Genomic DNA, 72,089 nt, shown 5'->3' on the forward strand with positions numbered 1-72,089 from the left:
TGTGAGTAGTTTACCACAGACCTTCGGGTCCACAGTTATTAGCTAGATGGCTTCTTCTCTCTCTTTGGATCTCAATACAAAGTTCTCCTCGGTCTTCTTGGAGATCTATTTGATGTAACTCTTTCTGCGGTGTGTTTGTCGAGATCCGATGAATTGTGGGTTTATGATCAAGATTATCTATGAACAATATTTGAATCTTCTCTGAATTCTTTTATGTATGATTGGTTATCTTTGCAAGTCTCTTTGAATTATCAGTTTGGTTTGGCCTACTAGATTGATCTTTCTTGCAATGGGAGAAGTGCTTAGCTTTGGGTTCAATCATGCGGTGCTCGATCCCAGTGACAGTAGGGGAAACGACACGTATTGTATTGTTGCCATCGAGGATAAAAAGATGGGGTTTATATCATATTGCTTGAGTTTATCCCTCTACATCATGTCATCTTGCCTAATGTGTTACTCTGTTCTTATGAACTTAATACTCTAGATGCATGCTGGATAGTGGTCGATGTGTGGAGTAATAGTAGTAGATGCAGGCAGGAGTCGGTCTACTTGTTGCGGACGTGATGCCTATATACATGATCATGCCTAGATATTCTCATAATTATGCACTTTTCTATCAATTGCTCGACAGTAATTTGTTCACCCACCGTAATACTTATGCTATCTTGAGAGAAGCCACTAGTGAAACCTATGGCCCCTGGGTCTATTTTCCGTCATATTAATCTCCCGTCAACTAGCTATTTTCGGCGCCGTTTATTTTGCTTTCTTTACTTATAATATTTATCATAAAAATACCAAAAATATTATCTTATCATCTCTATCAGATCTCACTTTTGCAAGTGGCTGTGAAGAGATTGACAACCCCTTTATCACTGGTTGCAAGGTTCTTATTTGTTTGTGTAGGTACGAGGGACTTGCGTGTGGCCTCCTACTGGATCGATACCTTGGTTCTCAAAAACTGAGGGAAATACTTACGCTACTTTGCTGCATCACCCTTTCCTCTTCAAGGGAAAACCAACGCATGCTCAAGAGGTAGCAAGAAGGATTTCTGGCGCCGTTGCCGGGGAGTCTACGCACAAGTCAAGACATACCAAGTACCCATCACAAACTCTTATCCCTCGCATTACATTATTTGCCATTTGCCTCTCGTTTTCCTCTCGCCCAGTTCACCCTTGCCGTTTTATTCGCCCTCTCTTTCCGTTCGCCTCTTTCCCGTTGTTTTTCTTGTGCCATGGCCGAAATCAAAAAGGGCTAAGGGCTCTCTCCAAGGTTTTAATACTTTGGATAGTCCCTCTGTCCTCTCTAAGCTCATAAATAATGATACTATGGAAAGACCTACCGGGGTTATCAGTGAAGGTTCGAATAATTTCGATGAAGATGATCCCGGAATTTTTCGTTATTTACTTGATGAGTCTTTAAAAGATGCTTGGGATAGGCTTTTAAGGATCCGAGCTAGCTATGTGCCCCAATATCAAATTGAGATATACCTAAAAAGCTTTTATGTTGGGTTGGCCGCTACGTTCAAGCAAATTTTAGATTCTATTTTTTAAGAGGGTTTTCTTGAAGGGGATCCCATAGATACCTATGAAAATATGAAAACTATATTTGGGCACCCTATGAGTGAGAAAGTTGAATCCACCTCTCTTTTGTGCTTTTACCAAAACAAAATTATCAAAGAGATGAAAGCTAGCTTAGATGCAAATTTCCATAGCGTGCTTAATCTTTCTTCCACCATTAATGGCCACGTGCTTTCTCAAAATAGAAAGATAAATGCTATAGATAATAAATTTTCTCTTTTCTTTCCCAACACCAAAGATGGCAAGACCTAGATCTATCCTTGACTTTATGCCTAGTTAGGGGCGTTAAACGATAGCACTTGTTGGGAGGCAACCCAATTTTATTTTAGTTTCTTGCTTTTTGGTTCTGTTTAGGAATAAATAATCCATCTAGCTTCTGGTTAGATGTGTTTTTGTGTTTTAATTAGTGTTTGTGCCAAGTAGAACCTTTGGGAAGACTTGGGTGAAGTCTTTTTGATCTTGCTGTAAAAAATAGAAACTTTAGCGCTCACGAGATTAGTTACAACTTTTTACTGGAGAGTGCTATTTAGTTGATTCCTTTTTCAGATGATTATTAGAAAAATTCCTAACGTCCAGAAATTTATTTTAGAATTTTTGAAGTTTCAGAAGTTTGCGTTAGATACAGATTACTACAGACTGTTCTATTTTTGACAGATTCTGTTTTTCGTGTTTTGTTGGCTTATTTTGATGAATCTATGGCTAGTACTGGAGTTTATAAACCATAGAGAAGTTGGAATACAGTAGGTTTAACACCAATATAAATAAAGAATGAGTTCATTACAGTACCTTGAAGTGGTGTTTTGTTTTCTTTCGCTAACGGAGCTCATGAGATTTTCTGTTAAGTTTTGTGTTGTGAAGTTTTCAAGTTTTGGGTAAAGATTTGATGGATTATGGAACAAGGAGTGGCAAGATGAAAGCACAAGTGCTCCCTGGTTATTTTGGTAATTAATGTCAACATATCTCTTGTTGGACTAATGTTTCTACCTAGTATATTTCAGATAAGTTCAACAATGGAGTGGCATGGACTAGAGGATGTGGAACCCCTTCAAAGTGCTAAAGACAAAGGATTGGCTCAAGCTCAAAGCTCAGGACTCTACATTTTCTATTTTAGTGATCCAAGATCACATTGAGTCCATAGGAAAGCCAATTATTAAGAGGGGATGAGGTGTTGCTTAATGGCTTGCTTGCTCAAAGTGCTTACTGATATGCTCCAAAGCCCTCAACTACTTTCTCACATCCACATATGTCCCAAACCAAAAGTCCAACTCGGCCCCACCGGTTCTTTCTATCCGGAGCCACCGAGTTCTCTTGACATAGCCACTGCCAGAAACCCTAATCAAATCGGTCTCACCGATAGGGATCTCGGTCTCACCGAGATGGGATTGCAAACTCTCTGTTGCCTATTGCAATAATTTCGGTCTCACCGAAATTTGCAATCGGTCGCACCGAGATTGCAATGCAAACTCTCTGTCACCCCTTCATAACGTTTCGGTCTAACGGAGATGAGCGAATTTGTCCCACCAAGTTTGCCTGACCAACTCTCTGTTAGTCTATTACCAAAATCGGTCTCACCGAGTTTGTGTAATCGGTCTCACCGAGATTACGTTATACCCTAACCCTAACGAAATCGGTCCCACCGAGTTGATCCATTCGGTCCCACCGAAATGCCTAACAATCATATTATGAACCAAATCGGTCTGACTGAGTTCTTTGAATCGGTCCCACCGAGTTTGGTGATTTGTGTGTAACGGTTAGATTTTGTGTGGAGGCTATATATACCCCTCCACCCACTCTTCATTCGTGGAGAGAGCTGATAACCCACAAGTATAGGGGATCGCAACAGTTTTCGAGGGTAGAGTATTCAACCCAAATTTATTGATTCGACACAAGGGGAGCCAAAGAATATTCTCAAGTATTAGCAGTTGAGTTGTCAATTCAACCACACCTGGATAACTTAGTATCTGCAGCAAAGTATTTAGTAGCAAAGTAATATGATAGTAGTGGTAACGGTAACAAAAGTAACGGTAGCAAAAGTAATATTTTTGGTGTTTTGTAGTGATTGTAACAGTAGCAACGGAAAAGTAAATAAGCGAAGAACAATATGTGAAAAGCTCGTAGGCATTGGATCGGTGATGGAGAATTATGCCGGATGCGGTTCATCATGTAACAATCATAACATAGGGTGACATAGAACTAGCTCCAATTCATCAATGTAATGTAGGAATGTATTCCGAATATAGTCATACGTGCTTATGGAAAAGAACTTGCATGCCATCTTTTGTCCTACCCTCCCATGGCAACGGGGTCCTAGCGGAAACTAAGGGATATTAAGGCCTCCTTTTAATAGAGTACCGGAACAAAGCATTAGCACATAGTGAATCCATGAACTCCTCAAACTATGGTCATCACCGGGAGTGGTCCCGATTATTGTCACTTCGGGGTTGCCGGATCATAACACATAGTAGGTGACTATAGACTTGCAAGATAGGATCAAGAACTCACGTATATTCATGAAAACATAATAGGTTCAGATCTGAAATCATGGCACTCGGGCCCTAGTGACAAGCATTAAGCATAGCAAAGTCATAGCAACATCAATCTCATAACATAGTGGATACTAGGGATCAAACCCTGACAAAACTAACTCGATTACATGATAGATCTCATCCAGCCCATCACCGTCCAGCAAGCCTACGATGGAATTACTCACGCACAGCGGTGAGCATCATGAAATTGGTGATGGAGGATGGTTGATGATGACGACGGCAACGGATTCCCCTCTCCGGAGCCCCGAACGGACTCCAGATCAGCCCTCCCGAGAGGTTTTAGGGCTTGGCGGCGGCTCCGTATCGTAAAACGCGATGAATCCTTCTCTCCTATTTTTTTCTCCCCGAAAGCAAATATATAGAGTTGGAGTTGAGGTCGGAGGAGCTCCAGGGGGCCCATGAGGTAGGGGGCGCGCCCTAGGGGGGAGGGCATGCCCCCCACCCTCGTGGCTAGGGTGTGGGCCCCCTAGTCTTCATCTTTTGCAAGGATTTTTTTATTATTTCCAAATAGACGTTCCGTGGAGTTTCAGGTCATTCCGAGAACTTTTGTTTCTGCACATAAATAACACCACGGAAAGTCTACTGAAAACAGCGTCAGTCCGGGTTAGTTCCATTCAAATCATGCAAGTTAGAGTCCAAAACAAGGGCAAAAGTGTTTGGAAAAGTAGATACGACGGAGACGTATCAAGAGCCATCAGAACATGCCTACACTTCCAACACATATTTTCTGAGAGAGAACCACCTACACTTGTGTTGAGGTCAAGATATTCCATTCCAACCACATAAATCTTGATCTCTAGCCTTCCCCAAGTTGCTTTCCACTCAAATCTTCTTTCCACCAAATCCAAATCCTGTGAGAGAGAGTTGAGTGTTGGGGAGACTATCATTTGAAGCACAAGAGCAAGGAGTTCATCATCAACACACCATTTGTTACTTCTTGGAGAGTGGTGTCTCCTAGATTGGCTAGGTGTCACTTGGGAGCCTCCGACAAGATTGTGGAGTTGAACCAATGAGTTTGTAAGGGCAAGGAGATCGCCTAATTCGTGAAGATCTACCCTAGTGAGGCAAGTCCTTCATGGGCGACGTCCATGGTGGAATAGACAAGGTTGCTTCTTCATGGACCCTTTGTGGGTGGAGCCCTCCGTGGACTCGCGCAACCGTTACCCTTCGTGGGTTGAAGTCTCCATCAACGTGGATGTACGATAGCACCACCTATCGGAACCACTGATAAAAAATCTTCGTGTCTCCAAATTGCGTTTGCACACTCCAATCCCATCCCTTTACATTCTTGCAACTTGCATGCTTTACTTTCTGCTGCTCATATACTCTTTGTCATGCTTGCTTGATATGTATTGTGAATGCTTAAACTTGTGCTAAATCTCCACATAAACCTAAAGAAATAAAAACTGCAACTTTTCTTGATTAGAGTCTATTCACCCCCCCCCCTCTAGACACCTCTTCTCGATCCTTTCACAAGAGCCTAAGCTTGGGGATGCCCAAGGCACCCCAAGGTAAAATCTAAGGACAACCCAAAAGCCTAAGCTTGGGGATGCCCCGGAAGGCATCCCCTCTTTTGTCTTCGTCCATCGGTAACTTTACTTGGAGATATATTTTTATTCACCACATGATATGTGTTTTGCTTGGAGCGTCTTGTATGATTTGAGTCTTTGCTTTTTAGTTCACCACAATCATCCTTGCTGTACACACCTTTTGAGAGAAACACACATTATTCGGAATTTATTAGAATACTCTATGTGCTTCACTTATATCTTTTGAGCTAAAATTTTTTGCTCTAGTGCTTCACTTATATCTTTTAGAGCATGGCGGTGGTTTTATTTTATAGAAATTATTGATCTCTCATGCTTCACTTATATTATTTTGAGAGTCCCTTAGAACAGCATGGTAATTTGCTTTGGTTATAAAATTAGTCCTAATATGATAGGCATCCAAGATAAAAACTTTAAAGTGCATTGAATACTAAGAGAAGTTTGATACTTGATAGTTGTTTTGAGATATAAAGGTGGTAATATTAAAGTTGTGCTAGTTGAGTAGTTGTGAATTTGCGAAATACTTGTGTTGAAGTTTGCAAGTCCCGTTTCATGCACGTATGGTAAACGTTGTGTGACAAATTTGAAACATGAGGTGTTCTTTGATTGTCATCCTTATGAGTGGCGGTCGGGGACGAGCGATGGTCTTTTCCTACCAATCTATCCCCCTAGGAGCATGCGCGTAGTGCTTGGTTTTTGATGACTTGTAGATTTTTGCAATAAGTATGTGAGTTCTTTTTGACTAATGTTGAGTCCATGGATTATACGCACTCTCAACCTTCCATCATTGCTAGCCTCTTCAGTACCGTGCATTGTCCTTTCTCACCTTGAGAGTTGGTGCAAACTTCGCCGGTGCATCCAAACCCCGTGATACGATACGCTCTATCACACATAAACCTCCTTATATCTTCCTCAAAACAGCCACCATACCTACCTATTATGTCATTTCCATAGCCATTCCGAGATATATTTCCATGCAACTTTCCATCGTTCCGTTTATTATGACACGCTTCATCATTGACATATTGCCTTGCATGATCATGTAGTTGACATCGTATTTGTGGCAAAGCCACCATGCATATTATTTCATACATGTCACTCTTGATTCATTGCCCATCCCGGTACACCGCCGGAGGCATTCATATAGAGTCATATTTTGTTCTAAGTGTCGAGTTGTAATCATTGAGTTGTAAATAAATAGAAGTGTGATGATCATCATTAATAGAGCATTGTCCCAAAAAAAGGAAAGGCCCAAAAAAGAAAAAAAAAAGGAAAAAAAGAGAAGAGAAATAAAAAGGGACAATGCTACTATCCTTTTTCTACACTTGTGCTTCAAAGTAGCACCATGATCTTTATGATAGAGAGTCTCTTGTGTTGTCACTTTCATATACTAGTGGGAATTTTCCATTATAGAACTTGGCTTGTATATTCCAACGATGGGCTTCCTCAAATGCCCTAGGTCTTCATGAGCAAGCAAGTTGGATGCACACCCACTTAGTTTCTTTTGAGCTTTCATACATTTATAGCTCTAGTGCATCCGTTGCATGGCAATCCCTACTCCTTGCATTGACATCAATTGATGGGCATCTCCCTAGCCCGTTGATTAGCCGTGTCAATGTGAGACTATCTCCTTTTTTGTCTTCTCCACACAACCCCCATCATCATATTCTATTCCACCCATAGTGCTATATCCATGGCTCACGCTCATGTATTGCGTGAAAGTTGAAAAAGTTTGAGATTACTAAAGTACGAAACAATTGCTTGGCTTGTCATCGGGGTTGTGCAAGATGAGAGCGTCTTGTGTGACGAAAATGAAGCATGGCCAAACTATAGTATGCTTGAAGTATTATTATTTTTATGTCAACATTAAACTTTAATCTTGAATCTTTCGGATCTGAACATTCATGCCACAATAAAGAAAATTACATTGAAGAATATGCTAAGTAGCATTCCACATCAAAAATTCTGTTTTTATCATTTAACTACTCGAGGACGAGCAGGAATTAAGCTTGGGGATGCTTGATACGTCTCCAACGTATCTATAATTTTTTATTGCTCCATGCTATTATATATTCTGTTTTGGATGTTTAATTGGCTTATTTATACACTTTTATATTATTTTTGGGACAACCTATTAACCCAAGGCCCAGTGCAAATTGTTGTTTTTTTGCCAATTTCAGTGTTTCGCAGAAAAGGAATATCAAGCGGAGTCCAAACGGAATGAAACCTTTGGGAGCATGATTTTTGGAACAAACGTGATCCAGCGGACTTGGAGTGGAAGTCAAGAAACGAACGAGGAGGCCACGAGGCAGGGGGGCGCGCCCTCCACCCTCGTGGGCCCCTCGTGGCTCCACCGACCTACTTCTTCCTCCTATATATACCTATGTACCCTGAAACCATCGAGGAGCACCACGAAAACCTATTTCCATCGCCGCAACCTTCTGTACTCGTGAGATCCCATATTGGGGCCTTTTTCGGCGCTCTGCCGGAGGGAGAATCGATCACGGAGGGCTTCTACATCAACACCATAGCCTCTCCGATGATGTGTGAGTAGTTTACCACAGACCTTCGGGTCCATAGTTATTAGCTGGATGGCTTCTTCTCTCTCTTTGGATCTCAATACAAAGTTCTCCTCGGTCTTCTTGGAGATCTATTTGATGTAACTCTTTTTGCGGTGTGTTTGTCGAGATCCGATGAATTGTGGGTTTATGATCAAGATTATCTATGAACAATATTTGAATCTTCTCTGAATTCTTTTATGTATGATTGGTTATCTTTGCAAGTCTCTTTGAATTATCAGTTTGGTTTGGCCTACTAGATTGATCTTTCTTGCAATGGGAGAAGTGCTTAGCTTTGGGTTCAATCATGCGGTGCTCGATCCCAGTGACAGTAGGGGAAACGACACGTATTGTATTGTTGCCATCGAGGATAAAAAGATGGGGTTTATATCATATTGCTTGAGTTTATCCCTCTACATCATGTCATCTTGCCTAATGCGTTACTCTGTTTTTATGAACTTAATACTCTAGATGCATGCTGGATAGTGGTCGATGTGTGGAGTAATAGTAGTAGATGCAGGTAGGAGTCGGTCTACTTGTTGCGGACGTGATGCCTATATACATGATCATGCCTAGATATTCTCATAATTATGCACTTTTCTATCAATTGCTCGACAGTAATTTGTTCACCCACCATAATACTTATGCTATCTTGAGAGAAGCCACTAGTGAAACCTATGGCCCCCGGGTCTATTTTCCGTCATATTAATCTCCCGTCAACTAGCTATTTCTGTCGCCGTTTATTTTGCTTTCTTTACTTATAATCTTTATGATAAAAATACCAAAAATATTATCTTATCATCTCTATCAGATCTCACTTTTGCAAGTGGCCGTGAAGGGATTGACAACCCCTTTATCGCGTTGGTTGCAAGGTTCTTATTTGTTTGTGTAGGTACGAGGGACTTGCGTGTGGCCTCCTACTGGATTGATACCTTGTTTCTCAAAAACTGAGGGAAATACTTACGCTACTTTGCTGCATCACCCTTTCCTCTTCAAGGGAAAAACCAACGCATACTCAAGAGGTAGCAGGGTGGGGAGCCAACCTTGGTGCGGATCTTAGGGCTTGGAAAGGGGAACTGTTGGACCAGATTAAGGCCCTGGATGAGGAGGCCGATTCGACCGGCCTCTCGGCTGATGACTTGCTCCGGTGGTATGCCCTTGAATCCTCATTGATGGAGATATTCAAGTGTGAAGAGCTATTCTAGCAATGACACGGGGGCCAGAAGTGGTTGCTTGAGGGTGATGCCAATACTGCTTACTTCCAAGCGATCGCCAATGGGCGCCGTAGGAAGTGCTCCATCTTGTGTCTCTTGGAGGGGGACACCCTCCTGGAACATCTGGAAGAGATTAGATCCCATATTTACTCCTTCTTTAAGGAGCTACTCACGGCGGAACTCCGGGGTGGGGTGTCCCTGGCGGAGGACTTCTGGCTGGCGACGGAAAGAGTCTCTGATAGCGAGAATGCAGAGCTTACCATCTCATTCTCCCCGGAAGAGGTGGGCAGGGCCATCGCCTCTATGAAGGCGGGGTCGGCCCCGGGGCCGGATGGCTTGCCGGTGGTCTTATTCCAGAAGTTCTGAACCGGTGATCATGCCAATGTTCCATGAGTTCTACATTGGAACGACATGTCCCGGATTAATTATGGGGTCATCACCCTTATCCCCAAAACAGTTGGGGCTACAGATATCCGCCAGTTTCGACCTATCATGGTGATTAATGTGCTTGAGTGCATTTTCTCAAAAGTGTGCGCGACCCATCTAGCCCCTGTTGCAGAGCGCTTGGATCACCCCCTACAGACGGCTTTTCTGAAAGGGCGGCAGATCCATGATGGGATCCTGGCCCTTCATGAGATTGTTCATGAGGTCCGGACGCGTGGTCATAAGGGTTTCTTCCTCGAGTTGGACTTCCATAAGGCCTATGATCGTCTGGATTGGTCCTTCTTGAGGTTGGTACTTCAGCGTCGGTGCTTTTGATGACAGATGATGCTCTTGGATCATGTAGTTGGTCCGATCTGGTAGGACTGCGATCAATATCAATGGCGAGGTCGGGCCTTTCTTCATGTCCTCTGCGGGAGTGAAGCAAGGTGACCCGATATCTCCTCTCCTCTTTAACATCGATGTTCACGCTTTGGTGGGCATCCTGGACAAAGCTAGGACGGTAGGCCACATATCAGGGGTTGTTGGCCATCTGATCCCGGAGGGTGGGGTCACCCACCTCCAATATGCGGACGACACCGTGATTATGGTGGAAGGGTCGACCCTTGACATAGTGAATCTTAAGTTCCTGCTCCTGTGCTTTGAGGCTATGTCGGGACTTAAGATCAATTTTGATAAGAGCGAGGTCGTCATTGCGGATAACTTGAATTGCGGACTGGCATCATTTCCCATTACCTATTTGGAAATACCGATGGCCGACTCAAAGATTCTAATGAGTGTCTTAGATCTATTGGTACAATGGGTGGCGAGGCGGGCTGAGCCCTGGCATGGACGGTTTACGTCCAAGGGGAGTAAATCGATCCTTAGTTTTGCTAACCTGGTGAGTCTCCCCATGTTCTTGGTGGGGTTGTATATCCTACCGGAAGGTGTTCATGGATCCTTCGATAAGGAGCTCACGGGGTTCTTTTGGCAGGCCGCAGACGGCCGCCAGAAGTATCACATGGTCAAGTGGGCAAATATCTGCAGGCCCAAGGACCAGGGTGGGCTGGGCATTATGGCGTCCCATCGCATGAACGTTGCACTTATGCTACGATGGGTGTGGCGGATCATGCGCGGCGAGGGAGGACTGTGGCTACAGCTGATTCAAGCAAAATATCTGAGAGGTGAACCTCTCCTGGCGTGCTCACGACCGGGAGGTTCCCGGTTTTGGCGGTCCAACCAAAAGATAAAGGAGGATAGCCGCCTTGAGATTTCCTTCACTATAGGTAATGGGGACGGGACCCAATGGTTAGACCCATGGATGGGTACCGAGACCCTCAGGGTGGGCTTCCCTACCCTTTTCTCTAGATTCACGGACCTGTCTATCCTAGTTTCCGAGGCATCACGTTCGGGACAGTGGGATATCCGGTCCTGCCGGATGTTTGGGCAGGCAGAGCATGTTGAGTGGACTAGACTGTTGGCAGCCCTGCCGCCAGTGTTGCCGGACTATCCGGACACTGTATCGTGGCGGCTCTAAGGTTCGGATGAGTTTTTTGTCAAATCCGCATACAAGGCTCTAGGCCGCCTCCCCGTTATCTCTTGGCCATCTAACTTGTGGAAGGCCCCCATGCCCTTGAAGATAAAGATCTTCGGTTGGCAGCTTCTTAGAAATCGCCTCCCTTCGGGGACCGAGGTGCTCAAGCGACAGGGCCCGGGTGATGGACTTTGCCCTTTATGCAGGGTCCCTGAGACTATGACCCACATCATATTCTCATGCACGGCAGCTCGGGTCCTTTGGCAGTTCATCCGTGAGGCACTAAGGCCCGACTGGGAGGCCCTGGATCTCGTGGACTTCCTCCATGCCAGGACAACACTGCCGCATATTCTGGCTGATCTTTGCGGCCATGTCATGGACTCTTTGGACGACAAGAAATAAAATGGTGATTGAGAAGGTGTTCCCGAGGCAGGCATTTGACTCTTTGTTCAAACTCCTTGCTTTTCTGCAGCAATGGCACCGACTTACTAGGCAGCACGACCGCGAGCGTCTAGACACCATGTTGGATGCCCTCGTGGATTCGGCATGTCGGCTTTCGTCATCTTAGCTTTGCTCGTCGACCGCCACTAGGTGGCCTTGTTTTTCCTTTCTCTTATGTTTCTCCTTGGGCATTATTGTGTTGTTGCCCCACTACTAGGAAAAGGGCTATAGATGATATGGACACTAATGGCGCACCAGACATGTGGTGCGCCACTACTATATACTAATGGCGCACCATGTGTTGGTGCGTCATTAGTGTCCAAATACTAATGACGCACCACATCCACAGTGCGCCACTAGTAATAATTTTTTTTATTTTTTTTTCAAAACTAGTAATGGCCCACCAGGGGATAGTGCGCCATTACTAGTTAAACTAGTAATGGCGCACCACATCCACGGTGCGCCACTAGTATTTTTTTTTTCAAATCCCCTGGTGCGCCATTACTAGTTAAACTAGTAATGGCGCACCACATCCACGGTGCGCCACTAGTATTTTTTTTTTCAAATTCCCTGGTCACCACATCCACGGTGCGCCACTAGTAATTTTTTTTCAATTTTTTTTCAAAACTAGTAATGGCGCACCACTCCCACGGTGCGCCATTACTAACTTGACCCAAAAATTCCATCGAATGCACCCCCCCGGACCGCCTTTTCAGTTTTAAAAAAATAAAAGAAAATGATGGAAATATCAAAAAAATAAAAGAAAATAAGTTTCCCATGTGATATGTGGTCTAGTTGTTGGGAAAATTTACAAATATGAATTTCGACTTTATTTGCAAAATCTCTCTGGAATTTGTAAAATGGACATAACTTTTGCATATGAACTCGGATTAAAAAGTTTTTTATATGAAAAATCATCTACTCGAAAAGTTACATCCGAATTTAACGGGGGGAACCCCGTTAAACATTTTCAAAATCCTCAAAAACCTAACCGAAAAAAAGTTACGGGGCTTTCAAGATCTAGAGGCAAAAAAATTCAAACTTACTAGTGGCGCACCTCGTTTGCTAGGTGCGCCACTAGTAACAGAAAAAAAATTGGTTTTGAATTTTTTTTGGAATTCTTTTTCAAAAAAATGATACGTAATATGACCGGAAAGTTTGAAATATTTTTCAAAATTTTATCATACTCATAAACATGAACAAAGTCCTAGACATCAACAAGGTTTAATAGGATTGATATGGTAGATATATCAACAAGTGCCTGTTAAGTGAGGTGGTGCCGGGGTTGGGTAGAACTGTGAAGTTAAATGTGCTCGGGCTGGAGTAGTGTGAGGATGGGTGACCTTCTGGGAAGTTTGACCACTTAGTGCGATTTGACTTGAGATAAGCATATTGACCCGAGATTAAGAAAAAAAATTTGAAAAAAAAATTTTGAATTTTTTTTTGTTACTAATGGCGCACTTTTATGTGGTGCGCCATTAAAAATTTGAAAAAAAATTCTGAAAAAAATTTTGAATTTTTTTTGTTACTAATGGCGCACTTCTATGTGGTGCGCCATTACTAAGTCAGATAGTAATGGCGCACCGTGGGCTATACTAATGGCACACTGCCTGGTGCGCCATTAGTAGATACTAATGGCGCACCTGTGGTGCGCCATTAGTAAAAAATTCTAATGCGTGGTGCTAGTGGCGCACCTGTAGTGCGCCATTAGTAGGCAAAACAGGTGCGCCACTAGCAGGCCTTTTTCTAGTAGTGCCCCAGTCGTCGCCTTTATGGCTTATCTGGATGTTGGTTGTATGGATCTTTGCTTTATTTATAAAACGGGGCGAAAGCCTATTTCAAGAATTTCCGGTTACCGCACTTGAAAAATATATGTAATACCTTAATTACGAAACATCATTCTCACAATCAACCAAATAATGGTGACTTAAGTTCACAAATATATTAACCAATTGGCATAACACCCATAGTTGACAATGTCAAATGTACAAAAGCATCATATCGCTCATGAATCATGATCCAAGTAAGCTAGTCTACTAGCCAGCGAGGCATAACCACTCAGTTTGATGCAAAACAACTGGATACTCATTTTTAGCCTCAGCTGAAAATAAAAATCAAGTTCGCATCGATCAGCTGGTAAACAATACGTACACACAATAAACAAATCAATCAAGCTGACAATTAGGCCAAATCGAATCACGCAGCTTGATCCTTAATTTGAGCAAAGCACAGGAGCATGGGACACTTGGACGGCTAAGACATGTGCACGCCTAATGTATTCCCGCCTACCTAGCTTACTATGTTATCACCTAATTAACTAATATCCCCGATAAGATGACTTGACAGAGTCCTGGCTAGTAAACTAGCGCATCTTTACCTACTAATTAACTTAGTGTGTACGAATTGTCAAATCAATGGGTCTTCCAATTAATCAACATCATGTCGTGGATATCTGGACACGTATATACCTAGGAGAGTGATATTTTGCAAGTATAGGTACGCAAGATTCCATTCAGTTCTGTCCCAAGGTTAGGCTACCTTGCACACCCCCCGCGGATCTTTTTTACTTCCGATCTATTCATGTTTAATCATGAAACATGGGAGTACAATGAGCATCAGAAAATAATAAAAAGTACATCCAGATCCGTAGATCACCCAGTGACGACTACAAGTACTGAAGCGAGCAAAACTAAAAAGAATCTTGTAGAATTAGTGCCAAAAAAATTAAGCAGCCAGATTACACCCCGTGCGTTGCGTCGGAAACATGCGGGAATTGGTTGCAACATATTATTTTGATGAAATTTGTTTAATTTGAATTTGAATATGAAACTAAAGATTCAAAATACATATGATTTTTGTATTTGATTGTTATATAGTGATAAAATATTTATTAAGTAGTATTTCTCATGCATGTTAAGAGAAATAAAATTAGCTGGGTTGATAAAGTGAGATGTGTGCATGTTGAAGGAATTAGTATAGGTAGCATTTTCATGCATGCATACTAAGAGAAATAAAAGTAGTGGAGTTGATGATGTGACATGTGTGATGATGTGGCATGTGTGCATGTTGAGATAAATAGAAGTAGTGAAGATCAACTATTTAAGTATATAAGATTTAAGATTTATGTCATAGATTATGATAAAACTTTTAGTCCTAATATTAAAATTACTATTATTTGCCTTGTATTTCTTGTTGTATCCATGGAGGACATGTATACATCAGTGCATGAGACGACCTCTGGCGATGGAGATAAACATATTCTATATTATATGGGAGTCTTTAAGCAACAATATACATGTGAATAAAACAATGACATAATGCACTAATAGTGAGAGGTAGCCACAATATGTCGTATGCACCATTAGTGAACACATAACAATCCATAACGAGCATGTTTCCACACAAAGTACATAATAGTTTGAACATACGCTTTTCCTGAGGTGAGGTCGCGAGGTAGGACTAAGACTGTTTTACTAATTTGTTTGTAACTTTTTTAGGGTTGATCACTTCGTGTGTGTAGAAATATACATGGTCCTACATGTCATATCTAAAAACGGGTCCCTGATGGGTATCGGGTCTGAGGAATCATATACCGTCCCTATCTCTGTTTTACCCTACGGGGAATAAATAAATTCAGTAAATATCCCCATGGGAAAGTTTTTGTCTGTCCCCACCCACTAATAGATGAAACCCCCCATTAGTTTGGCAGGTATGGGACCCCATTGCCGTTGTTGTCCCTACATGTAAGGCGTTAAGCAAGATACACCTACACGGTACATCCGTTTGAGCTCAAAGTTGCACAATTTTGGATTAGTGCCTTCTAAGTCTGATACATCTTTATTATTCATTTAAATAAGTGGGCGCGGCCATATTTTTGTCATGTATGTTGATGATATATAGCATGTTTGGTTTGTAGCGAGGCGGCCACGCTTAACCTTAGTCATGCCACAATACCTTACCGTTGTGTTTGATCCATTGCTCCAGTTATGCCTAGCCACACATTTTTAGCTATATGGTCTAATTGTGATAGGCTTTGTTTTTTTCTTTTGCCAAATCTTTTCACACTTATAGTGGTTATTTTGTTCGCCACACTTCCCCGTGCAAGCCATGGTTTTCCATAGTTAGTGATGAGCCAAACATGCTCATAAATTTTACAAGTTCATGCAACTAAGTAATGTCAGCACTCTTATAGGATTTAAGTTCCAATGTTGCTTAATGATCTAGCTACGAGATTTACCTTTCCTTTTGGGAATAGAAGTTAAGAGAATTATCTAATGCGCTCCCTCCTTCCCCATCCTAGTCCACAAAGATTTTCACTCCGGGTATCAGGTCCAACCAATTGAGGCTAAAGCATCAACACGAAGAAAATGCCTTCAATAAAGAGACGAAACAAGTTCTTGTCGCCAGGTCCAACTAGTGCAGGCTAGAATGTAGGTTTTCACACCCTGGATATCAAATTGTGTTCTAGTCACCATCTTGATGGTAGATCTTCTAACAATTGTTCCACTTAGTACTATGAGTGAATCAACCATGGTGTCCTCCAGAGATGTCCGCCAAGGCCATCACTGAATCCTCCTTTGCCGAACCGACTCGACAAAGATCATCACCAATCAGACTGAATCAATATTCCTATACCTCCTACAGTATGCCTCCACTTATCAGCATGGGGAGATGGCAACACAATGAATGACCACTAGAATCCGCTAATCCAGCTTCTCTCGCGGGAACCGTTTGCATGCTCGCAACAATGGTTTGTGATATTGTAGCGTCGACACATAAAGACTAGATACAAAAATAGTGAGCCACCGCTCGCACGTCCAAAGGAGGAAAAGCTCCACCACCACCAGTGGTAGCAAGGGGAGAGCAACCTCCAAGGAGCATGGGATCTGACTATATCGACATACCATCATGAACGATCCGAGATCAGACCGTGGACATCACTATTGCGGCATACTCATGCAACATCGAAGTGCAACCGTCCTGGCAACACGATCGTCTGTCGTACACCAGCCAAATGAGCGACGCCCCACCAGTTGTTTGTGTGCCACACATGATGGGCCTCATGCATCATTGGGTTGGTGTACTACACACCATGGGGCTAAAGCTCAACACAGATCCAAAAAAACAGCAAAACCGGTATATAGATTGCGGCCCAATAAGATGACAACCCGATGTCGCCACTCCACCGTGATCGGGATGAAGGCCTTCATAGATATTTTTAGTGATCCACTGCCACCCTAGTAAGGCTGGAGGCAGTGACAGCGGGGTAGACCAGAAGAGATGACCGCACTGATGGAGAGGCCCTCGCCTCCGCATGGGAGAAGGGATAGGGTACAAGGGCTGGTATCGGGAGGGAGGTGGCGGATATTGATGGTGCACGACGACTAGGGTTCTCACGAGGGTGAAGACGTATTTTTTTCATAACCGACAAAAACCTAAACAATGTCTAGCTAGCCTAGTACTAAAGCACCACAGCACATACAAGACGTGGGAAGGCCAACACCCCACAACACAACCGGGCAGGCACTTGAGCACCTTCGCCGCTACCAAATTACACACCGAAAAACCGTCGCATTATCCAGGCTGCCACGAGCATATTGGCGACACTCAACGGCACCGAAGAGGAACGGTATGTCCGATAGAGCGAATTTATGCCGCTCCGGTTCACCTAGGTTGGTCAACATAACGGTAGTTGGGTTAACTTGCAACCTCGTGCACGACTGTACGTACTCCCTCCGTCTGTAAATACTTGTCACGAAAATGAATGTATCTAGACGTGTTTTTAGTTCTAGATACATCCATTTCAATCCATTCCCGCGACGAGTAATTTGGGATGGAGGGAGTAACAATTAAGAGTACCGCCAAAGGTACTCCTGACCTTCATACATTGTACCTGAGGAGGTAGCGTGTGCTGCAAAAGGAGGATCAAGGAGGCAGTGACCCACGAAGGGGACAGTAGTGACCCCGCGTGCTAAATGTGGCTATTTGGTAGGTAAGCGATATGGAAAGGCCGCGAGAAAGAGCTCCACGCCATGTGCCCATGTGTTCCACCCCACATTCGGCCCCAGCTCCCTTGCCCGATCCACATATGCTGACGATAACGATGGGCGCGGAATTGGCGTACATGCATGCACGATCGGGCTTCGTGGGGCAGCCGATCCATCTGTGATCTGTCCTTTTGTGCCGCCACTGTATTTTGAAAACGGCCATTTGGACAAGTCGCTCTCGCTTTACCCTGCGTCTACCCAGAAAAGAGCAACAAACAAACACACGCTGCGCAGGGTCACGCGGGCCCATGTACCAGTGTCACCGTGTGATCGTCGTCGTCGATCGCCTGAGTGTGTGGCCGACCGGCCGGGGCCGCCATGGCATAGGCAATAGGCATCGTGCACTCACCGTTAACCAGCCGGAATGGTGCTTGATGATGGCCGGGAAAAGATCGATTGCCATCACTAGCGACGATTCCGTTGCCGTCAAACGCATGCTCATTGTATAATCTTGCATGGCCCCATGCACTGATGCACACACACACGCTCGTGAATTCGTGATCGAAGATATGCAGCTAGCCACACCCAACACTACGTGACTGCGTGCCAACTTTTTTTATTTCTTTTGGCGGAAAGTCATCTAGGTACCACGACAAAAAGCACGCCTTAAAAATTTTGATTTGACGCGTCGGAGGGCGGCCGATGACAACGCCTGCACTCTCGGGGTGACCGGTTGCATAGGCTGGATGATAATGGGAGAGAGATCTGCTAGAGGAGTAGAGAGAGTAAAGACCATTGGTTTTAAGAAATTAGGGCGTCTACACTGCTGAAATCTCGAACCGAACACCGTATCTGTCCGCGGACGGGTGGGCCGGGACCAGCTCACGGACAACGATGCGGAGTCCGGCAATCCATAACTGACCTTATATGTTTCAAATCAAATTTGAATAAACTAGACAAATTATATCAAATAATACAGATTTCATTACAGTTCGGACATAATTTATGTAAAATGGCTGAGATATTCTGACCGTTTAACTAAGAACTAGAAGAAAAAAAAACAACCTAGGAGGCTAACTTGTAGCGGACGACGACCTCATACGCTTGGCCAACCTACCCGACCGCACCGTCATCGTCGTCCGTGTCATCGTCGTCCCTCCAGCGCCGGAAGGGAGTGGACCCCCCGCGGAAGCCTTGTTCGGTCGATGTCTGGCGCTCGCGGAGTAGCCGGCCCGCTACCTCCTGTGTGGTGCGGAGGGCCGCCGCGGCCAATAACGACGACGCCCGCGGTGCTCTTGGCTGGCTTGAATGCGGTGCGGGAAGCGGCACGTCCGTTGGAAAGAAATCTCGGGAGAGGATTTTGGGTGGGATAAGGTTGCCTGACGCGTGCGCAGCAGTGGTTTGAATGCCCACAAAGCCCCCCCCCCCCCCTCCCGCCCCCTACTTTGCTTCCAGTTTGTGGAAAAAAGGATACCCAAACCGGCCCGCGGACGGATACAAGACCGCATTGGATGACAAAATACGTCCGGACCGTATAGTCTGGACGGATGCGGGCACTAGTAGAAAAGGGTCAAATGTGAAGCACATTAGTGCCGGTTTGATTTTAAGCCGGCACTAATGTGTCCATTAGTGCCGGTTCCAACGGCTAGGCGGGCGGAGATCATTAGTACCGGTTCGTGAGCAACCTTTAGTACCGGTTCATGTCACGAACCGGTACTAATGAGGCTGCGTCAGGCTGTGGTCAGGCTGGGGCCCCACGGACACCTTTAGTACCGGTTCGTGCCATGAACCGGTACTATAGTTTCTTAGTAAGCTGTTTTTAGTCCCACCTCGCGAAGAGAGAGGCACTAGGAGCGGTTTATAAGTCCTGAGTACAGAGACGATGAAGGAGAGGCGCAATGCTCATCTGCACGTTGCTTAGCTTTAAGCCTTGAGGAATAGTGTAGACTGCACGGAGCTATGTGTAGTGCAGTTTGCACTATTCCGAAAGGCTTGAAGCTAATTAACGAGCATTGTGCCTCTTTTTTATCTTTAATAACTTATTACAACTCCGGACTTCTTGTGTTACGGCAAAAACTGGACGCATTTCATGTACAAACTGGACAATCTCCTTCGAAGTATCAGGGTTTCTGACGAGAACTCATCTGTTACATGGGCACTTCATTTTTTTAAACTTATTACAACTCCAGACTTTTTTGCGTTCCGTACGCACCATTCAAAGCGACGTCATCAATTTTCAAAACTTTCTGAGATCATTTGCTATTTTTTAGTCATTTACCGATTTGTTTAGAAAGTTAAATGACCGTGAAATTGAAAATCACTACAAAATGAACTCTGAAAATGTCAAAACTTGGCATGGTATCATCATTTCACCCACATAGCATGTGCAAAAGAGTAAAGAGGGTTACGGCAAAAACTGGACGCACTTCGTGTACAAACTGGACAATCTCTTTCGAAGTATCAGGGTTTCGGACGAGAACTCATCTGTTACATGGGCACTTTATTTTTTTAAACTTATTACAACTCCAGACTTTTTTGCGTTCCGTACGCACCATTCAAAGCGACGTCATCAATTTTCAACACTTTCTGACATCATTTGCTATTTTTCAGTCATTTACCGATTTGTTTAGAGAGCTAAATGACCGTGAAATTGAAAATCACTACAAAATGAACTCTGAAAATGTCGAAACTTGGCATGGTATCATCATTTCACCCACATAGCATGTGCAAAAGAGTAGAGAGGGTTACGGCAAAAACTGGACGCACTTTGTGTATAAACTGGACAATCTCTTTCGAAGTATCAGGGTTTCTGACGAGAACTCGTCTGTTACATGGGCACTTCATTTTTTTAAACTTATTACAACTCCAGACTTTTTTGCGTTCCGTACACACCATTTAAAGCGATGTCATCAATTTTCAAAACTTTCTGACATCATTTGCTATTTTTTAGTCATTTACCGATTTGTTTAGAGAGCTAAATGACCGTGAAATTGAAAATCACTACAAAATGAACTCTGAAAATGTCGAAACTTGGCATGGTATCATCATTTCACCAACATAGCATGTGCAAAAGAGTAGAGAGGGTTACGGCAAAAACTGGATGCACTTCGTGTACAAACTGGACAATCTCTTTCGAAGTATCAGGGTTTCTGACGAGAACTCATCTGTTACATGGGCACTTCATTTTTTTTAACTTATTACAACTCCAGACTTTTTGCGTTCCGTACACACCATTCAAAGCAACGTCATCAATTTTCAAAACTTTCTGACATCATTTGCTATTTTTCAGTCATTTACCGATTTGTTTAGAGAGCTAAATGACTGTGAAATTGAAAATCACTACAAAATGAACTCTGAAAATGTCGAAACTTGGGATGGTATCATCATTTCACCCACATAGCATGTGCAAAAGAGTAGAGAGGGTTACGGCAAAAACTGGACGCACTTCGTGTACAAACTGGACAATCTCTTTCGGAGTATCAGGGTTTCGGACGAGAACTCATCTGTTACACTGGCACTTCATTTTTTAAAACTTATTACAACTGCAGACTTTTTTGCGTTCCGTACGCACCATTCAAAGCGACGTCATCAATTTTCAACACTTTCTGACATCATTTGCTATTTTTCAGTCATTTATCGATTTGTTTAGAGAGCTAAATGACCGTGAAATTGAAAATCACTACAAAATAAACTCTGAAAATGCCGAAACTTGGCATGGTATCATCATTTCACCCACATAGGATGTGCAAAAAACAAAACAGAAAATAAATAAAATAGAAAAGACAAAAAATATATAAAAAATTACTCAAAAATAAATAGCAGAAAAGAAAAAAACTATATAATTTTTTTTATATTCACAAAGAAACTAAATACAGCAAAAAACTACTCAGAAATAAATAGAAGAAAATTATATAAAAAATTGTTGGGGCGCTGCCCAGTGGGCCTGCCAGACCTAGGGTTTTCAAATACAGTCCCAGAAGGGCCAGCAGGCTCACAGGGCAGCGCGCCGAAGTTAGGCCCAGAAGCCTGCTATAGAGAGGAGTTCGAGACAGCAGCCGCGCCGGGGCTTTTAAACTGGTGCGGGCGCCCCTCGGCTAGCAAGGTGGGACTAAACTTGCCCGCACCGCTCCTGCGCCAGCGCACCCCTTTAGTACCGGGTCGTAGCTCCAACCGGTACTAAAGGGGGCCTTTAGTACCGGTTGGAGCTATGAACCGGTACTAAAGGGGCAGTTTCCCGCCCCTTGGCCTAGCAAAAATTGGCCTTTAGTACCGGTTGGTGGCTCCAACCGGTACTAAAGGCCCCTCCTATATATATGGCACTTACGAAAAATTCAGTTTCATCGACCACCACTTCTTCTCCAACTACTTCGCGCGACATCGCCGCCACCGCCGCCGCGCCGTCACCCATCGTGCGCCGCCCTCGCCGCCCCCGCCGCCCGTCGTCGCCGTCACCGCCGTCGCCCCCGCCGCCCGTCGTCGCCGTCGCCGCCGCCCCGTACTACGTCGCCGTCTTGATCGCGCCGTCCCCGTCGCATCGCCGTCTCGCGCCGCCGCCCGTACGCCGCCGCCCCCCGCTCGTACACACACACATACACACACACACAGAGACACACACACACGTATTGTTTTTACTTATTTTCTGTTGTTTAGATTAATGTTAGATAAATTACGTAGATAAGAATGTTAGAATGTTAATGTTAGATGAATTATATGGAAAAGATGTTAAATATTAATGTCAATTTTAGATGAATTAGCTAGATATTAATTAGGTATATATATGAGATTTGAACTAGTTGAATTAATATAACTAGTTTATTTTTAGTATGAAAATTAATAGAACAAGTTTATTTTTAGTAAGAAAATTTAGGTATATGAGATTATTTGAACTAGTTGAATTAATATAACTAGTTTATTTTTAGTAAATGCTTAGTTGAACTAGTTGAATTAGTAGAACTAGTTTATTTTTAGTAAGAATATTTAGGTATATGAGATTTGATGATCTAATTAAAATATTATTATATATATAGCTACTTTATATATTTTAGTAAGAAAATTAATAGAACTAGTATATTTTTAGTAAATTCTTAGTTGAATAAGTTGAATTAATAGAACTAGTTTATTTTTAGTAAGAAAATTTAGATATCTGAGATTTGATGATCTAATTAAAATATTACTATATATAGCTACTTTATATATATTTTTAGTAAGAAAATTAATAGAACTAGTTTATTTTTAGTAAATTCTTAGTTGAATTAATAGAACTAGTTTATTTTTAGTAAGAAAATTTAGATATCTGAGATTTGATGATCTAACTAAAATATTACTATATAGAACTAGCTACTTTATTTTAGTAAGAAAATTAATAGAACAAGTTTATTTTTATTAAATGCTTAGTTGAATTAGTTGAATTAATAGAACTAGTTGAACTAATATAAGTAGTTGAATTAGTTGAATTAATAGAACTAGTAAGTGTTTAATGTTTCACCTATATGAACATAGGAAATGTCGTCTGACGACGAAAAAGATTTCATTAAGTGCGAATTCTGTGAAGATCAGCGCGGCCTGTGCGACAGAAATTTCTTTGTTGATGATAGGCGCTTCAGCATCAAGCTGGATGAGACCTTCGAAGTGGATACAGTAAGTCACAACGACAAGTCTTTTTTCGTAATTAAGCATGACTTATATATGCTTCATTTGCTTCAACTTATAATTTTAAATTTTCACTACCTACTAGCGCATCCCCTGCCATGCAAGAATTTTTGTCTTGGATAAGATAGGTTTCAGTGCTATGAAAACTATGGAGGTAAAGAGAGTTTACCTGAAGACCGAGCATGGTTATACTTTCAACGTCAAATTATACAATGCAGACACGTACACCTATTTTGAATGCAAAACTTGGCAAGCACTATGCAAGGCTTATGCATTTGAGCCTGATATGGTTATCACCTTTGATATTCGTCCGGAAGATGATATTGAAGGTAATAGAGACATCTGAGTCGATGTGCAGACGCCTCCAGTTCTACCATTATGTGAGTTTCTCAACCATATTTATGTCTTTGATATTGTTTATTCAAAAATAGTTGACAACTAATTTCTATTGACAGCTTATTTCCATTCAAGCAAACATGTCCGGCGCTTGGTAGACAGGACCTACTACTGTCCCGGAGCTGAACTAACCTGCGAGGAGATAAGTCATTATGTTTCATGGCTTGAGGATCTTGATGCTGTTAAGAGAAATCATTTTTCTGAATTTGAAAATCTTAGTACTCAAAACATGCGACCAATAGTGATCGTATTGAACTACGGTCACATGTATTTAGGAAAGATGGTAAGATTTTTACTATTAGTCCTCAGTGCATCTTTTGCATACATTATTTTTCAAGCTAAACTTTCATTGCTAAGTATATTAATTACTATACGATGTTCTTCAACAGGGACTCCCGATGACAGTTGTGCCTCAGTGGATCGAGACTAAAGGTCGCATGTCAATTGTTAGCTTACGGCCAAGATATCCTAAAGTGCACATGAGTGCATTCAGGATTTCTGAAAGCGATGAATGCTTAATAGTGAAAGATTGGAGCAAAATTGTTAACGATCGCAGAGAAGTACTAGGGGGCAGCAATCAGAAGCGCAACCCACGATTAGGAGACGGGTTCATCTGCATGCTCCAATATGATGAATCAGGAGAGCTATACATGTTCTATGCTATTTTACCTGAGAGAGAGAGCAGGAGTGATTTAGCTAGTTATCATGCTCTTAGTACTTGTTGTCCTCTCATGCGTGTCCGTGTTCTTCGTCCTGAACTTAATCTCAAAGAGTGATTTGCTTCTGTGGTGTTATGAACGCTTATAATATCATGACCATGTTGAACTCGATGATATCTTTGCTAGCTAGTATATACTGTTGTTGGTGATGATATGATGCAAGAGTTTTTATATTTATATGATGATGATGATGACGATGAGTTATTATATCATTTATGAAAGAAACCGCATATTAGTTTCAACTGGATGGATCCTAGCTAAGTGATCAAGTATATGCCATATCCATATTACTTGATCACTAGTGATCAAGTAATATGGATATGGCATATACTTGATCACTTAGCTAGGATCCACATGCATCCAGTCGAAACTAATCTGCGGTACTTTCACCTAATGATTTAACAACTCATTATAATGTAAAACAATCACTAAATTAAATTGAAAACACAAAACTAAAGGAAAAATTAAAATTAAAACCAAAACACATCCAAACATTTAGTACCGGTTGGTGTTACTAACCGGTACTAATGTCCTACACGCACCCGGGTCTGGCTCGTGCCACGTGGTGGCACGTTAGCGCCGGTTCGTGCCGAACCGGTACTAAAAGGGGGGGGGCCTTTAGTCTCTACTCTTTAGTGCCGGTTGCAGAACCGGCACTAAAGGCCCTTACGAACCGGCGCTAAAGCCCGGTTCTGCACTAGTGGGGTGGTTTAAGGGTCCATATTGGAGATGCCCTATGGCAAGTTATATTTTTCACGAGCTTCAAGGTACGACTTTGAGTATACATTTTTTTTACTTAGAAAATGCTTGCAAGATTAGTAGAGAAATATTTGACACAGATTATTTTTGCAATCTGTGTTGATCTAGAGTCCTATGATTTTTATTTCTGCATTGATCTTTCATTCATAGGATTGAATCATATAAAATTTTTCTCTAAGGAACCATTTGTACTACATTTCATAAGAAATCTAGCATTCACTTAAATATCTAAGAAAAAATATTTTGTTTTCTCTATGACGCAATCAAATAAATTCAAGTTTTATAGGATCCAAGTCAACATGACATTCCAATTGTTTGTTCTTTCTACTAAGGCGTTTTTAATTAGGAAAACGCTTGCGTTCAGCCCGCGGATTGCACACAAACGATCCGCCCGCTGCTGTGCGTTACGCGTGTCTTCTTTGCATGTCTTTTTTCTGCAACATCATGCATGTTGCATATTGCATCCCACAACAACATACATGTTGCAAAAACAATGGAGATGAAAAAAACTACAAATATTTTCTGCAGCATCATCTGTGTTATAATTTTTTTTCCACAACAATACCCATATTGCAAAATTAATATAAAAAAATTTCACAACATCACATATATTGCAAAAGGTTTCTGCAACATAAGTTTTGTTGCAAAGTATTCTGCAACATCATCCTTGTTGCAAAAATCTCAAACCGAACACCGTATCTGTCCGAACACTGCTGAAATCTCAAACCGAACACCGTATCCGTCCGTGGATGAGTGGGGACTAGTTCGACAACCCTTGGCCGCATTGCCCAACCGCACCGCCATCGTCCCTACAGCGGCGAAAGGGTGTGCCCAATCGCAGTGGCGGAGCGACCAAAAAAATGTTTGGGCGGGCTGGATATACAAACACTGCTACCAAATTAAAAATAATACATTTGTTATGGGGTAAGCTTCATTTATTGCTCCAACCCTGGGCGGGCCATGGCCCTTTGAGCCTTGCAAGGCGGCTTGGTGTTTCTATGCAACATTTCACGGCCTTTTTGGTTCAAAGGATTTTTTGTAGAATTTTCGAAGGATTAGAGTCCTATGACTTCTATTTCTGCACTGATCTTTCATTCATAGGATTGAATCATATACAATTTTTCTCCAAGGAACCATTTGCACTACATTTCGTAAGAAATCTAGAATTCACTACCTAAAGATCTAAGAAAAAATATTTTGTTTTTTCTGTGATGCAATCAAATAAATTCAAATCTTATAGGATCCAAATCAACTGTTTGTTCTTTCTATTCAGGCATTTTTTACAGTCTCATCCAGCATGCAAGAGATGACATGTGAGGCTAGAGCCACGTGTCAGTGATACGCTGGATTATTTTTATTACCTGTCACACCTGTACTTGTTTTTGGTGGCGAGCTGCTTTTAATATCGTCGCCAACCAACGAGACACCGGATACATAGCAAGAACCTTGCGAGCACACACAGCATATACGCAGAGAGATGTGCACCAGCTAGCTAGCACTCGCAGACGCGCCAAACCATAATCAGTTCACTCTAGCTAGCTACCTGTACATAGAAGGCGAATACATCCGTGGCGTGGAGCGAGGCGGCCCATGACGACGTACAGGGTGTGCTGCTTCCTCCGGCGCTTCCGGCCGGCGTCCAACGAGCCGTCGGAGGCCATCGGGGACGTGTTCGAGGCGTACGCCGGCGCCGACGGCGGCGGCAGCGCGCTCGGGGAGGAGGCGCTCAGGAGGTTCCTCCGGGAGGTGCAGGGGGAGGCCGGCGACGACGACGTCGAGGCGGCGGCGAGGGAGGTCCTGGCCTTCGCGGCGGAGCACCGGCTGCTCAAGAAGGGCGGCGGGCTCACCGTCGAGGGCTTCCACCGGTGGCTCTGCAGCGACGCCAACGCCGCCCTCCATCCTCGCCGTGGGGTAATCAAAACAGTTATCTTCATCCCATCCGCCCGTATACTAATCAAAACTGTTGTCTTCTTCCTTAAAAAATGTCAGAAGGAACTTTTCCAAGACAACAGCTTCTACGATTTTCCATGGTTTGAATTGCACAAAGATCCTGAAATATTTTTCTACTAGTAAATACATAAACTTGGTTCTCAGCAGTGCAATAGAATGTTCTAACCATACTGATTAATAGTGGGCTGATTAATTTACTTCTCTTTCTAAAATCATTTCTGCTGATTGATTGATTCTTGGTCAGATATGGCTAGGACAGTAACAAAGTCGAGTACTAGAAAATATTTTATAAGCAAATAGGGTGGTTTCTGCAAACGTGATTTAGCTCCTCCATTTATGTCAACACGGAACAGTCATAAATGGAGTCACGAGTACTGTTGGTAAACAGGTTAGGCACATGTGCAATGTCCCTGATGTATGGATCATGCAGCAGTGTTGCGCTTGTGCTGTGTCCCCCATGCTAGAGAGTGGCACCAAAATTAGGATCTTTCCACGTACTAGCTCGCAAGGATTTATGTCTTTTGTTTCAGCTTCTATCGGTTATTTGGCAGAGAGACCTGGCTAGAACATTTAGCAATCATCACCATAAGATGATGAAGTCGTTTAATACCCATGATAATTGTCTTTTTGCGGGAAAATTATGCGATTGATTGATTGATTGAAGGGGGTCTCCTGTGTAAACTTGACAGAGAATCTGTCAAATCTTAGTTATTGGGTAGGTGTGGTATTGCAAGAACTGCGTGACTACATTTCTAATTCTCGAAACTACACGCGGTTTTGCGCAACTTTAAATTTCATGGTATGCATGTAACTCTATCAATTCAGAAATAAAACTACTTTATAGTCGAATAAGGATCAGCAGATGAGTTCTTAAGCTTATCTGCTTCTGTTGGACCTGTATGAGAGAGATAAGGTTCCGCTTATGTACAATCAAACACTTCACACTTTGGAGCAGTTTTGACCTGCTGCCAGTGCGCAAAGCTATCAAATTGGATCACTTCCAACGTTTCCACAAGCATTTACATGTATTATAGCTTCATACTTTTTCTAAAAAGCATTGCTAAAACGATCATGAGAGGTTAAACAACTAAAAGACACTAGGTACAGGTACTTAGTGAACTAAGTCACCTGCCCCCACTCTTTGATTAGTGTTATTGGCTGCCTAACTCACCATGTGTCTAGTGGTTATTTGTTTATCAAAAAGTACCCTGATGAAATGGGATGTTGATCACATTATTAGAGCGCCTTAAACAAGTACTTCTATTTCCTTGTAGAAAAACAAGTAAATATAAAAAGCATCAAAATAAGAATTCAGTCAACGCCGCAGCATGAATGGTTCGATAGACATGCTTGGATACCAAGCTCGTCATTTGTGTAGAATTTTATGGGTCTCACATGGTCTGGTCTTGAAGTATGGGTGGGTTTGTTATTGGACATACATGATCTAGCTGCAACTGCTCTTGGAACAGAGTGATAAAGAACGAAGAAAATATATTATATCATTATTGTTCAGTTAGCTACAGGCCAAAATAGCATTCCTCTATCAACTTGAATACGTACTAGAGAAAAGCATGACTCTTCAACTTTGTTGAATTTGGTATACAATTTTCCCTTTTTTTCTTTTTTTTGCGGGGGTAAAAGAGTTTTATTCCATATGCATAGGGTTACAACAGCACTAACTCCTCAATTTCCCTTTTATATGGACCAAAAATATGAATACACACGTAACGCTTTCATTAAACCACCTACATTATTAGGTAGCCAACATTTCCTCCCAGACTTCGTTCACGCGATATTTGTCCAACCAAACTATTTCCTCCGTTTTAAAATGGATGACTCCTAAAGGTGAGCTGAAACAAAGGTTAGTACAAAGTTGAGTCATCTATTTTGGAACGGAGGGAGTACTATATACTGAACCATGGCCGGTGAGCTGAAACAAAGGTCTGCCTAAAAATGCTGGAAATGGCTTATTTCAGTACTCCTATTATTCTTTCTTTTTTACGGAATGAACTAATTGTCCAATAGCGATGTTTGGGTGTCCCACTTATATGTGTAGATCGTTCGCTAAATTATTGGCTTGGTTAACATTAACTTCCTCCCAAACACTCTTCGCTCGGCCGCTGATTTATTTAAGTCCCGGGGAGAATTAATTTGTTGGAAAAATATCATGACTTGTTCAGTATAGTGCAGAAAACAAATCATAAACCATACTATGAATTAAGTATTTAGGTGGCCCATATAGAATGTTTGGACGGTTGTGTGCGTGGATCCTTCGATCGGCCCGACTCTGACCTGTCCGATGTGGACGTATGATTGCGTATTATTGGACGTATTTGGTAGCTGCAACCGTACTTTCCCCTTGGCCGTATGTACGTATATATCTCACAGCTGGTACCGGGGAGCTATCTCACAGTTGGATTATTATTTACCAAATTTGGTGCGTGCGTGCAGGTTCACCATGACATGGGGCTGCCGCTGTCGCACTACTTCATCTACACGGGCCACAACTCGTACCTGACCGGGAACCAGCTGAGCAGCGGGTGCAGCGAGGCGCCCATCGCCAAGGCGCTTCGCGACGGCGTCAGGGTCATCGAGCTCGACCTCTGGCCCAATGCCGCCAAGGACGACGTCGAGGTCCTCCACGGCAGGTACCAGTTGCACGCATGAACTTTTTATTTTCACTTGCACTTGTCGGTAAAAAATCGGCTACCGGACGACACTCGGGCTCGACATACACACCTGAAAAATTTGATGGGTCATTCAATCGTTCGCAATCCGAAGGAAAACGAAACTAGAACAACCACACGATTAGACGTAGATCGATGATGAGGCTAAAGACAACGTCTCCTTCATCTAGAGAGAGCGTGACTAAAGACGACGGAATGTCTTTTGGCACGTTGGAATAATTTTGGTGTTCTGAATGACACCACCAGGGCCCAGCTTAAGCCTAATGGTGTGAACCTCTAAAAAGGTGAAAATGAAGTTTCTCTTTCTTGAAAACAATTGACAATGAAGTGTTTTATTTGTTGAGAACAAGTGAAAACGATTTTTTTATAGAGAACATTGCTGTACTTTATTGATCAACAACGACGTTCTGGGATTTATATTACAGGGTCATGTTGAAATGGCCTGAGATCAATGTTGACGTAGGCCCAAGTTACCATAGAATCGATCCAATTGCAGGCCCAAGCTACGGAATGTTTTGGGGGATTCACCGTCGACGAGATCGGAGATAGAGTGCACGGTCACTATGAACGGCCGGTGACGCAGCAACGGCGACCGACGGCGGTGGCCGTTGTGGCAAACCTTTGACCAGCGACGTGACGTGGATTTGTGTTTTGCAGGACATGGACGTCGCCGGTGGACCTGATGAAATGCCTGGAGACCGTCAAGGAGCACGCCTTCGTCTCCTCCCCATACCCCGTTATCCTCACCCTCGAAGATCACCTCACTCCGCATCTTCAAGCCAAAGTAGCAAAGGTATGTTCCCCGGATTCCCCAATACCATACTGGCCTTTTCCTCATCTGCACTCTTCAACTCCGAAATTCAAGGGGGGATTTGATTTAAAAAATACCAAATCTTAGTTTGGTCTTCTTTTCATTTTTGCGCGGAATCTTAGTTTGGTCTTCGATAAAATGCCATGCCTTATCAAAGGCCAGATTGACGTCAGATTTATGGGAGTTATATTTTGGACCTGAATATCCAGCCAACGTCAGATTTTTAGGCAAGACAGATCGAACATTTTTTCATGGCAAGTTATGTTTGTCGAAGATAGAAGTTTAGTTCGGGAGCATGGCAAATCTGCCTCCGTTCCTCTTTTTTTTTGACAGCAAATTGTCGTGCTTGCAAACTAAACTTGTCATCCTCACGCGATCACGCCGATATAAGTTGGCATGAAAAACGTTCGATTTACCATGCCTAAAAATCTAACGTCAGATTTTAGCATATCCATATATTTTTGATAGAAAAAGGTTTGAAACAGTATTTGAAGAGAATTGAATTTCCATGCAATTTTTGGAGGATCGGATGATGACCATGCATGTTTGATCATGTCGCAGATGGTCAAGGAGACATTCGGGGACTTGCTCCACCTCTCGGAGTCCGAGGCAATGCCCGTATTCCCTTCCCCCGAGGACCTCAGGGGCAAGATCATCATATCAACCAAACCGCCAAAAGAGTACCTTGAAACCAAGAGTAGCAAGGAGGAGGCCCAAAATGGTAGCGCAGAGGAGGAGAGTGTGTGGGGGGACGAGATCCCCGACAACAAGGCTCAGGTGGCTACTGCTCGCCAGGTATTGTCTTTTACTTGCATGGTCTCCAGTATGCTGTACATGCCCTTTATTATTTTTCTACATGTGGAAAATATGAAATATATAAGTACTCATTAATCAAGATTCAAGATTTGACAAAACATATAACTAAATTATTAATCAATATTCAAGATTTTACCTTCTAGTTGCAATCTTGTGACAAAATTTACCCAGTTCGGTTTCCTCTTGCCACATTTTACCTTTAGTTGCGACTTTGTGATCACTATTGCCCTATTTCATTAATTTTTGCTGTTAAGGAGTATTAGTATTTGTCTAGGAGTCCTATTAGGCTATGTTTCCTTTCCTTGTACCCCAAGTCATGTGTAATATATATATGCCCCATGGGCTATGTAATAGAGATAAGTTGTTTTCCTAACATTTGCAAACTAACAAGACAGATGCATGTGTCGGGAAGACGTGACAACTGACTAGACAGACAACTCAAGTTACTCAACTCATATTCGTTAGGGGTGCATCCGATATGATGCAGGAGAGAAATAATTGGTACAATGCCACACCTGTTTGGTAGAATTAACACAATTTCATGGAATTCGATGGAAGCTGAGGCAATTTGATATAATTAGGCAATTCTATAACAGAGGCGAGCCCAAGCTATCTGTGCAGTCAGCTTTCTCATTGTCGTAACAAGTGGATCTAGTTTTTCTGTTTGGTGGAAATAATAAAATTAGGTAAAATCTACGACAAGATAAAAATGTAGTAAGACTTTTCTTTAATAGCATAAAAGCTCTCAGAAAGTCACAACTCAGGGGTAAAAAGTGGAATTACTTAAATTCATTGATCTAAAAATTATTGAAAGCCTAAAATACAGTGATGAAATGATCGCAAATTTTGCACTAGAACAGCCTAAATATATTCAGGTCTATGATGTAACAGCTGTGAATCCGATGTGCAGGTTTCAGAGAAGGACACAGAGCGGTATGTGGAAGAGGATGAAGAGATGGAGAAGAAGGTACAACAGGGGGTTAACGGGGAGTATAAAAGTCTCATCTCAATCAGCCTCACCCGGAGAAAGCACGACATGGATCAGGATCTCAAGGTTGATCCCGAGAAAGTGTCTCGGATGAGCTTGGGGGAGGCGGCATACGAGAAGGCCACCATTACTCATGGATCTGAAATTATAAAGTGAGATGAATTTAAGTGTCTTTTCTTCTGACATTTTGTTTCTTCAGCGCTCGCTGAATAAAATTTAAGTTAATACGGTGGATTAATGAATCTTTGGTAAATTTCTTTCAGGTTTACACAGAGGAACTTGCTACGGATTTTCCCAAAGACAACGCGCATTACTTCGTCCAATTACAATCCGCTGATGGGCTGGAGATATGGAGCTCAGATGGTTGCAGCAAACATGCAGGTAGCATCTATCATTTTCTTCACGCTTCTGCAGTATATTTATCTTATTTGTCCACAAAACTAAGGTTACCGAAACTAAGCGTTTCCCAATTTGACTTTGAAATTTTCTGGCTTTCCGCAGGGCCATGGAAGGAAACTATGGCTGACTCAAGGGATGTTCCGGGCAAATGGCGGTTGTGGTTATGTGAAAAAGCCTGATTTTCTTATGAACACGGATAAAATGTTTGACCCTAGATCCAAACTACCAGTGAAGACAAGGCTCAAGGTGAAGTGAAGCTTTCTTTTTTCCTTTATGACGAACCAAACGAACAAAAATTACCACACACCGTGCTAAGTTTCTGCCGGTATGCAATATTTTCTTTTTGCCGGATTTGCTACAGTAACTTCAGTATGTAACTTGTTTTCTTCTCGATGCCGTTACCATCTGAAGGTGACTGTCTACATGGGAGACGGATGGCGATTCGACTTCCGTAAGACGCATTTCGACAAGTGCTCGCCACCAGACTTCTACGCAAGGGTCAGTCCTTTCGTCATGCTTCCAACAATTAATCAGTGAGATGAAATGTGATATAGTTACTTACTCAAAACTGTATGTCTGAAAAATAAGTGCAGGTGGGTATAGCAGGAGTGGTTGCAGACACAATGATGAAGGAGACCAAGGTGATCATGGACAACTGGATACCGACGTGGGACCACGAGTTCGAGTTCCCGCTGTCCGTGCCGGAGCTCGCCCTGCTGCGCGTCGAGGTGCACGAGTCAGACAACCACCAGAAGGACGACTTCGCCGGCCAGACCTGCCTGCCGGTCTGGGAGCTCCGGTCCGGGATACGCTCCGTCAGGCTCTACGCCCGCGATGGCGAGGTGCTGCGCTCGGTAAAGCTGCTAATGCGCTTCGAGTTTTCGTAAAGGATCGAGCTCGCGGGCGTTTCCCTGTTGATCCTGGCGATGTTGGTGGTGTGTGTAAAAAGTTTGGAAATTTTTGTTCGTTGGTGCCCCTGTCATTGTGCGCGTGCTTGTGCTGTATATGATGTGATTAGAACTCAATGTGCGACTATTGTTTGTCATTGAGTGTTTGTTGAGTGAGCTAATGAAAGATCAAAGATTGTTCAGCTAGTATACCCAGGACAGTACTCAAGCCAACACAAAGGCTGAATTCACTACTGCAAGCTCTCTGACTCTCTGCTGCATATCGACATAACTTCTGAAACCCCTAGATTAGTTTACAAGCAAAGATTATCTTATGCTCATGAGTTGCAGAAAAAATGAGGAGACTGATATTCTGCAAACGAAGTCAAACGAAGTATTCTAGAAAAAAGATATTCTGCATACGTTCTTTATTTCTAGAAATATGTTAATGGAGTTGATATGAAACGACTTTGTGATTTGCAAGATTAAGGGCGAATGTTCCTGAATGAGAACCTGTTTAAGATCCTTGGATCTTTGACATTGCATTCTTTTACTTAATGATTATGAATTATTTTATAGTATGTTTTTTTCCTAGAAGGCTTTTAATGAGGCATTTTTTTTAGAATAACAAGGAGGTGCTCTCGTGTTCCATTAACTCATAATGAAACCATACATCGATTCAGGCAAGTTTCAAGCATGAACAAATCCAAAGGCAAAGTAAAACTAGGACAGAATCATCCAGTTTTTTACTGTTCTTAGTATATTCCCTATCGCCTGATTCACAGACATTCAAATGGCGTTATTAAAAAGCACGAGATTCCTAAATTTCCATATACACCGCATAGTTGCTGGACATGCCGTTGTCAGCGTAAGTTGTTCATAGGAGGCTTGATTTTATTTTGCTAGTGTATGTTACTTTTTGTTAAACTTTTTTTTTTCAAAATCTTACATCAAGATAAAGTCTTATTTTATTTTATTAGCTATAAAGTCTTATTCATAGTGTAAGTTGATTCATGTTAGAGCAACTCTAGCAGACCCCGCATCCGCTTCTGACCCGCAAAATAACCGCCAAAATACGGGTATGGGCCGAAAAGCCTGCCCGATTAGACCCCGCATCCCGCCCCGGCCCGTAAAAATTTTTGGGGGGCGTGGCAAATTCCCGACCCAACCCGGGAAAACGCGGGTTTCCCCCTCGTGGCTGCGGTGCCCTGCATCACAGAGAAGCAGTTGGCGGAAGGGACATTTCAGCCCTGCGCTCTTTTCCCTCTCCTTCCGCCGCCGCCCGCCCGCCGCCGGCGATTCCGGCCATATCTGCGGGCGGAATCGCTCCGCGGGGCCGCCCCACACCCTCCCGCGCCGAGCCGCTGCACCGCCCCTCCGGATCCGGCGAGAAGAGCCGCCCCCCGTCGCCGCCGCCGCTAGGGATCGACCACCGTCGAGCGCACCCCCCTCGTCACCGCCCGGGATCACCCGCCACCGGTTAGTCCCTTTTTTGTGATTTTTGCGAGCTGTGTAGTAGATTGACACGCCGGTGTGCGTGTAGATGGAGTTGACCCCGTGCGAGAAGTTCTTGCTATCCGATTCATCCGATTCGGACGACTCGGATGTGGAGACCATGCTTGCGACCTTTCGGCAGCAAACATTAGTCATGGCGCTTGCCGTGAAGGAGCATGAAGACGAGTACTGGAAGAGGAGGCGAGGATCTACTGTCAGGCGTCTGTGCATTCCTCGGAATCGCCATCTTGGGAACGAGATGTTGATGCAAGATTATTTTGCGGAGAATCCTACATATCCTGCACACCTCTTCCGCTGAAGGTACCGAATGTGCCGATCCCTCTTTGTGAAACTTGTTGAAGCTTGCGAGGCAAATTGCCGGTATTTACTCAAAGAAGGAATGCCGCGGGCTTAAAAGGATTTAGTGCATATCGAAAAATCTCCGCAGCTATGCGGGTGATTGCATATGGCGTTCCGGCTGACTATGCCGATGAGTATCTTCGCATTGGTGAAGATAGCACAATTGAGTATGTGCGTAGATTTGCGAAAGTGATCGTCTGTGTCTTTGGTCCTGAGTATCTTCGGGCACCCAATGAAGATGACACAAAGAAATTGATGGCAGCTAATGAGAGGAGAGGTTGGCCTGGCATACTAGGTAGCATTGATTGTATGCATTGAAATTGGAAAAATTACGCCAAGGCTTGGCAAGGAATGTATTGTGGCAAGTCTCGTGATGCAGCAATTGTGCTAGAGGCCGTAGCATCCGAGGATTTATGGATTTGGCATTGCTTTTTTGGTATGCCGGGCACTCTCAATGATATCAATGTGTTGCAACGCTCTCATTTGTTTGCTAGGCTTGCTAGTGGTGATGCTCCTTCTTGCAACTACACTATCAATGGGCATGAATACACAAAGGGGTACTATCTTGCAGATGGTATATACCCTCCTTGGTGCACATTTGTCAAGAGCATCAAAGAACCCAAAACAAAAAAACAATGTGAATTTGCAAGGGTGCAAGAGGCAGCCCGAAAAGACATTGAAAGAGCATTCGGTGTTTCACAATCTAGGTTTGCCATTGTCCGTGGTCCTGCTCGTTTTTGGGATAAGAAAACCTTGAAGAACATCATGACATGTTGTGTTATCCTGCACAATATGATTCTTGAAGATGAGAGAGGAATGAACTTAGAATTCTTTTACGACAATGTGGGTAGCCGTGTCAAACCAGCTAGAGACCCAAACCGCATTAGAGCTTTTCTTCAGACATACAAGTAGATTGAAAATGCAGACACGCATTTTCAACTTCAGGAAGATCTCATTGAGCACCATTGGCAAAGGGCTGGACAGTGACTTAATTTTGTATTCATGACAAGTTTTGTATTGCATTATTTAAGTTTGCTACGGTGGTTTGAATAATTATTTGTAATGCGGATGATTATTGTTTTATGTTTGATTTGAATAATTCAGTTTGTTTTCGATTGTTGAATTATGTTGGATTTGATATTTGCGGGCTGATGATATGTGGGATGCAGCGGCGCAAAGAGCAGAACCCGCATAGCCGACCCGTAAAAAAGCATATTCCGCGAATATACTTTTTTACGGATCCGTTTGGGGGGTCTGCATCTGTGCCAGCCCGCGCCGGCCCGCAAAAGCTGTTTTACGCGAACTACAAACGCGTTTTGCGGACCGGCGGGATGCGGGGTCTGCTAGAGTTGCTCTTACTTGTGTATGTTTTATAAAGCAGGAAGAATAATCAATCATGTATCCTAGAAGGAGGTATGATTCCCGTGCTGAAAAGAGTTCGGATATGATATATTATATAAATATTATATGAAATAACACAATTTAAAGTTATATAATTAAGTAAAAATTCGCTTTACTTACATTGATTCTTTTAGCAAATTTAGAGCCCTATTTTGATTTTCGTCCCGGGCCCCAAAATTTTTGAAGACGGCCCTGGTTTTATACTGTAGTACCTCCAATACTACTGATGTATTTTGTTGTTTCATAAAAAAGGTCTTCCTAAATCAAACTAAGGCTAAGTTTTATGTCATTGATTTTACATGAAGATTCATGCAGGTATTTTTTTTCCTTTTCTTTCTTAATATTTAATTTGAGTCACTTATGCGTGCAATAATTAGGGCACATCTAGATATGTCCTAGATAACACCTTCCAAAAATTCATTTTTTTTTTGTTTACTACTCCTATCTTTTATCTAATTTAGTGTTCATTCTGGAGTAGATGAGCTCAGGCTCAAGACTTCAAGAGCAATAACCAGAAATATGCACTTATCTTCTTTTCATAATTATGTACTATTTTTTAGAGAAATAATTATGGCCAGTACTAGGCGTCATCCGGATGATGTCCCGGGGAAATAAGCCGCCTTGCCCATCGTTGATTTCCGCTAATACAGTACGATCTGGGCCGATGGATTCCTTGACGACTGGACCACGGCACGGCTTAAATCCCAACATGCACATGTCTCCCGCAGCTGCAGCCACCAACGTGATATCCCCGCACCCGTCAAAAGAAAAAAAAACAACGCCCTGCACGAGCATACTCTAACGAGAGCATCAGCATTGTGTCCCACGATGATGCTCCATATATCAGCAAGCCATATGGCCGGTCACATTACAGCAAAATGGCCGGCGAGCTTGCCATATATCAGCCACGGCAATAGCGCCGATGAGCTCTTGGGTTGAAGCAACGCCCCTCGTGCGACCATCCTTTCAAGCATCATTGATACTCCGTTGCTGCACCGGCGATGCTCTGGCGACTCGGCTATGCTCCATTGCAGTGCCGGTGATGCTCCGGCGGTTCAGCCATGCTCTGTTGCAGTACCGTCAATGTTTCAGCGGCCCGACAATGCTCCAACGGCTCAGCCATGTTCCGTTGCAGTGCCGGCAATGTTTCGGCGGCCCGACGATATGCTCCATCATAGCGCCAGTGATGCTCCTTCGCAGCGCCGTCGATGTTTCGGCGGTCCGATGATTGCTTCATCGCGACACCGAGGATGTTTCCGGCGGGCCGGTGATGCTCCATCGCAGCACCGACGCGCTCCATTGTATCAACGACGATGTTTCGGTGGCCCCGACGATGCTCATCGTAGCACCGGTGATCCTCCGATGACCCCGACGATACTCCGGCGGCCCAGCGATGCTCCATCGCAGCACCGATGTAGCAACAACGATGTTCCCGCGGCCCCGATGATGCTCATCGTAGCACCGGTGATCCTTAGATGACCCGACGATACTCCGGCAGCCCCGTGATGCTATTGTAGCAATGGCCATGTTCCCGCGGCCCCGACAACGCTCCATAACAGCACCGGCGATACTCCACAAAGCTCCATTGTAGCAAAGACGATGTTCCGACGGCCCGATGATGCTCATCATAGCACCCAGCAATGCTCCATAATAGCACCAGTAATGCTCCGCGAAGCTTCATTGCATCAACAACGATGTTTCGGCGGCTCTGATGATGCTCGATCGAAGCAAAGGTGATGCCCCGACGGTCGACGATGCTCCGTAGCAGTATGGGTGATGCTCCACAAAGCTCCATTGCAACACGGGTGATGTTTTCGACGGTCCGACAATGCTCCATCGTAGAACCGGTGATGCTCCGGCGGTCCGACAATGCTCCATCATAGCAACTGCAATGTGGGACATGTTGCGACGGCTGGAACCTCTTGATATTGCGACCGCAACATGGGTGATGTTGTGCAGCAACAAGTGTAACTTGAGACAAGTTGTGATTGCAACATGGAACCTGTTGCGATGGACGCAACATTGGCGATGTTGTGCCACGATGGCTGCAATTTGGGAAAGGCTATGATTGCAACGAGGGACATGTTGCGATGGCTGCAACATTGCGATGTTGTGTGGCGATGAGTGTTTGCAATGCCGGCCTAGCAGAACCTCCTGAGTGCAACATAGGTCATGTTGCAAATGGCGAGTGCAACATGAGTCATGATGCAAATGGTGGCCCCAGCTAAATGGCCAACGCATCCAAATCAGACGACTGTAGCGCGCGTCTTCCAATAGTAGTTCTGGAGGCATCCGCGTGTCAGTCGGACAACGAAATAGCGCGCGCCAGAAAAGCTAGTGGCGAGTCAACTTGTAGCATTGCATGTCCAGTTTGCAGCAGCACCGATCGACCACCCAACGCCACGCGTCTGTTTTACAACCGGTTAGTCTTATACGTAGAGTGTATGCAGTAGCGTTACCCATCCTTCTAGCGTCCGCGTTACTGACTTTTTTATGTAGCAAATATATATTTTGATCGTTGGAAAATATCAATTAAAAATATATTACAGTTATGTAAGCTTTTTCACACAAAAATAAAACAGGCCAGCCAAACACTTATATCACACGAAGAAACACTTTACAGCACGGACTATAATTGCATCAGACACTATGTTGGCCTTGATTGCATTGTGAACTTTTCATTTGCGGGAGTAATGGACAACAGAATGGTCAGTGCTAATCTATGTAGAGCTCGCTTCTTCAGACGGTTAATGCATGCAGCATGTAGAGTCATGCGGTCAACTCAGTAAAGGAAAATGGCTGACGCCCATGGCAGTGAAGTGCAGATGAGAGAAAGTAGCAGCAGTAGCGGTGTAGGCGCATGCGGGTGCAGGAGTTAAACAGTAGGCAGTAGCAGCAGATTCTCTCGAAAGGAAAAAACAATAGCAGCAACGGTCTCACATGGGCACGCAGTCGTGGGACACAATGAAATTATTTGGCAAAGTCACAGGAACATAACGAAATTATTTGGGTCTGTTTGTTTCAAGTACTGAAGTTATCTCTCGAATTAAACACCAAATCGAACTAATTAAGAAGGGTCCTTAATTTATTCTGCCAAAAAAAAGAGTGAAGGGTCCTTAATTTCAGCGGAAGAAGGCGAAGGCTTGGTAGCGGCGGTAGAGCGCGCCGAGCCGGCCGGCGTCCCGGTAGAGGCTGAAGAGGGGTACCTTGTGGCCGCTGTCGAGGTCGTACCGCAGCAGGCGCTTGCCCTTGTCCACCACGATGAACTCGTCGCTCGCACCGGCGAAGTCCACCGGCGTCTCGTGGTTGTGCAGCGACAGGAAGTACCACACCGATATGTCCTCCACCAACGCCTCGTGCACGCGCCGCCACGACGACGGCACGCCCTCCATCATCACCCACACGCCGTGCACGCCCTCCAGGCCGTCGTGCGGGAGCATCGAGTCGCCCCTCTCGTCGCGGATGTCGAACGCGCACAGCCGGAGCCGCGCGCCCGCCGTGCCCAGCGCCCGCCCCACCCGGCACCTGGACTGCTCCGCCTCCGGCGGCTCGCGTAGCACCGAGGCGCGGCCGCGGGCGGCGTCGTAGCGGACGATGCGGCCCTTGCGCCGGCTGAGCCAGTAGAAGCAGGTGCCGACGTGGACGCCGGGGGATGCGGCGCCGAGGCAGCGCGTCACGCCTTCCGAGCGGAGCTCCCGCACGTTCCACGTGCCGGTCGTGGACGAGAAGGTCTCCACGAGCCCGCGGCGGAGCCTGCGCCGGAGGAGAAGGACCACCGTGAAGATCGTGTTGCCGGTGGACGCGTCGACGTGGTACTCGAGTCCGCGGTTGGCGTCACTGTCCGGTGCGATTGTTGATGGCGGGAGCGCCAGCCAGCGGTTCGCGCCTGGGTCGCACACATAGAACCGGCTCTGGCTGCGGGCCAGCAGGAGTCGGCCATGGGATGCGACGATGGAGATGTCGAGCATGGGGACGGTCTTCTCAAAGAAGACGACGTAGTCCTCCACCTGCACTTGTGACGCCGGCGGCGACTGATCGGGATGCTCCAAGCGCACAGTGTCCGGCTCGGCGACATCTATCACCGTGGCGGTAGGGACGACGACCGCAGCCTGCTGTTCAGCGGCGTCGTCCTCAGAGTCAGAGCCGTCGAACAAGCTGCCGACCACCGGCTGTTCTGCTTCAGCAGCGACGTCCTCGGACTCGGACTCAGACTCGGACACATAAGGAACGTCGTCTTCGTCGTCGGCGCCGGTGGAGTAGAGAAGGCGGAAAACTGATTTTTCGGCGCCCTTGTCGAGGAGGGCGGGCGTCGGATCTGGCCGTGGAACTCGGACGATTTGCCGTTGCAGAGGCAGGCGATCCATGTACCTACCGGGGACGGGGAATCTGACGGGGAAGCCGTCGCCAGGGTTGGTGGCGACGAGAGTGAGGTGTGAGTATCCTGTCTTGCCGCGTGGCTGGACGATGAAGGCGGACGGGCCGTCGTCGAGGAGCGGCAGCGGCCGCGGGGAGAGGTGGCGGCAGAGGAACGTGGGCTGGCAGAGCACCGCGCGCCACCGCCGGCAGACAGCGGCGAGACGGTACGCTTCTTTGGTGGGGAGCCGGTGCAGGATCTCGGAGACGATGCCGTCGTCCAGGTGCGGCGCGGCTTGCATGGCGGCGGCGGCGGCGGCGCTGGAGAGCGAGCCCGGCGTGATGGCGAACGCCATATGCACGTGGACTCGGAATCTAACTTGTAATTGGGCCGGGCGTTACGTGCGTCTGCGTATATATGTAGTATACGCAGCCGACCTCGTATGATCGTTATGGGGCGTTGTGTTTTAATTTCAACGGCCGATGGATCTCGCGAGCGTGCGTGCGTGCGGGTTAAGTCAAACTCCAGACCCACAGAAGAGTCAACAACTCTTTTGTTTTGGGAAACTTAGGCCTAGGGCATCTCCAACGCCACGCTCAAACCACCGGCATACATCCAAACCACCACGTTATCCAGATAGCAAAAGTCATTTAATACGGTTCGGACGTACTTTCTTCCGCGAACCGAAAACAAATTTGGGGGCTTTACGGATATTCGGACACCACCCACGCCCGCTTTTGACCATCCGCACCCACCCAAGCCCCCTCCCCCCTTGCCCGTGCGCGTTCCCGTCCGGCGCCAGGTGCCCGCATTCATGCCGCTGTAGAGCGCCCCGCTCCATATTAAAGACAACTCAGGGTGAACACGACCTCTCACTGACTCCGCCATTGAAGCGGCACATCAGTCGAGCGCGCCGCCAGCGACGCGTCTCCCGTGTTCGCGCTCGTTCAATGCCGGAGACGTGGTACTGGACGGGACGGGACGGATATCTTCATGTCCGTTGAATGTCCCATCCATCTGTATGCCGCCATCAAGCAGGCTCGCCGCCCGAGAAACCCACTCTAGCGCGGCGCATTGACGCACCAGACCGGAATCCTCTATTTAAAGATGGCCACACTTGGCTAACTCCACGCCACAACACAAACCGCTCCCCATCCTTCCCCACTGCATCCACCATGACTGCAGGCGACGAAACTCTGCGGGAGAGCCTTTCCACTTAGGTGAAACACGAGGTGGCCGCCCTTGCCGCCGCCCAACAGAGCCGTTGTGCCAGGCGGATCGAGGTCGGCTTGCCGACCAGCTCGCCCGAGGTCTCCAATAACGAGGACGACACCACGATGGAGACGTGCTCCAACGACACCGCCCCGCCTCCCACGCCTCGTGTGCATGGACGGCTTTTTTTCGGTGGATGTTCGAGCGGCTAGGAATACCTAGCCGTTGCCCCCTCGGCCCACAGACCTAAGTGGCGTGGCTGGCCCAGTTTGTTTGCTGGAAAAAAAGGGGGTGTTACGCGAGGTGTTAGATGGGCCGACGGCCCATTCCGGCTTGTTGCATTAACGGACGGGAGCAAAAACGCTATTGCACATGTGTATTTTCTCTTTAGCCCCTGTAGTCCTTCGTATTTTTACGCAACTTTATTCCTGCTGAGTTATTTTGCGTATAAAGTCCTGGGCATGTCAGTTAGCTAAAAAGGCATTTTCAGCCATAAAAGAGACTCGGGAATTTGATTTTAGGGCCAATTTTCAGGTCTACGATGCTCTTAACATGCTACGTTAATGTACATGCTTTACCCAAAAAGGCTTCCGCCCCGCTTTATATATAAAGCAAAGATCAACACCACCAAGTACAGACGCACGCCACCACAACATACGCACACACCCAAGGCAGGATATATAGGCGCTGAGCGCGGCAACACCACCCCTAACACTAACGTGAAGAGACCGAAACCACATACGACGAACCGTGGGCTCCCAGACGGCGCCTTCAGGAAGGATACGACACCGGAGCGCCGCCACCGCCCGATCCGAGGATCAGAGTTTCCCCTCGAGCCGCACGAAGGGTAGTGAGAGCCGCAACGACGCCTTCAAGAAGGGAACTTTCGCCGCCGCCGGTCCATCCGAAGAAAGAACAGTTTTCATCCCGGACAACACTCACCACCACCGATCGCCACACCCCGGCTACCACGCCGCCCACACGGCCATGGCCACCGGGCAGCACCCAGCCACGGGCTCGGCCCAAGAGCACCGCGCAACCACCACCCCCAGGGCCGCCGCCCCGGCATCCAAGACCTAGACACCACCACACCCGAGATCCGCCACTACCCCAACCAAAGAGACGAGCGGAAAGATCTAGCCTTTCCCACTCCTGGACATCTCCCAGTGCCGAGACCCAATAGGCCGGCCAAAACGGGCCTCCATCGACTCATCCTGCCGCACCGGGCGGGAGACGAGCTCGGTCCTGCGGCACCATGTGTGAGACGAGGTCGGTCCTGCTGCACCGTGCGCGAGACGAGCTCGGTCCTACGACACCGTGCGCGAGACGAGGTCGGTCCCGCCGCGCCGGGCGCGAGACGAGCGATGGACCGCAACTGGGAGAAGGCCAGCCCTTCGACAGAAGTAGAGCCCGGACGACGAGGAGATGACGCAAAGGTCGACACGGTCCGACCGCAGACGAGCCGACGCCGGAGAAAACCAGTCGTCACCGCGGGCAGAGCCGCCGAACCACCGTGTAGCCGCCGCGCCGCCGGACGGCCGCCGCTAGACCATACAACACCGCGGCCGCCCACGGCCGGAGCAACAACCAAGACGGGCCACTGCCCCACCCCGCGCCACCCGCCGGAATCCAGCCATGAGACTAGGCCGGGCACGCGACCACCCGAAGCCTCTGCTCCGCCGCCGCCATCCGCCTCCAGAGAACCAACCAGAGCTGGAGAAGACCGACGGAGGTCCTCCCGAGCCGCCCGCAGCCCACCGACGCCCAGATCTGATCCAGGACGCGGCCACGGGCACGCAGCAGCCAGGACGCCGCTGAGCCGCGACACGACGCCGACCGGAGCCACCGCCACAGCGCCGCCAGGCCCCACGCGCGCCTGACGCCTCCGACGGGTGGGCCACCCCGCGTCGCCCAGATCCGAGCGGAGGAGGAAGAAGCCCCCGCCGCCAGCCACCGCAGGGGCTTTGCCCGGGCGGATCCGGCCGGCGGCAGCGGGGGGGGGGGGGGGGGGTTAGAGGCGGGGGACGGCGGCGCCACCCGAGCCGCCCGCGGGGGTGAGAGGGGGAGGAGTCTTTCGCCAAAAATCACGCCATGTACATGCTTTTACTGTTTTAGATTAATTGTTGCCTACTTTTAATCGCTATGTAATGCATATTTAAGCATGTTATAAATATCAGAACCTCATTTTGATGAATAAAATGTATCATTTTTGCTTTTACATCATGGATTATCTGATGCAACCATGTATTTCTATTAGTCATTCTGCTAATTAGTTATTACTGATAAATAACAATGCCTTTCTTACACAGCTGATTCGCCAATGATGACCAGTCAGTGGCAGGAACCACTTGCTTTGGCGCTAATGACTGCCCAACTATCTATGTTCGACCATTAGCTACCAAGCCGTTTCAATGGTCTTCGGTTCGACCATTTTGTCTTCTGTAGGAAATGCCTTGCTCGAAAATTATGTAGCACCAAAACTGTTGGATGCCCTCTCAAACCTTTTGATTACTTAGTATGAAAATAGTGTACATAAGGCATTCTGTGCTGGCTCCGTGGTTTGCTAATTGCTTTCCTTGCTCAATATTGATCTCACGGCAACTGTAGCTATTATGCCCCCCTGCCCTCGGTACTGAACTTGATGTAAACTTGGTCCAATTTTGTTATCTTATAAACATGATAAGCTTGCCCCAGAATTATAATATACCTGACACACACTTAGTCACAAAAGTGTTATCTTATAAACATGATAAGCTTGCCCCAGAAGTAAATCATTTCCATTGGGAAAAGGCACTACCATGTCTCTATGTTTTTTCATAAGTTCAAAAAAGTTTGACCAGAGTGGGATTTGACACTAATGTGAGCGGTTCGATCCTTGTATGAAGCAGAAGTAAATCATTTCCATTGGGAAAAGGTACTACCATGTCTCTATGTTTTTTCATAAAAAGTTCAAAAATGTTTGACCAGAGTGGGATTTGAACCCACGCCCTTTCGGACCAGAGCCTTAATCTGGCGCCTTAGACCAACTCGGCCATCTAATCATTTTTGTATAATTTCCTCGTTTTCTCTTTACAATACGGCACATGATCCCAGTTAACTTCCATCAGACCGCCACAACTGACATCAACGGCTTAAGGGAACCATAACCGTTAAGTAGAGAGGAAAACTAGCATCTGCTATACTAAAGAGTTGCTCTGTATACAGTGTGGGAGGAGAAATTTGCATGCATCTCAAAAGTGCTCCAAGTTAACCAGGGCAGTCCAATGGCCAAGCTTGTGGGATGCGGGTTTGCAATTGCTAGTAGGACATTCAGGGAGAAAATCAGCACGGCGGGATGATCAGCAACAAGCTTGGGGAGTGGTGTCAAGATGTGTTTGAACGGCTAGTGGATCGATGTATAGCTTTTATGCTTCCTGAACACCAACACCACCTACACGACTGAACTATATCCCCTTCCCCACTGCACGTCAGATATCTTCAGATAGCGAAGAAATCCAAAACATACAATCCATACAGGTGGGTGAGATATGTGACGCAGGCCAACTCGTACGTACGAAGCTGGCCTGTGATGACATTGCTTGTACAATTCTTCTGAAGGCCCTTCCCACCTGTTCATTGTGCAATTATCTTGGACAGAGTGACATGTATTGTATGGGGATCCCAACATCACTGTGCTCCTGTAGCTTAACTTTCTTTTAGTGTTAACTTTTCCTTATGTAATATGCAGAAAATACATGATGCGGACGTACAAAGCTACCATGTGCTCAACATTGCCACTCATCAGCATGTAATCATGTTGACAAACATTACGGACGTACAAAGCTACCATGTGCTCAACATTGCCACTCAGCATGTTTCCAGAAAAGGAACATCATATGAACACTGAATACAAACGAGTAATGACTGTACATCCTTGGAGTAATGAACGAACAATCGCTTCTGCCATCACTCCTGCAAGAGCCACATCTAAGGCGTTTTGTTCTGGGGCTATAGCAGAGTGAGGATGACGATGCGCTTCAACTGATCATGACATTATGCTAAAGTGCGTATACACGAGATCAACGACATCAGCCAACGTCCTCAAATGCTTTGTGCTTCTCAAAATCGAAGATACCAGAGTTTTGACTCATGGTGCTAAATCTTTGCATATGTGTCGGTGCGTGCCCTCAGAGCCTCGGTGCGCCTACTCTTTCCCATTTCTTCTACCAACCAGTCGATACCCAGTTTGATCCCCGTCCTGCCATAAAAAGGTGATTAAAAAAGAGAGGTCTGCACAACTTTCTTCATGTCTACCTTCCAAGTGGCTAGTTCAATGTATCCTTGACTATCATATACTCCCTCCGTCCAAAAATAAGTGACTCAACTTTGTACTATTTTGGGACGGAGGGGGTATTAAAAAAAGGGCACCCGGTGGATGTAGGTCCCGCTTGCGCAGGGTCCGGGGAAGGGTCCGACCACTTTGGGTCTATTGTACGCAACCTTTCCCTGCATTTCTGTAAGAGGCTGTTTACACTTTGGGTCACAACTCACAGGGCAGCAGCTTTACCACTGTGCCAAGGCTCCCCTTCACTATCATATATTCATAGAAGAAAAATATATGAAGCGATGTACATTTACATAAGAATGAGTTAAGCAATGTGGTTGCTAGCCTAAACTGAATCATCGAAACTCCATTTTGATAAGAAATTAGTAGAAATATGCATAATAATGGATAATCCTTCAGTATGAAGCAAATAAGTTTGGGAACTGAAGGGATTGCTCTACTTACCCATCATATGCAGATCCCGCAACAAACATATATGGCCTCTCATCAAACTCTTTAAGGTGAAGATGTCTGTCCAATTCTTCTTCTGTGACAGATGCTGGTAAATCCTGTTGAGAGGAGCATCCAAACATGAAAAATATAAGAGGCACGAGGAAAATGGCTAAAGCAACATATCAAGATGAAATGAACTTGCAGGGGACTAAATGAATAATATGGACAGTTATTTTTTTCTGCAGCGTGTCTCTCATCTTCAAAATGTTACGAATACCACCGAGTGCTATAATGCGTCAATTCTTGAACAACTTCAATTATGCGGGTTAAAGCATGTTTCACCTGTTACATGCTCTGAGCTCTACATATGATGCATATTCATGGCCTAGGGAGCATGGAAACTGATACCCTCTGACACTTAAACAGCTGTGGATTGGTTTACAACTACTGTGTATTGTATGCACATGAAAAATAATTTTTCCAGAAGTGCCAATTTTCATCCAAGTAATTGCAGTTTTCAGTTCAGAGTGAATGCATTGAGTTTTGTAAGGTAATTTAAGTATGGTGTATATTACTCAACCTGTTTGTTGGCGAATACGAGTAGTGGTGCCTCTTGCAGATCCTCGTGACGAAGCACTTTCTCTGCAACAAAAATGTTTGAGTCAACATTCACCCCAGTAATGATCCTAACTTTTCCAGTCCTTGACAGACTTTACTAGAACATACAGTTAACAGCACAAGTTACACGAATGTTTTCTGACGAAAGAAATGGAAGCAACTTACCAAGAGCAGATTTGGCATCTTCAAATGTTGATGCGGAGGCAGAGTCGATAACATATACTATAGCATGAGCCTCATCATAATATTTCTCCCATATTGTTCTTAGGCCAGGCTGTCAAAAACATGTAGTTAGCATTAGAATTTGCAATGTCTAGAAAAAGAATGCTATCTATATTGTAGTCTTTGTGAAATTATGGAATGAAGTTTATTTTTGCCTGTTAGCTTTCACAAAGTGAAGGCCATATAACTACAGTTTAGTATGCTTCCTTAAGCAAAACTTAAACCACATAATGGGAAAGGTCTAACTTGTCAATCATCAGTATTACCAAAGCTTATGTTCTTAAAAGGCTGAAAGTACGTCAGACAGCAGGAGCAGTAACAGAGAAACTTCCGCAAAAAATATTAGGTACATTGTCACGAACGTAGACCAGGATCTCTGTAGTATCAAAGTATAAGGTCTTACTTAAGATAAGCATTTGCTTCAGTTTTGCCATAAACGTGAAAAAACTTATAAACATGATGGTTACATGCCTTCCGTATAAGCATCAACTCTAATGTTCTACTCCCTCCGTTCCTAAATATTTGTCTTTTTAAAGATTTCAAATGGACTATCCCATATGGATGTATATAGACATATTTTAGAGTGTACATTCACTCATTTTGCTCCGTATGTAGTCACTTGTTGAAATCTCTAGAAAGACAAATATTTAGGAACGGAGGGAGTAATAATTTGCATGTCCAGAGGAAACTTTTACGTTTGAGGGTTCTAAATAAGGGATGAAAACTGGCCTACACTTCTAGTCCAGGTACTTTGGTTGCAAAATGAAGCGTATTCTATCTCCAGGTATTAAAGTAAGATCATGAAAAAAATAAAGTACAAATGCATTTGATCTGAACGTCAATTAGTTCCTTTTATCCTTACACGGGAATGGGGTCTTTATTGCTCGGTTAAAGGTTTAGAAATCAGTGAAACACAATCCATTAACCAGTGCGACCCGGTTCTAGCAAAATTAGATACAACATGTGCAGCTCTACCATGGTTACGATTAATTTTCTTGAGCAAGAATCTTTGATTTCCAGATTTCATCATTTTGATCTCCATTAATGAAAATGGAGATCGGAGAAATGAGCAAATCTGAACCTATCTTTGATGAAATGAAAATAGTCCTGGATGATGAATGGAGAAATTTCATCGAAGAGCTTGTCAACCAGAAATTTTGGCCAATAGCACAAGAAACCATACCTGACCTCCCAGATCCCAGAAAACAAGTTTTACATTTGCATCTTCAATACGTCCAATATTAAGCCCCACAGTTGGACCAATACGATCATGTGGAAGACCTTCTCCTTTCAAATAGATTGACTTCAACTTTTCTAGCAAGGTCTACATAGTCATTATTAGAAGCACATCAAGTTTTGATACGGATACAAATAAACTCAATCTTCAACACATAAGGGAGATAGTTGACTCAATACTTCATACATGTAAACATAAGTTTGAGATGAATTACCGTCTTCCCAGCCTTATCGACTCCAAGGATGAGCACACGGAACTCTGTCTTGCTGAACACATGGTTCCATAGACCATGTAACAAGGAGAACATTGCTGGTATTCCCCTCTTCTCAATCAGCTACCAGCTTACAGTGCAGATGATCCCTGAAACTGAAAAGTCAACCTCATGTTACAAACATATGCCTTGAGGGATGATCGAACATATGAAACTGAATCAACTAAACACTGGACAATGAGCAGGTTCCGGCTTGCAAAGTTTCACCGGCTCCAGCAAAGTATCACCAAACGCGATTCCCTGCCCGCCGCACTTGCAAAGCATGATATTCGCAAACTACACATTTCCAAACAGCGGATCAATCCAGACCATCTACCAACACCATCTTGGGTATCAAACTGAATAAACGGCACCAATTCGGCCCAAGCGGAACCGATTGGACGCGGCTTCACCGATAGAGATCTCCCACCGATCCTACTACGTCCTTCCCCTCCCAGATCCCAATTCCGTCAAGGAGCGGGATCGGACTCAAAATTCCCGTGAATCCGAGCCACTGTCTCTGCAATTTACTAAGGCGTGTAGAAACCACCACGAAGAAGGCAGAGAAGCCGCGGCGGGATGGGCAGGATCTCTTCGAGCGAGCAAATTCTCCCTGTGAGATCTGAGAGAAGAGAGCAGGTGAGACGGAGGGGGAGGATCGCACCTTGCCGGCCGCCGCGCGGATCTGTGGGGAGACTGGGCGCGCTCGCGGTCACGCTCGCCGTCGTCGCCGCGTCGTTGGTCCTGGCTGCTGAGTTTTTCCTTTTTTTTTCGAGACAAGGTCCTGGCTGCGAAGTGCACTGCGCTCCGAGTTGCGGAGAGCCCGGAGACGGAGAGGAAGCAGAAGAAGACGTGGGCCGGGGTTACAGGTCTCATGACTCCGCATTTGTTGGGCCGGCTGGGTTCCTTCGTTGAGCCTAAGGTCTGCAGCCCACGTGACTATGGGGAGGATGCTAACGCTCCACTGCTGTGAGAACACCCGCTCAAAAAAAAAAAAAAAAACTGTTATGTGAGAACAAGTCGCATTCTCGGCTCTATCCCTCAAAAAAAAAAGTCGCATTATCGGCTCTAGAGGTCAGTCAACAAAAAACTGCCGGCGAAGAAAGAGGCGCGCCGCGTGTCGTGCTCGTCCTAGAACCACGTGTTCCACATATCGGAGTCGGGGGCGTACCCTGGGGCGTAGTACAGGTCGTCCGGCAGGAGGCGGCGGCGGCGCTGGATCTCCTCGCGGCGCGCATGACCGCTCGTCGGGACCGGCGGGATCGGCACCCGGTCGGTGGAGAGATGCCAGTTATTGGGGAGGTGCACGTCGCTCCACGGGAGCGGCGTCCTCGTCTCCCAATAACGTCGGCATACATCCGCGTTGATGTACTGCCGGTCGCGCTCACCGCCGGACGTAGGGCCGATGGTGAATGGGGTAGGCGCGGGGGCCTGACGCGGTGGTGATGTGGGCTCCTCTTTCACGGAGTCGCGGCGGCGGACCGAGGAAGAGCCAGCCTCGCGGTCGTGCTTCCCCTTGCGGCCGGTGTTCCAGAACCCCATGGCTGCGAGGCGGACGGCCGGCGAGATCGAGGATGGGGAGAGGGAGAGCTAGAGTTTGGGGCGTGTCGGGTTTCGAGGAGGCAGCACGGGCTGGAGTGGGGAGTGTGGACGACGACAACTAGTCCACGACTTCCCATTTAAGAAGGACGGCGACCGTTCGCCTGGGCGGATGACAGGTGGGACCGATCGCCCGTGCGCATTAATGTTGGCCGGTGGGAGGTAGGTGGCCGCCTGCCATGCGGCCCCGAAGCGGACGAGCGACGCGTCCATTTGTTGTCCGCCACGACCCAAACCCGGCACATGTTTGCACTCGAAATGGGTCGGCCCGGACACAAAACGGACCAGATGGGTTCAGGCCGTCGCGCGCTGGGCCGTGTGGTCTACCCGTTTTGCCCCAAATGGACGGGGCCGGACGGGTTGGGGTCGCGCTCTGGAGTTGGCCTAATCTCGTTGTTGGTATGTTGCATGTCTAGCTGGGCCTGGCCCGACGGATGCAAAAAGGACCCCCGGCCAGGCTGAGCAGAAACGCAAGTTTCAGCCGTTCCCACTGTAGGGCGATTTTTTTTGTTTTCTACTACGTTTTTCAACATTTCGTTCATGTCTATGAGTTACCAAACCTACAGGGTCACAAGCTGAAGGCAATCATGATCTGTCGAGTGTTAGTAGGACGGGAGTCATGAGAATATATTTGTGGAATTATTTCATGAATATTCGGAATAGTTTCGAGAGGATTCGGAAGCGTTTCGGGGTCACCAGAAGGGTTTCGGAGAGTGTCGAGTAATACCGGGTATTATCGATAAATATATATATATAGGTGGCAAATGTTTCTAGAGATGCTAAATTATATATATAATGGTCTAAAAATATTTAGAACACTTTTATATTTAATTTAATACAAACGGGCCTTAAAAGGCCAACCGGAGAAGGCAACTTGGGCCACAAGGGCCCAAATGGGGAGGTGCCCCTTCCCTAAAGGAAGGAGGCCGAATTGGGGTGGAGGGTGAGTCGGACTCCTCCCTTCCCTGGCCGGCGCACCAAGGGGGGTTCCTTTCCCTTGGTGGCAGCCCTCCCTCTCCCTCTAACCTATGTATAGTGGAGGTATTGGCCCTTTTCAATATACAAGTTTTGGAGTCTCTTATAGTTCATCTAGTTATAGTTCTAGTTCATCCTAGTTGACTAATCAAAGCTAGCTCTAGTTTCTCGAATCCTCGTAATTGGAAGCCCAATGTGGTTCTAATCTGCTCCCTCTAATTCTCCGACGACGATTAGCTCTGGACGGCGAAGCGTTGCCGGATCGTGAAGGTTGCACGCTTGCAACCAAGTAGAGAGGTCGTGCTTTCGGTCTTCAGTTTGAGGGACTGTTCGTGGGCGGTTCGCGGGATCGTTCATCGACGGGTCGAAAGACTCCAAGTACGATCTACATCGTCACAGTTCTTATTCTGCTGTAACTCGGTGACGGTAACGATCGTGATCACAACTTGTTATATACATCTTCATATTGATCTTGGGTGTGTGTAGGTGCAATTTGTTTTTGATTTTCTACTACGTTTCACAACACTTCCCATCCTATGGATCTGGTTGATTAACACGCATCTATGTGAGCTATTGGTCTAGTAGTTTTCTTCATTAGCATGGATGTTCTCCTCCTACGTTTTTTGGGTGAGCTCTTGGGCTGGTAACATTTTTTATTATCATGAATCTGTCCCCGAGATCTTGCTAACTTGTGCATATATTTTGTTCTGTTTTGGGCATGCAAATGATGTCAATATTATCAGTGTCCATGCCTTTATTAATATATAAATTTGTGACGAATTTATATAGATGGATGATGATGTCTGCTAGGACTACGTCGGTATTTCCCCAAAGAGGAAGGGATGATGCAGCACAGTGACGGTAGGTATTTTCCTCGATGATGAAACCAAGGTTACCGAACCAGTAAGAGAACCAAACAACACAACGTAAACAGCCCCTGCACATAAATAACAACCACTCGCAACCCGATGTGTTAAAGGGGTTGTCAATCCCTTTCGGGTAACGGCACCAGAGATGGCTCGTGGACAGGAAAAAGTTGTAATAGATTGATAGATCGAACGCCAAATAAAATAAATAATAATAAAACACAGCGAGGTATTTTTGTGTTTTTGGTTTAATAGATCTGAAAATAAATGCAAAGGAAAAGTAGATCGTAAAGGCAAATATATGAGAAAGAGACCCGGGGCCGTAGGTTTCACTAGTGGCTTCTCTCGAGAAAAATAGCAAACGGTGGGTGAACAAATTACTGTTGGGCAATTGATAGAACTTCAAATAATCATGACGATATCGAGGCAATGATCACTATATAGGCATCACGTCACGATTAGTAGACCGACTCCTGCTTGCATCTACTACTATTACTCCACACATCGACCGCTATCCAGCATGCATCTAGTGTATTAAGTTCATGGAGAAACATAGTAATGCAATAAGAACGATGACATGATGTAGACAAGATCTATCTATGTAGAGATAGACCCCATCGTTTTATCCTTAGTAGCAACGATACATACGTGTCGGTTCCCTTCTGTCACTGGGATCAAGCACCGTAAGATCGAACCCACTACAAAGCACCTTTTCCCATTACAAGATAAATAGATCAAGTTGGCCAAAAAAACCCGAATATCGGTGAAGAAATACGAGGCTGTAAGAGATCATGCATAAAAGAGATCAAAGAAACTCAAATACTTTCAAGGATATAAAAAGATATAACTGATCATAAACTCAAAGTTAATCAGATCCCAACAAACACACCGCAAAAGAGTTACATCATATGGATCTCCAAGAGACCATTGTATTGAGAATTCAGCGAGAGAGAGGAAGCCATCTAGCTACTAACTACGGACCCGAAGGTCTACAAAGAACTACTCACGAATCATCGGAGAGGCACCAATGGAGGTGGTGAGCCCCATCCGTGATGGTGTCTAGATTGGATCTGGTGGTTCTGGACTCTGCGGCGGCTGGATCAATATTTCATCGACTCCCCTAGGGTTTGGGGAATATTGGGGTATTTATAGAGCAAAGAGGCGGTCCGGGGGGACCCGAGGTGGGCACAACCCACCAGGGCGCGCCTGGGCCTCCTGGCGCGCCCTGGTGGGTTGTGCACTCCTCGGAGCACCCGCCGGGCGTAGTTAGGGCCCATTATGTGTCTTCTGGTCCATAAAAATTCTCCGTGAAGTTTCGTTGCATTTGGACTCCGTTTGATATTGATTTCCTGCGATGTAAAAAACATGCAGAAAACAGCAACTGGCACTTGGCACTATGTCAATAGGTTAGTACCAAAAAATGATATATAAATGACTATAAAATGATTATAAAACATCCAAGATTGATAATATAACAGCATGTAACAATAAAAAATAATAGATACGTTGGAGATATACCAGCATCCCCAAGCTTAACTCCTACTCGGTAAGTGATAAAAACAGAATTTTTGATGTGGAATGCTGCCTAACATGTCATATCATATTCTTTTCTTTATAGCATGGAAATTTGGACTTTTATGTGATTCAAAGCAATATTCTAGTTTTGACATGATAATTTAAATACTCAAGCATATCAACAAGTAACCATGTCTTTCAAAATATCAACGCTAAAATAAGTTATCCCTAGCCCATCATGCTCAACCATTGATCCATTCATGAAACACACTCGCATATTAGCTACACCCAATAATCAAGTACGATCATATTGCCTCCTTGTTGATGCTTTTATAAGAGAAGATGGGGACTCAAATTCAAAAAAAAAATTTGCATAAAGTAAAAGAAAGGCCCTCCACAGAGGGAAGTAGGGATTTGTAGAGGTGCCAGAGCTCAAAGCAAAAAACTTAGAGATAAAAACATTTTGGGAGATGCATCCATCCCACCAACGAAAATGACTTAGAGTTCCCAACACTTTCCATGCTAGATATATCGTAGGCGGTTCCCAAACAGAAAATAAAGTTTATTCATTTTCCACCATACTTTCACTTTCCATGGCTAGCCGTATCCGCGGTTGCCCTCCATACAAACACTTTCCAAGGAATTTATTATTTGACAACATAAAGTAAATTCATTTTCCATTTCGGGACTGGGCATCCCTAAAACCTTTGCCTTACTCTCGTGCAATGAGAAGTGAATAAACACTCATCGTGAGAATAACACATCCAGCATGAAAAATATTAGCCACCCCTCACTGCTCCGCGAGCGAAACGAACCCACAAAAGAGAAGTTTATTTTGAAAATTAGAGATGTCACATGCAAATTTGCATAGAACGGCAAAGAATACTGCATATAGGTAGATATAGTGGACTCATGTGGCAAAACTGGTTTAAAGGATTTTGGCTGCACAAGTAGAGATCAAACTTAGTACAAAATGAGGGCTAGCAAAAGATTGAGAAGCGACCAACCAAGAAACGAATAATCTCATAAGCAAGAATTAAGCATAATTAACACTGAATAATGCACCATAAGTAGGATATAATTTCATTGCATGACTATTGACTTTCGTGCTTGCATAGGGAATCACAAACCTTAAAACCAATATTCTTACTAAAGCATAATTACTCATCAACACAACTCACATATCACATCATCATATCTCAAAACTATTACTAAGAATCAAGTTTATTTTGTCCAATGATCTTCATGAAAGTTTTTATTATATCCTTCTTGGATATCTATCACTTTGGGACTAATTTTCATGTGTTGCTTTTCATAAGCTCAAACAAATATAAGTGAAGATCAGAGCATAACTTTTTTCTTTCTCTCAAAATAATTTAAGTGAAGCAAGAGAGAATTTCTTGAAAATTTTACTAACTCTCAAATAAATCTAAGTGAAGCAAGAGAGCATTTGTTCAAAAATACTCAAGCACACGTGCTCAAAAAGATATAAGTGAAGCATTAGAGCAAGTCCATGGCTCATAAAAAATTTAAGTGAAGCATAGAGAGCAATTCTAACAAGTCATGGCATAATTTTGGCTCTCTCAAATAGGTGTGTCCAACTGAAGGAAATATGCCCTAGAGGCAATAATAAAGTTATTATTTATTTCCTTATATTATGATAAATGTTTATTATTCATGCTAGAATTGTATTAACCGGAAACATAATACATGTGTGAATACATAGACAAACAGAGTGTCACTAGTATGCCTCTACTTGACTAGCTCGTTGATCAAAGATGGTTATGTTTCCTAGCCATAGACATGAGTTGTCATTTGATTAACGGGATCACATCATTAGGAGAATGATGTGATTGACTTGACCCATTCCGTTAGCTTAGCACTCGATCGTTTAGTGTGTTGCTATTGCTTTCTTCATGACTTATACATGTTCCTATGACTATGAGATTATGCAACTCCCGTTTACCGGAGGAACACTTTGTGTGCTACCAAACGTCACAACGTAACTGGGTGATTATAAAGGTGCTCTACAGGTGTCTCCGAAGGTACTTGTTGGGTTGGCGTATTTCGAGATTGGGATTTGTCACTCCGATTGTCGGAGAGGTATCTCTGGGCCCTCTCGGTAATGCACATCACTTAAGCCTTGCAAGCATTGCAACTAATGAGTTTGTTGCGAGATGATGTATTACGGAACGAGTAAAGAGACTTGCCGGTAACGAGATTGAACTAGGTATTAAGATACCGACGATCGAATCTCGGGCAAGTAACATACCGATGACAAAGGGAACAACGTATGTTGTTATGCGGTTTGACCGATAAAGATCTTCGTAGAATATGTGGGAGCCAATATGGGCATCCAGGTCCCGCTATTGGTTATTGACCGGAGACGTGTCTCGGTCATGTCTACATAGTTCTCGAACCCGTAGGGTCCGCACGCTTAACGTTACGATGACAGTTTTATTATGAGTTTATGAGTTTTGATGTACCGAAGGAGTTCGGAGTCCCGGATGAGATCGGGGACATGACGAGGAGTCTCGAAATGGTCGAGACGTAAAGATTGATATATTGGACGACTGTATTTGGACATCGGAAAGGTTCCGAGTGATTCGGGTATTTTTCGGAGTACCGGAGAGTTACGGGAATTCGTATTGGGCCTTAATGGGCCATACGGGAAAGGAGAGAAAGGCCCCAAAGGGTGGTCGCACCCCTCCCCATGGACTAGTCCGAATTGGACTAGGGAGGGGGGGCGCCCCCTTCCTTCCTTCTCCTTCTCCCTTCCCTTCTCCTACTCCAACAAGGAAAGGAGGAGTCCTACTCCCGATGGGAGTAGGACTCCCCCCTTGGCGCGCCCTCCTCCTAGGCCGGCCGCCTCCCCCCTTGCTCCTTTATATACGGGGGCAGGGGGGCACCCCATATACACAACAATTGATCTATTGATCTCTTAGCCGTGTGCGGTGCCCCCCTCCACCATATTACACCTCGATAATATCGTAGCGGTGCTTAGGCGAAGCCCTGCGTCGGTAGAACATCATCATCGTCACCACGCCGTCGTGCTGACGAAACTCTCCCTCAACACTCGGCTGGATCGGAGTTCGAGGGACATCATCGAGCTGAACGTGTGCTGAACTCGGAGGTGCCATGCGTTCGGTACTTGATCGGTCGGATCGTGAAGACGTACGACTACATCAACCGCGTTGTGTTAACGCTTCCGCTTTCGGTCTACGAGGGTACGTGGACAACACTCTTCCCTCTCGTTGCTATGCATCACCATGATCTTGCGTGTTCGTAGGAATTTTTTTGAAATTACTACGTTACCCAATAGTGGCATCCGAGCCTGGTTTTATGCGTTGATGTTATATGCACGAGTAGAACACAAGTGAGTTGTGGGCGATATAAGTCATACTGCTTACCAGCATGTCATACTTTGGTTCGGCGGTATTGTGAGATGAAGCGGCCCGGACCGACATTACGCGTACGCTTACGCGAGACTGGTTTCACCGTTGCGAGCACTCGATGCTTAAAGGTGACTGGCGGGTATCTGTCTCTCTCACTTTAGTTGAACCGAGTGTGGCTACGCCCGGTCCTTGCGAAGGTTAAAACAGCACCAACTTGACAAACTATCGTTGTGGTTTTGATGCGTAGGTAAGAACGGTTCTTGCTAAGCCCGTAGCAACCACGTAAAACTTGCAACAACAAAGTAGAGGACGTCTAACTTGTTTTTGCAGGGCATGTTGTGATGTGATATGGTCAAGACATGATGCTATATTTTATTGTATGAGATGATCATGTTTTGTAACCGAGTTATCGGCAACTAGCAGGAGCCATATGGTTGTCGCTTTATTGTATGAAATGCAATCGCCATGTAATTGTTTTACTTTATCACTAAGCGGTAGCGATAGTCGTAAAAGCAATAGTTGGCGAGACGACAACGATGCTACGATGGAGATCAAGGTGTCGCGCCGGTGACGATGGTGATCATGACGGTGCTTCGGAGATGGAGATCACAAGCAGAAGATGATGATGGCCATATCATATCACTTATATTGATTGCATGTGATGTTTATCTTTTATGCATCTTATCTTGCTTTGATTGACGGTATGTCACGCCCAAGATGCGACCCTATCCTAAAGGAACACGAAGGTCCCACCAAGGATAGAAGCGCATCTTGAAGACGCTTTTGCAAGGTGGATATCATTACATCAACATTACATAATATTTGGGGATACATACAAGGCATACAAATGGCGCAAGAATACATCAATACCACATACAAGAGGTCAACATCCGACTACGGATGGAACATAGACAGAAACTCAAATGACAACCACCCTGCTAGCCCAGGCTGCCGACCTGGAACCTATCCCCTGATCGAAGAAGAAGCAGAAGAAGAACTCCAAAACAAGTAACATCGCTCTCGCGTCATGATCATCGCAAAACCTGTACCTGCAACTGGTGGTGTAGTAAACTGTGAGCCACGAGGACTCAGCAATCCCATTACCATGGGTATCAAGACTAGCAAAGCATAAAGGGGAAGGAATGGATAAGATGGTGAGGTTGCAGCAGCGACTAAGCATGTATGGTGGCTAACTTACACAAAGAAGAGCGAGAAGAGAAGCAAAGGAACGGTCGTGAAACTAGCAATGATCAAGAAGTGATCCTGTACTCCTACTTACGTCAAACATAACCCAGAAACCGTGTTCACTTCCCGGACTCCGCCGAGAAGAGACCATCACGGCTACACACGTGGTTGATGCGTTTTAATTAAGGTCAAGTGTCAAGTTTTCTACAACTGGATATTAACAAATTCCCATCTGCCACATAACCGCGGGCACGGCTTTCGAAAGATAATACCCTGCAGGGGTGTCCCAACTTAGCCCATGATAAGCTCTCACGGTCAACGAAGGATATTCCTTCTCCCGGGAAGACCCGATCAGTCTCGGAATCCCGGTTACAAGACATTTCGACAATGGTAAAACAAAACCAGCAAAACCGCCCGATGCGCCGACATCCTGATGGGAGCTGCACATATCTCGTTCTCAGGGCAACACCGGATGAGACATCCTACGAGTAAAACCAGACCTCGAGTTTCCACGAGGGGGCCCCGCAGTCTACTCAGTTCGGACCAACACTTAGAGAAGCACTGGCCCGGGGGGGTTAAAATAAGATGACCCTCGAGAGAGCGACTCCCTAGGGAAAAGAAATAGGCTGAGCAAATGGTAAAACCAAGGTTGGGCCTTGCCGGAAGAGTTTTATTCAAGGCGAACTGTCCAGGGGGTCCCATAAATCACCCGACCGTGTAAGGAACGCAAAATCCGGGAACATAACACCGGTATCTCAGTAACTAGGGCGGCAAGAGTGGAACAAAACACCAGGCATAAGGCCGAGCCTTCCACCCTTTACCAAATATATAGATGCATTAATAATATAAGAGATATTGTGATATCCCAACATAAACATAATCCAACATGGAGCAATCTTTATCTTCACCTGCAGCTAGCAACACTATAAGAGGGGCTGAGCAAAGCGGTAACATAGCCAAACAACGGTTTGCTAGGAAGGGTGACAAAGGTTAGAGGTTCATGGCAATTCGGGAGGCTTGAGGAGCAAGAGAATAGGTAGCGCAGCAAAGCGATAGAACGAAGCAACTAGCATAGCAATGATAGTAATGAGATCCAAGGTGACGGTCATCTTGCCTGAAATCCCGCAAGGAAGAAGAATGAGACCACGAAGAAGATGAAGCCACGAAGACGAACGAATCCTCACGATCGCAACGACACGGGAACTATCGAGAAGAAACACACAACAAGGTAAACAAACCACGCATGAACAAGACATGAAGCTCAAACAAGAATGATGCATGACGAGGCTATATGAATCTACTCATGACAAGAGAGGATGCATACAAGAACAACACATCAAGGCAAGTTTAAACGAGGCCGGAAACAACATATAACAATTCCGGTAAGTCCTCATATGAAATTTCGAAATTGGTCCAGAACTGAATAAGCATTAAGTTGAAGTTGTTAAACAGCAAGTTAAAGAGCACCATGATGATCTACACGAAAATCTAGTCAAGTTACATATAAAGTTCATTAGATTCGGAGCTACGGCTTAGAAGATATGAGCAAAACAAGTTAAACATGGCATTGATGCAAAATGCATACAAACATCAAGCAAACACCTCAAAACAAGGATGCAACATGATAATATGAGACTACATGCAAAACTAAGCAAGTTTCATATAGAGCATGCTCAAAACGAAGCAACGGTGCAACACATACACTCCAAACAATACATGGCAACAATCTGACCAAAACAGCAACTAGGCATATGGCAAACATCAAAACAATATGCTACAGCAACCCAACATGAAAACAAAAGGCATGGACATGATGTACAGGTAAAGCACAACAAAACATGAACACTGAGCTATCTCCAGAAATCACTAGAACATGCTCAAAAGGACATGGCAAGATTGCAAAATAATGACAGTTCACAGACTTGGTGAAATTACTGGACATGGCAGAAATAACATCAGGTTGCAATGTTCAGAGCACGAAACCAACATGCTACAGGAACTTAGCATGGCAAAACAAGGCATGGAATGAATCTACTCAAAGCATATAACAAAAGTCCCTTACTGACAATAAGTCAAAAAGGACCAGAAGATATGATGGAAAGCATGTAAACATAGCAAGTTTCGTTATCAGGTTTCAGACTTAGCAGAAAACAGAGCATGGCAGAAATAATAATATGTAGGCCTCTTTGGGAGCTTGATGCACTCATTACAAGGCAATGCATGACAAACCAAGCACACCTACAGCAATATGGCATGTTTATGAAGCTAACCATGGCAAGAGCAAAAGCATAGCATGTATGGATCAACTACAATAAGCTTGGCAAGATTGCATCTCATGTTAAGAATCTGCCAGAAATATTTTATAGCAAAAGTAGATCAAGATTTAGTCATGCTATGGCACTCCATAATTGCAAACAAGGGCAGGAATGGATCAATTACAACTATAAATACAAAACATCCTTACTGAACATCTCCAAAATATGCATGGATATCTCTGTAGCATCAAGTTTACATGGCAACAAAATTACAGCAGACAAGGACTTAGAGAAATCACCAAGTCCCTGAAATCAGAAATATTACGGGACCTACTTTGCATGCTTGTGCTAGTCACCACAGAGATCACAAAAACTACATGGCATACACCACTGGAAAGATGGCATGGCATACTTCAAAACACATGTAGAGCTCATGCTCAAAAGATGCACAGATAAAATGATACAAAAATGACAAATCTCCAAGTTCTGTTAAGAACCAGAGAATAACAGCAACTAGCCCTCTTCCAACAAAGATTTGGGCATCAAGATGACCTCTAATGAACATGGTGCAATTGAACAAAATGAAGAGCATCACGAGACGAACAATTTGACATATTACACGCGCGAATCGTAGCTACATGCAAGAAGTTACACACAGTTGAACAGAGCAATATAATATCACAGAGAAAAGACAGGAAAAATCGGGGCCGAGGGGGAAAGTCAACCTTGGCACGGGAAACGAGGCTCGCCGGCGCGGGCTCGCCGGAGATGTCGGGGAAGGGGCAGGGCTCGCCGGAGATGGCGGATCCGGACCGGACCTCGCCGGATCCGGCCGGATCCCGGCGCGGGGAGGCGGAGGAGGGCGGCCATGGCGGCGGAGACGCGGGCCGTCGCGGGCGGTGGCGGAGGTGGCCCCGGCGGGCGCTGTGGCGGCGGAGGCGCGCTCCGGCGGCGCGGCTCGCGGGCGGCGGCGCGAGGAGGCGGCAGGGAGGCGGGCGCGCGGGCGGAGCCGGGCCGGGGAGGGCCGAGCGCGGGCCGCAGGCGGCGGGGAGGAGAGAGAGAGTGGCGGGGCTGACGTGGCGCGACGCCATTGGCCGAGAGCGGCGGCGCAGTGCGTCCGGCGACGGAGGCGGACATGTCCGGCGCGGAGAGGGGAAGATTTTAGGGTTTGGACCGCGGGATTTCGGGGAAGAGGCATATTTATAGGTAGAGGGAGCTAGGAGAGTCCAAACGAGGTGCGGTTTCGCCCACGCGATCGTGATCGAACGACCGAGAGCATGGCGGAGACTTAGAGGGGTTTTGGGACTGTTAGAAGGGGGGTTTTTGCTGGATACTCAAATGGACTTCGCGGATGCCCGGTTAACCGTTGGAGTACCAAACGACCTCCAAATGGAACGAAACTTGACCGGTGGTCTACCGGTAGTATACCAAGGCCACTTGACAAGCCTCGGTCCATTCCGAGAAAGTTTGACACCCGCACACGAGAAGAGACAAAAGGGGACGCCGGGTGACAACGGAGTGCCGGATTGCAAAACGGACAACGGGGAAAATGCTCGGATGCATGAGACGAACACGTATGCAAATGCAATGCACATGATGACATGATATGAAATGCAGATGATGACATGGCAAAATGCAACACGCAAGCAAATGACATGGCAACGACAGCGAATAACTGGCAGACACCTGGCGCATCGGATCCGGGGCGTCACACGGTAGCATTATAAGATGATCTCTCACTAAAATTTCAAGATAAAAGTGTTCTCCCTGAGCATGCACCATTGCGAAAGTTCTTCATGCTGAGACACCACGTGATGATCGGGTGTGATAGGCTCTACGTTCAAATACAACGGGTGCAAAACAGTTGCACACGCGGAATACTCAGGTTAAACTTGACGAGCCTAGCATATGCAGATATGGCCTCGGAACACGGAGACCGAAAGGTCGAGCGTGAATCATATAGTAGATATGATCAACATAGTGATGTTCACCGTTGAAACTACTCCATCTCACGTGATGATCGGACATGGTTTAGTTGATATGGATCACGTGATCACTTAGAGGATTAGAGGGATGTCTATCTAAGTGGGAGTTCTTAAGTAATATGATTAATTGAACTTAAATTTATCATGAACTTAGTCCTGATAGTATTTTTGCAAATTATGTTGTAGATCAATAGCTCGCGTTGTTGCTTCCCTGTGTTTATTTTTGATATGTTCCTAGAGAAAATTATGTTGAAAGATGTTAGTAGCAAAGATGCGGATTGGATCCGTGATCTGAGGATTATCCTCATTGCTGCATAGAAGAATTATGTCCTTGATGCACCGCTAGGTGACAGACCTATTGCAGGAGCAGATGTAGACGTTATGAACGTTTGGCTAGCTCAATATGATGACTACTTGATAGTTTATTGCACCATGCTTAACGGCTTAGAATCGGGACTCCAAAGACGTTTTGAACGTCATGGACCATATGAGATGTTCCAGGAGTTGAAGTTAATATTTCAAGCAAATACCCGAGTTGAGAGATATGAAGTCTCCAACAAGTTCTATAGCTAAAAGATGGAGGAGAATAGCTCAAGCAGTGAGCATGTGCTCAGATTGTCTGGGTACTACAATCGCTTGAATCAAGTGGGAGTTAATCTTCCAGATAAAATAGTGATTGACAGAATTCTCTAGTCACCATCACCAAGTTAGTAGAACTTCGTGATGATCTCTAGTATGTAAGGGATGACGAAAGTAATTCCCGAGCTCTTCGCGATGCTGAAATCGACGAAGGTAGAAATCAAGAAAGAGCATCAAGTGTTGATGGTTGACGAGACCACTAGTTTCAAGAAAAGGGCAAAGGGAAGAAGGGGAACTTCAAGAAGAACGGCAAGCAAGTTGCTGCTCAAGTGAAGAAGCCTAAGTCTGGTCCTAAGCCTGAGACTAAGTGCTTCTACTGCAAAGGGACTGGTCACTGGAAGCGGAACTACCCCAAGTATTTGGTGGATAAGAAGGATGGCAAAGTGAACAAAGGTATATTGGATATACATGTTATTGATGTGTACTTTACTAGTGTTTATAGCAACCCCTCGGCATTTGATACTGGTTCAGTTGCTAAGAGTAGTAACTCGAAACGGGAGTTGCAGAATAAACAGAGACTAGTAAAAGGCGAGGTGACGATGTGTGTTGGAAGTAGTTCCAAGATTGATATGATCATCATCGCACACTCCCTATACTTTTGGGATTAGTGTTGAAACTAAATAAGTGTTATTTGGTGTTTGCGTTGAGCATGAATATGATTTGATCATGTTTGTTGCAATACGGTTATTCATTTAAATTAGAGAATAATTGTTGTTCTGTTTACATGAATAAAACCTTCTATGGTCATACACCCAATAAAATGGTTTGTTGGATCTCGATCGTAGTGATACACATATTCATAATAATGAAGCCAAAAGATGCAAAGTTAATAATGATAGTGCAACTTATTTGTGGCACTGCCGTTTAGGTCATATTGGTGTAAAGCGCATGAAGAAACTCCATACTGATGGGATTTTGGAATCACTTGATTATGAATCACTTGATGCTTGCGAACCGTGCCTCATGGGCAAGATGACTAAAACGCCGTTCTCCGGAACTATGGAGAGAGCAAAAGATTTGTTGGAAATCATACATACAGATGTATGTGGTCCGATGAATATTGAGGCTCGTAGCAGGTATCATTATTTTCTGACCTTCACAGATGATTTGAGCAGATATGGGTATATCTACTTAATGAAACAGAAGTCTGAAACATTTGAAAAGTTCATATAATTTCAGAGTGAAGTGGAAAATCATCGTAACAAGAAAATAAAGTTTCTACGATCTGATCGTGGAGAAGAGTATTTGAGTTACGAGTTTGGCCTTCAGTTAAAACAATGTGAAATAGTTTCACTACTCACGCCACCTGGAACACCACAGTGTAATGGTGTGTCCGAACATCGTAACCGTACTTTATTAGATATGGTGCGATATATGATGTCTCTTACCGATCTATCACTATCGTTTTGGGGTTATGCATTAGAGACAGCTGCATTCACGTTCAATAGGGTACCATCTAAATCCGTTGAGACGACATCTTATGAACTGTGGTTTGGCAAGAAACCAAAGTTGTCATTTCTTAAAGTTTGGGGTTGCGATGCTTATGTGAAAAAGTTTCATCCTGATAAGCTCAAACCCAAATCGGAGAAATGTGTCTTCGTAGGATACCCAAAGGAGACAGTTGGGTACACCTTCTATCACAGATCCTAAGGCAAGACATTCGTTGCTAAGAATGGATCCTTTCTAGAGAAGGAGTTTCTCTCGAAAGAAGTGAGTGGGAGGAAAGTAGAACTTGATGAGGTAATTGTACCTGCTCCCTTATTGGAAAGTAGTTCATCGCAGAAACCAGTTTCTGTGACGCCTATACCAATTAGTGAGGAAGTTAATGATGATGATCATGGAACTTCAGATCAAGTTATTACTGAACCTCGTAGGTCAACTAGAGTAAGATCCGCACCAGAGTGGTACGGTAATCCTGTTCTGGAGGTTATGTTACTAGACCATGACGAACCTACGAACTATGAAGAAGCGATGGTGAGCCCAGATTCCGCAAAATGGCTTGAGGCCATGAAATCTGAGATGAGATCCATGTATGAGAACGAAGTATGGACTTTGATTGACTTGCCCAATGATCGGCGAGCCATTGAGATTAAATGGATCTTCAAGAGGAAGACGGACGCTGATAGTAGTGTTACTATCTACAAAGCTAGAATTGTCGCAAAAGGTTTTCGACAAGTTTATGGTGTTGACTACGATGAGAGTTTCTCACTCATATCTATGCTTAAGTCTGTCCGAATCATGTTAGCAATTGCTGCATTTTATGAAATCTGGCAAATGGATAAACAAAACTGCATTCCTTAATGGATTTATTAAAGAAGAGTTGTATATGATGCAACCAGAAGGTTTTGTCAATCCTAAAGGTGCTAACAAAATATGCAAGCTCCAGCGATCCATCTATGGACTGGTGCAAGTATCTCGGAGTTGGAATATACGCTTTGATAAGTTGATCAAAGGATATAGTTTTATACAGACTTGCGGTGAAGCCTGTATTTACAAGAAAGTGAGTGGGAGCACTACAACATTTCTGATAAGTATATGTGAATGACATATTGTTGATCGGAAATAATGTAGAATTATTCTGCAAAGCATAAAGGAGTGTTTGAAAGGATTTTTTCAAAGAAAGACCTCGGTGAAGCTGCTTACATATTGAGCATCAAGATCTATAGAGATAAGATCAAGACGCTTGATAAGTTTTTTCAATGAGTACATACCTTAACAAGATTTTGAAGTAGTTCAAAATGGAACAGTCAAAGAAAGAGTTTCTTGCCTGTGTTACAAGGTGTGAAATTGAGTAAGACTCAAAGCCCGACCACGACAGAAGATAGAAAAAGAATGAAAGTCATTCCCTATGCCTCGGCCATAGGATTCTATAAAGTATGCCATGCTGTGTAGCAGATCTATTGTATACCCTACACTGATTTTGGCAAGGGAGTACAATAGTGATCTAGGAGTAGATCACTGGACAGCGGTCAAAATTATCCTAACTGGAATAAGGATATGTTTCTCGATTATGGAAGTGACAAAAGGTTCGTCGTAAAGGGTTACGTCGATGCATGTTTTGACACTAATCTAGATGACTCTAAGTCTCGGTCTAGATACATATTGAAAGTGGGAGCAATTAGCTAGAGTAGCTCCATGCAGAGCATTGTAGACATAGAAATTTGCAAAATACTTACGGATCTTAATGTGACAGACCCGTTGACTAAAATTATCTCACAAGCAAAACATGATCACACCTTAGTACTCTTTGGGTGTTAATCACATAGCGATGTGAACTAGATTACTGACTCTAGTAAACCCTTTGGGTGTTGGTCACATGACGATGTGAACTATGGGTGTTAATCACATGGTGATGTGAACTATTGATGTTAAATCACATGGCGATGTGAACTAGATTATTGACTCTAGTGCAAGTGGGAGACTGAAGGAAATATGCCCTAGAGGCAATAATAAAGTTATTATTTATTTCCTTATATCATGATAAATGTTTATTATTCATGCTAGAATTGTATTAACCGGAAACATAATACATGTGTGAATACATAGACAAACAGAGTGTCACTAGTATGCCTCTACTTGACTAGCTCGTTGATCAAAGATGGTTATGTTTCCTAGCCATAGACATGAGTTGTCATTTGATTAACGGGATCACATCATTAGGAGAATGATGTGATTGACTTGACCCATTCCGTTAGCTTAGCACTCGATCGTTTAGTGTGTTGCTATTGCTTTCTTCATGACTTATACATGTTCCTATGACTATGAGATTATGCAACTCCCGTTTACCGGAGGGACACTTTGTGTGCTACCAAACGTGACAACGTAACTGGGTGATTATAAAGGTGCTCTACAGGTGTCTCCGAAGGTACTTGTTGGGTTGGCGTATTTCGAGATTGGGATTTGTCACTCCGATTGTCGGAGAGGTATCTCTGGGCCCTCTCGGTAATGCACGTCACTTAAGCCTTGCAAGCATTGCAACTAATGAGTTTGTTGCGAGATGATGTATTACGAAACGAGTAAAGAGACTTGCCGGTAACGAGATTGAACTAGGTATTAAGATACCGACGATCGAATCTCGGGCAAGTAACATACCGATGACAAAGGGAACAACGTATGTTGTTATGTGGTTTGACCGATAAAGATCTTCGTAGAATATGTGGGAGCCAATATGGGCATCCAGGTCCCGCTATTGGTTATTGACCGGAGACGTGTCTCGGTCATGTCTACATAGTTCTCGAACCCGTAGGGTCCGCACGCTTAACGTTACGATGACAGTTTTATTATGAGTTTATGAGTTTTGATGTACCGAAGGAGTTCGGAGTCCCGGATGAGATCGGGGACATGACGAGGAGTCTCGAAATGGTCGAGACGTAAAGATTGATATATTGGACGACTGTATTTGGACATCGGAAAGGTTCCGAGTGATTCGGGTATTTTTCGGAGTACCGGAGAGTTACGGGAATTCGTATTGGGCCTTAATGGGCCATACGGGAAAGGAGAGAAAGGCCCCAAAGGGTGGCCGCACCCCTCCCCATGGACTAGTCCGAATTGGACTAGGGAGGGGGGCGCCCCCTTCCTTCCTTCTCCTTCTCCCTTCCCTTCTCCTACTCCAACAAGGAAAGGAGGAGTCCTACTCCCGGTGGGAGTAGGACTCCCCCCTTGGCGCGCCCTCCTCCTAGGCCGGCCGCCTCCCCCCTTGCTCCTTTATATACGGGGGCAGGGGGCACCCCATATACACAACAATTGATCTATTGATCTCTTAGCTGTGTGCGGTGCCCCCTCCACCATATTACACCTCAATAATATCGTAGCGGTGCTTAGGCGAAGCCCTGCGTCGGTAGAACATCATCATCGTCACCACGCCGTCGTGCTGACGAAACTCTCCCTCAACACTCGGCTGGATCGGAGTTCGAGGGACGTCATCGAGCTGAATGTGTGCTGAACTCGGAGGTGCCGTGCATTCAGTACTTGATCGGTCGGATCGTGAAGACGTACGACTACATCAACCGCGTTGTGTTAACGCTTCCTCTTTCGGTCTGTGAGGGTACGTGGACAACACTCTCCCCTCTCGTTGCTATGCATCACCATGATCTTGCGTGTTCGTAGGAATTTTTTTGAAATTACTACGTTACCCAACACCAACAAGGGATCAAGACTTAAAACACAAAATAAAACAAGCAAAGACTCGTATGTGACAAATAAAAATATAGCTTTGAGTAAAATACCGATGGTCGTTAGAAGAAAGAGGGGATGCCACTCGGGGGCATCCCCAAGCTTAGTTGTTTGCTCATTTTTTGATAATAGCTTGGGATGCCGGGGCATCCCCAAGCTTAGACTCTTCTATCCTTTATTCCTTCATCCATCGTAAGATAACCCAAAACTTGAAAACTTTAATCACACAAAACTCAACAAAACCTTTGTGAGATCCGTTAGTATAAGAAAGCAAACCACTACTATAAGTAATGTATCAAACCAATTCATATTTTGTTTTTGCATTATATCTACTGTATTCCAACTTTTCTATAGCAAAAACTCATCAAAGAAAACCATAGAGCCATCAAAATAAGCACACAACGCAAAGAAAACAGAATATGTCAAAAACAGAATAGTGTGTAGCAATCTGACTATTTTGAGAACTTCTATAACTCCAAAATTCTGATAAATTAGGAACACCAGGGTAATTTGTATATTAATCTTCGGCAAAAATAATTGGCATTTTATCATGCTCTGGTGATTTTTAACAATTGTTTTTGTGAGCGCATAAGTTTCTGTTTTTCAGCAAGATCAAACAACTATTGATACGTCTCCAACGTATCTATAATTTTTTATTGCTCCATGCTATATTATATTCTGTTTTGGATGTTTAATGGGCTTTATTATACACTTTTATATTATTTTTGGGACTAACCTATTAACCGGAGGCCCAGCCCGAATTGCTGTTTTTTTTGCCTATTTCAGTGTTTCGAAGGAAAAGGATATCAAACGGAGTCCAAACGGAATGAAACCTTCGGGAACGCGATTTTCGGAACAAACGTGATCCAGAGGACTTGGAGTGGATGTCAAGCAACCAACGAGGAAGCCACGAGGTAGGGGCGCACCCTCCACCCTCGTGGGCCCCTCGTGGCTCCACCGACCTACTTCTTCCTCCTATATATACCTACGTACCCCAAAACCATCAGAGGCAAAGCCAAAACCCTATTTCCACCGCTGCAACCTTCTGTACTCGTGAGATCCCATCTTGGGGCCTTTTCCGGCGCTCCGCCGGAGGGGTTCTACATCAACACCATAGCCTCTCCGATGATGTGTGAGTAGTTTACCTCTGACCTTCGGGTCCATAGTTATTAGCTAGATGACTTATTCTTTCTTTTTGGATCTCAATACAAAGTTCTCCTCAATTCTCTTGGAGATCTATTTGATGTAACTCTTCTTTTGCGGTGTGTTTGTCGAGATCCGATGAATTGTGGGTTTATGATCAAGATTATCTATGAACAATATTTGAATCTCCTCTGAATTCTTTTATGTATGATTGGTTATCTTTGCAAGTCTCTTCGAATTATCAGTTTGGTTTGGCCTACTAGATTGATCTTTCTTGCAATGGGAGAAGTGCTTAGCTTTGGGTTCAATCTTGCGGTGCTCGATCCCAGTGACAGTAGGGGAAATGACACGTATTGTATTGTTGCCATCGAGGATAAAAAGATGGGGTTTATATCATATTGCATGAGTTTATCCCTTTACATCATGTCATCTTGCTTAAAGCGTTACTCCGTTCTTATGAACTTAATTCTCTAGATGCATGCTGCATAGGGGTCGATGTGTGGAGTAATAGTAGTAGATGCAGGCAGGAGGCGGTCTACGTGTCACGGACGTGATGCCTATAAACATGATCATGCCTAGATATTCTCATAACTATGCTCAATTCTATCAATTGCTTGACCGTAATTCGTTTACCCACCGTAATACTTATGCTATCTTGAGAGAAGCCACTAGTGAAACCTATGGCCCCTGGGTCTATTTTCCATCATATTAATCTACCGTCAACAAGCTATTTCTTTCGCCGTTTATTTTGCTCTCTTTACTTTTAGTCTTTATCATAAAAATACCAAAAATATTATCTTATCATCTCTATCAGATCTCACTTTTGCAAGTGGCCATGAAGGGATTGACAACCCCTTTATCGTGTTGGTTGCAAGGTTCTTATTTGTTTGTGTAGGTGCGTGGGACTTGAGCGTGGCCTCCTACTGGATTGATACCTTGGTTCTCAAAAACTGAGGGAAATACTTACGCTACTTTACTGCATCACCCTTTCCTCTTCAAGGGAAAACCAACGCAGTGCTCAAGAGGTAGCAAGAAGGGTTTCTGGCGCCGTTGCCGGGGAGTTTACGCACAAGTCAAGACATACCAAGTACCCATCACAAACTCTTATCCCTCGCATTACATTATTTGCCATTTGCCTCTCGTTTTCCTCTCCCCCACTTCACCTTTGCCTTTTCTTCGCCCTCCTTCTGTTCGATCTTGTGTTATCATGTGCCTTCTGTTTGCTTGCATCTTCGCTTGCTAAAAGTTTATGGATCCTCATCCCCTTGCTAATCTTTTTAAGAGATCCAATTATGATGAACCAATTTCTAGTGATTTGAGTGCACTAGATTATCTTTATGAGGTTTTGCTTGAAATTCGTGAATCTGAAAATTGCGATGAAGTAATTTATGAAGTGATTCACGATAGCTCCTTGAATAAAAAGCATGATTGCAATAATTTTACTATAAATTCTCTTGATGTCAATTGTGCTAATAATATGCAAAACCCTAAGCTTGGGGATGCTAGTTTTGCTATGAATACTATTTGTTGCAATGATCATGATTGGGGTGATTCTTCTTTTGATCTTGAAA

General features: G+C 44.7%; 4 protein-coding genes and 1 non-coding gene across 6 annotated transcripts; 2 read left to right on the forward strand and 3 right to left on the reverse strand.

The window, feature by feature from the left end:
- The first annotated feature begins 9,853 nt into the window (after nt 1-9,853).
- On the forward strand, nt 9,854-11,399 carry LOC120969677 (uncharacterized). Its single transcript, XM_040396912.1, has 2 exons — nt 9,854-10,173; nt 10,247-11,399. Exons 1-2 carry the CDS (start codon nt 9,854-9,856, stop codon nt 11,397-11,399), a joined length of 1,473 nt encoding a protein of 490 aa, XP_040252846.1.
- A 15,332-nt stretch (nt 11,400-26,731) lies between these two features.
- On the forward strand, nt 26,732-34,095 carry LOC109747792 (phosphoinositide phospholipase C 2). The gene is made up of 9 exons (XM_020306815.4): nt 26,732-27,258; nt 29,749-29,945; nt 30,642-30,777; nt 31,357-31,590; nt 32,522-32,751; nt 32,863-32,980; nt 33,101-33,244; nt 33,410-33,496; nt 33,592-34,095. Exons 1-9 carry the CDS (start codon nt 26,938-26,940, stop codon nt 33,883-33,885), a joined length of 1,761 nt encoding a protein of 586 aa, XP_020162404.1. The 5' UTR covers nt 26,732-26,937; the 3' UTR covers nt 33,886-34,095.
- An 11,571-nt stretch (nt 34,096-45,666) lies between these two features.
- Nucleotides 45,667-45,747, reverse strand: TRNAL-AAG (transfer RNA leucine (anticodon AAG)). Its single transcript has one exon. It is a non-coding gene; the product is annotated as a tRNA-Leu (tRNA).
- A 729-nt stretch (nt 45,748-46,476) lies between these two features.
- Nucleotides 46,477-50,648, reverse strand: LOC109747793 (ADP-ribosylation factor-like protein 1). Of its 2 annotated transcripts, none has more exons than XM_020306816.4 (7): nt 50,454-50,648; nt 49,754-49,905; nt 49,486-49,626; nt 48,246-48,354; nt 48,043-48,104; nt 47,475-47,578; nt 46,477-46,943 (listed from the first exon to the last, which is right to left on the reverse strand). In XM_020306816.4, exons 2-7 carry the CDS (start codon nt 49,844-49,846, stop codon nt 46,841-46,843), a joined length of 612 nt encoding a protein of 203 aa, XP_020162405.1. In that variant the 5' UTR covers nt 49,847-49,905; nt 50,454-50,648; the 3' UTR covers nt 46,477-46,840. The 2 variants fall into 2 exon arrangements, with proteins under 2 accessions (XP_020162405.1, XP_040254354.1); XM_040398420.3 differs by having other exon boundaries at nt 49,754-49,899; nt 50,454-50,622.
- A 272-nt stretch (nt 50,649-50,920) lies between these two features.
- On the reverse strand, nt 50,921-51,331 carry LOC141027530 (uncharacterized). The gene has a single exon (XM_073504597.1). The coding sequence runs from the start codon at nt 51,329-51,331 to the stop codon at nt 50,921-50,923; it is 411 nt and encodes a 136-aa protein (XP_073360698.1).
- Nucleotides 51,332-72,089: the final 20,758 nt, after the last annotated feature.

The sequence above is a fragment of the Aegilops tauschii genome, chromosome 1, assembly GCF_002575655.3.
Source record: "Aegilops tauschii subsp. strangulata cultivar AL8/78 chromosome 1, Aet v6.0, whole genome shotgun sequence".
Taxonomy (NCBI): Eukaryota; Viridiplantae; Streptophyta; class Magnoliopsida; order Poales; family Poaceae; genus Aegilops; species Aegilops tauschii.

Coding starts and splice junctions, on each gene's coding strand:
- LOC120969677 (XM_040396912.1), top strand. CDS start 9,854: ATGTCCCGGATTAATTATGGGGTCATCACCCTTATCCCCAAAACAGTT. Junction 10,174..10,246: donor CTGGATTGGTCCTTCTTGAG/GTTGGTACTTCA, acceptor CCGATCTGGTAG/GACTGCGATCAATATCAATG.
- LOC109747792 (XM_020306815.4), top strand. CDS start 26,938: ATGACGACGTACAGGGTGTGCTGCTTCCTCCGGCGCTTCCGGCCGGCG. Junction 27,259..29,748: donor CCCTCCATCCTCGCCGTGGG/GTAATCAAAACA, acceptor GCGTGCGTGCAG/GTTCACCATGACATGGGGCT. Junction 33,245..33,409: donor CAGTGAAGACAAGGCTCAAG/GTGAAGTGAAGC, acceptor TACCATCTGAAG/GTGACTGTCTACATGGGAGA.
- LOC109747793 (XM_020306816.4), bottom strand. CDS start 49,846: ATGTTCTCCTTGTTACATGGTCTATGGAACCATGTGTTCAGCAAGACA. Junction 47,579..48,042: donor TCGTATTCGCCAACAAACAG/GTTGAGTAATAT, acceptor TCCTCTCAACAG/GATTTACCAGCATCTGTCAC. Junction 46,944..47,474: donor GCGGGATCTGCATATGATGG/GTAAGTAGAGCA, acceptor TTTTTATGGCAG/GACGGGGATCAAACTGGGTA.
- LOC141027530 (XM_073504597.1), bottom strand. CDS start 51,331: ATGGGGTTCTGGAACACCGGCCGCAAGGGGAAGCACGACCGCGAGGCT.